A 72,089-nucleotide genomic window follows, 5' to 3' on the forward strand; every position below is an offset into this window, starting at 1 on the left:
TAGGCACACAATTAGAGGCTCTATAACTTTCAATGAAACTAGAGACTTTCCTAGCAGGAGGCAAAGAGATTAATGGCATGGCATAGGTGCAGTCACAGCTGGTTGCATTGACTTTGCAGTTGTAGGACCTACTAAAGGGATAGGAAAAGCGAGAGGAAGTATGATTCACTATATGTCAGATGGAGGTCACCATAGGAATGAATGTAAGGTGTTAACAAATTACATGGTGACTGACACATCGAATTCGCTTTTGCAAGACATAGGAATGTGGTGTGAGATTTGTCGAGTTTGGGGCCACATACCGGTGAGTTGCTTGATGATAAAGAAGTTTGAAGTTGTGACTCGCACTCTGTTTTGAAGCTTTGGAAAATTTGTAGGGAATTATATCCATCATTTCCCTGCACTGGACTTGATACGTGAGCATACTTTTAATTATTTTCGGTGTAGGGACATGGAGGGATAGAAGCCGCAAAGACCAGCTTTAACCAAGTTGGGTATAACTAGGGTATACAATATAATCACCAAATCTGAGGATGATGGATAGAAAATAGGGGACTTAGAGGACCAGGTCGAGGAAGAGGAGGATTTGGTCGAGGACAAAGCATAATAGTTTGCTAGAATTGTGGGTTCACTTAGCACGAGACTGCACTAACCCCTATTTCACTTGCATCTATTTCAAATCATTAGATCATATGACTTAGAAATCCCCCAGTTTATCTCCAAGTGGCGTGATAAGAAGGGACCTATTGTGCAGATGATAATTTTCAAACCTCACAAGATCAAATAGCAAGTTGGCACAGTGACTCAGGGAGGTGCCAAGACAAGGATATATGTTGTGAGATCACGAGAAATGCAGCCACAATGGGTAAGGAGAGAACTTGAATCCCCTGTAAAGTTCAACCCTACATGAGAAAAAGTGATGTATAAGGAAGCTCAGAGGGAGACGGTTGAAGTGGAATGGGATAAGCTGGAGGCTAGGCGCAAAGTGGCCATGATGGAGATATACATCGACACTACATGATGAGAGTTGTAGTTCTAATGCAAAGTTGTTTAGAATTGGTAAGGGGCTCCCAGCCTTTTAAAACTTTTAGGAAGGTGGTGGAGAAGTGTGCCAACAGACCTGAAGTGACCTTTGTGTGAACTTCATTGTATGTAGTAAACTAGGTGGCAAGTAGGAAGAGAACCAACAAATAATTTTTGTTCAATGCACAAATAGGGGAATATGAGATGGATAATATCATCTTGGGCCTGGGTTCATATGTAAATATATTTCCAAAAATAAATTGGGAGATGATGGGGAAGTCAAAACTAACTTGTTCTCAGATTTAGATCAGGTTAGCGAACCAACACTGGATATTTCCTATTGGATGATTATTAGGAGTAACAGTGGACATCGACATGGTGTAAACCTGTTAGGTCCCTATAATACTAGTGATGCCCCCATTGATATTGTAGTTCTATCCCTTATTAATATTTTTGTGCCCCTATTGTCCCCATATTGTTATTACTGTGCCCCATAGAATCCCTCTATTGTTATTTTTGTGCCCTTATATTATTACTTTTAGGTCAACTTGGTTATATTGTGACCCCTTAGAATCCTATATATAGAAAGGAGGTTTTGTCATTTGAATCATCCAAGAATTGTTCATTTATGTAATGTAAACAAGGTTGCCCCGTCGAAGAGGCTGAATTCTAAGGCATTGATCTATCTTTTCTATCTTTTTGTGAGCTGGTTTCATAACATTTGGTGTTAGAGCTTTGTATTCTAGGGTTTCGCTGCTCCAAAGAAGTCATTGTGGCATTTTCGCTATAACTTTTTTTCTGCAACATTTTAGAAGTGAAAAAAAACACCCATTTGATACAAAATCGCACTGAACCTTGGGTCCTAATTTCAGAGCTTTTCGCACTATATTTGCAGAGATAAGATCTAAGGAAGTTGGTCTTTTTGCAAATTCCTGAATTACATTCCAAACAGGTGACCTGGGGAAAATCTTCATAACTTTCTCTCTGAGCATCGGACTGAAATTTTGTAAGAAGGTATAGAAAGAGGACAGAATGTAGTTTCTTGTATATATTTTTCAGAGCTAAAGGTCGAAACAGTGACACGTGGCACTTCATACAAGTTCGCTCTTCTGGAAAGGTCTATAATCAAGTCATCTTGGGAGATTGTGCATAACACTTCCTTGGAGAATCCAATTTGGATCAGACTAGTAGCATTGGAAAGAGGATTCATAGGGCTACTACAGGTCACAATTTCAGAACTGGATAATCCGAAATTACAGAGATACATCAGATTCAATATCAAGCTCCTACAAAGTGAAAATATGTGTGTAGTTTTTTAAAAAAATTTGCATAAGCTTGGTTTGAAAAATTAGTTTGAAGGAATCCAAAGGGCATAGTAAAGCATTATTATCGGTAATTGATGCCCTGAGGAAAGAAAATGCAAGCACCTAGTAAGCAACCTGAAAGCTCTAGCATGACTCATGAAGAAGAGGAAGAAATGCAACATGATATATCAAAATTATAAGACCAAGTGCAACAAGTGTCACTTACACAAAAAGTAACAGAATCTAAGATGGATGGTTTAAAGAAAGATGTAGAAGCTAAGATGGATGGTTTAAAGAAAGGTGTAGAAGCTAAGATGGATTGTTTAAAGAAAAGCGTAGAAGCTAAGATGGATGGCATGGAAGCTAAGATGAATGGCATGGACGCTAAAATAGATGCCATGGATGATAAGATGGAAGAATTGAAGATAAATATGAATAAGTTGCTACAAGAAATGTTGACTAATGGTGAAAGCAGAGTAAAAGAAACTCATGATGAAAACAAAAGAAATGTTAATCATGATTCCATAGACTCTAATTTTGGATCAAATACCCATCATATTCCAAAAATCAATATGAGGAAGTTTTATGGCAAGGATCCCGCAGCATGGATATTACAGATGGAGCAATTTTTCGATCTCAATAATGTGAAAAACACACAAAAGGTACGTATTGCAACTTTATATTTGGAACCAAGTCAGTTTGTATGGTATCAATGGCTTTGCTCTCATAAACAAATTATCACTTGGGCAATTTTTGCGAAAGAATTGACAGCACATTATGAGGATACAAAAAGCAACACTTTTTTAGCTAATTGATAAGTCTCAAACAAAAGGGTTCAATAATGGAGCACATTAAGGAGTTCCAAAAATTGAACATAAGGGTAAAAAATATTCCAGAGGAGCATAGGATTGATGTGTTCATAGGCACTTTAAAGGATAATATCCAACATGATATTCGCCTTTGGGAACGTGATTCATTAGAGAAGGCATTAAGGTTAGCAAGGAAAATGGAAAGCAAAATTATGGCAACCAGGAAGCATACCACTCACAACTATAAAGATGGAAGTGTTTTTGCCCCTAACCTTCCACAACCTATAAGGTTGACACCACAACAATTGGAAGAAAAAATAGCAAAAGGGCTTTGTTACAATTGTGATAGCAAATACACTAAAGGTCATAAGTGTGCTGAGAAGAAATTATTCTACATAGATTGTGAAGAGGAAGAAGAAAAGGAGCAAGAAAGGTTAAAAGAAGAGGATATACTCCAGGAACAAAGCCTAGATAAAGAAGAAATGAATCCGACCATATCTTGTAATGCATTGGCTAAAATTACCACTCCTCAAACCATCAAGATAGAAGGACAAATCAAGAAGAAAAAGGTAATAGTGTTGATTGATTCAGGAAGTACCCACAATTTTATTCATTGTAAGATAGCAAAAGAATTGAATTTCTTCCTATATCCAGCACCAGAGTGTCAAGTGACGGTTGCAAATGGAGGAATGATAAATTGCTCTAGAAAGTGCCATAATATCAAGCTATCCATGGGAGAATATGTATTAAAAAGCCCAATGCTTTCCATTCCAATGGGAGGTATTGATGTTGTAATAGGAGTCCAATGGCTACAATCCTTGGGTATAATAGCTTTTAAATTTCAAGAAATTTTCATGAAATTTTATGTGGAAGGAAAGGAAGTTGAATTAAGGGGTATTGCAGGGAAATCGGGAAAGATAATGAGATCTAACGATATGACAAAGCTTCTAAAAAAGGAACATCGAGGTGTAAGTGCCTAATTATGTTCGCTAGATGTTTCCACATCGAATTCATCTATTGCTCCAGATCTCCAAAAAGTCTTGGAAAATCATTCCAAGGTATTTGAGACTCCAAAAGGTCTCCCACCTATTCGTGTACATGATCATGCTATTCATTTGATTCCAGGAAGTGTTCCTCCAAACATCAGGGCGTACAGATATCCCTATGCCCAAAAGAGTGAAATTGAACATATGGTTGCAGAAATGCTTGAGGTTGGTATAATTCAATCTAGCCAAATTTCTTTCTCTGCTCCAGTAGTGTTGGTGCATAAGAAGGATGGATCATGGCGCATGTGTCCAGATTATAGGGAGCTCAACAAGCTCACTATTAAAGATAAGTTTCCCATTCCTGTCATTGATGAATTATTGGATGAATTACATGGATCAATTTACTTCACCAAGTTAGATCTTCATTCAGGATATCATCAAATCAAAATGAAGACTCAAGACATTTCGAAAACAGCATTTAGAACTCATGAGGGTCACTATGAGTTTTTGGTCATGCCTTTTGGGCTTACCAATGCACCTTCTACATTTCAAGTTTTGATGAATTCCATTTTCAAACCTTTCCTTAGAAAATTTGTGTTAGTATTTTTTGATGATATACTAATCTACAACAAGTCTTGGAAGGATCATGTTGAATACGTTGACAGGGTGCTACAACTATTGGATGAGAAATAATTATATGCAAAAAGATCCAAATGTTTCTTTGGAGTACAAGAGGTGGAATATCTGGGTCATATTGTATCTCATGAAGGAGTTACGGTAGACCCTAGCAAAATTAAAGCCATTAAGGAATGGGAAATCCCCACATCCATAAAGCATTTGCGAGGATTTCTCAGGTTGACATGGTATTATCGCAAGTTTGTTAAGAATTATGGGAAAATAGCAGTACCTCTAACAACATTGTTGAAGAAAGATGCATTTTCATGGACTTCAGAAGCAAAAAAGGCCTTCGAAGATCTTAAAGAGGCAATGTGCCAAGCACCAGTCTTAGCTACACCAGACTTCACAAAAACCTTTATTGTGGAATGTGATGCTTATGGAAATGGAATTGGTGTTGTTTTAATGCAAGATGAAAGACCCATTGCTTTCGAAAGTCATCCAATCAAGGGAAAGTATTTACACAAAGCTATTTATGAGAAGGAAATATTGGCAATACTACATGCACTTAAGAAATGGCGACCCTACCTAATGGGAAGACACTTCAAGGTAAAAATGGATCATGATAGCATTAAGTACTTTTTAGAACAAATATTATCCTTTGAAGAACAACAAAAATGGGTCACAAAGATGTTGTGTTATGATTTTGAAATCATATACAAAAAAGGGAATAAAAATGTTGTGGCAGATGCACTCTCAAGAAAGGATGAGGATGTGGAAGCATTGTTGTGCGCCATTTCTATTATCCAACCAGATTGGATAAACGAAGCAAGGGAGGAATGGAAGAATGATGAAGAATTGTGGGAACTTATTCGAAAGTTACAACAAGATTCCAGTATATCTGATACATTTAGCTGGAGAAATGATTCATTATGGTACAAAGATCGCTTATACCTTTGTAAGAATTCCCAACTGAAACAAAAGATTCTTTTGGAAATGCACGCTTCTCGCTTAGGAGGGCACTCAAGATTTTTAAAAACTTACCACAGGGTTAAGAAGGAATTTTTTTGGGATGGCCTTAAATTGGATATTCAAAAGTTTGTGGCAGAATGTTTGGTATGCCAACAAAATAAAGCTAAAACAATTAAGACACCAAGTATATTACAACCTTTATCCATTCCAAGCCAAAGTTGGGAGAAGGTTGCAATGGATTTTATCACAGGTTTACCCAAGTCTGAGGGAAAGAGTGTCATCATGGTGGTAGTTGACAGACCTACCAAGTATGCACACTTTTGTGCATTATCACGTCCATTTAAAGCCAGTACAGTTTCTACAGAATTTATGGAAACAATTCAAAAGCTACATGGAAACCCAAAAATTATTGTAAGTGACAGAGATCCCATTTTTACAGGAATTTTTGGACAGAATTATTTTCTTGTCTTGGTACTCAGTTAGCTCATAGCTCATCTTATCATCCTCAATCTGATGGGAAAACAAAGATAGTAAACAAATGTTTAGAAGGATATCTTCATTGCTTTGTATCTGATAAATAGACACAATGGGTCAAACGGTTGCCTCTGGCTGAATGGTGGTATAACACTTCCTTCCATACTGCAACAAAAATGACCCCATTTATGGCACTTTATGGATATCAGCGACCATCCATCACATCATATTTAAGAGAAAATTCTAAGGTTCAAGTAGTGGAACATCACATCGAGCATCAACAACAAGTTCTCCAACTCTTAAAGGATAACCTCGTGTTGGCGCAGAATAGAATGAAACAACAGGTAGATCAACATCGCAATGAAAGAAGTTTTGATGTAGGTGATTTGGTATTCCTACAACTACAACCATATAAACAAATGTCCCTCAAGCAAGCTAAGAAGGATAACAAATTGTCACCAAAGTATTATGGTCCGTACAAGGTGTTGCAAAAGATTGGTACTATGGCATACAAATTGGAGCTTCCTGCAGCTTCTCGAGTACACCCAGTTTTCCATGTTTCATGTTTAAAGAAGTTTATAGGCGACAAGCTCCCAGTTCAAACAATATTTCCATAACTTGACGAGGAAGGAAAAATTATATTAGAACCAGAAGCAGTCATAGAAACAAGAACTCGACAACTACGAAATTGATCCATTTCAGAGTATCTCATTAAGTGGAAGAACTTATCCGCTGAAGATTCCACATGGGAGGATGATAATTTTATACAGAAGCATCCATAACTACTCAAGCATTGAGGACAACACTTTTTTGAAGGAGAGGGGCATGTTAGGTCCCTATAATACTAGTGATGCCCCCATTAATATTGTAGTTGTATCCCTTATTAATATTGTTGTGCCCCTATTGTCCCCATATTGTTATTACTATGCCCCATAGAATCCCTCTATTGTTATTTTTGTGCCTTTATATTATTATTGTTAGGTCGGCTTGGTTATATTGTGACCCCTTAGACTCCTATATATAGAAAGGAGGTTTTGTCATTTGAATCATCCAAGAATTGTTCATTTATGTATTGTAAAGGAGGTTGCCCCCTCGAAGAGGCTGAATTCTAAGGCATTGATCTATCTTTTCTATCTTTTTGTGAGCTACTTTCATAACAAAACCACTGTTGATTTTGAGGTGATCAAAATCGTGGATGGTAATGATCACCATCTTGCTTTTTTGGGGATTGATTGGGATTTTGATAACCAGTTAATTATTAATTTAAGGAAAAGGAAAATATTTTTTTAAGGCAAATGTATCTGAGTTATAGCACCATTAGATCCATTCAAGGGAAATTAGTACGTCGAGCTAATCAAACTTGAGCTTATTTGAGAGGAACTAGACAACATTTATAATGTTATTGCTCGACGAGAAGACTATGTAAATTCCATAGCTGACGAAGTGCTAAGATGGCCCAACATCAAATCATGCACTTCAAATTCGGAGGAAGCCTTGGAGAATTGGCAGAACCAGTTGCATGAAGTTAGTATGCAAAGATCTGCACACATCATGAGGATGATGTGTTGGATAAGAACTGAGGTGCATAATCCACCTTGCTTCAATGGAATATCAGAATTAGATATTTTTTTACAAGAGTGTGAGGACAAAATACTGGAAAGCCATAGGATTCTCGCTCTACACATTTCATTGTATGAAAGCCCAACAAGATGGTGGGCTATGCATAAATAACAAGTTGCGGGATGGAAGCAATGTAAAAAGTTGATGAAGGTTAGATCTAGAACTAGTTCTAGAGTCTTTAAAGAGAACTATTCAAGCATGGAGTGCCCCAAGACACACCTGAAGTAGTGTGTTGCAACATGGACCAATGGATGAGAGTCAAAATAGGAGTGGGTGCATCGATTTATACACACCTTGGACACCAGTCTAGCTAATCGGTAAATTGAGTTCTAAGTGCGTAGAGGAGCACAATATTGGAACAAAATGGCACAAACTTTTAGGACCACATTAGTTTTGAAGTGGAAGAGTCAGCGCTGGATGAAGCCTTAAAGGTGTTGCAACATAATATATTCACTGCGAAGGAACTGACTATGGTTGGGAATGTGCCATTGTGTACTACGCAGTGAAATCTATGGCCAGTGAAAGAGTTTTTGGAATGATACAATGTAGTGGAAAAGGGAGACAAAGACGATCCCCTGAACATCCAAATCCTGAAAGTAGAAGGTGAATGTGTGGTGGTGTTGTGGTAAAAACACCCCCCCCCCCCCCCCCCCCATTTTTGACTTGTTTACTTCAAATAATGGGGACCCTTTCTATAAAATTTTTGGCTAAACATGTTTTTGAATTTTTATTTAGTTGATTACCCTACGCTTTTGTTAATTTTTTATTTTCTTTGGATTCTTGTTTTGATTATTTTGTTAGAATCGATTTTTTATAAGCTTCCCATTGACGCTTGTTTTGCTTCATTTGGTCAACTGGTTTGAAAATGATACTCCTTTGAAGTCTCATCATTCATGTAGCCTGGGTTAAGAATGCATAAAATGTACAATATTGCATTTTGTAAATAAATTAGCTCAATAACGCATTTATTTCAAATATTAACCCCTAGTTAGTTATTACTAACATTTTTCATTTTTCAACCAAGTCATGAATTATCGGGATTTTAGTAATTTACTCCAATTTCCTAAATTGATTATTAATCGCGAAAACCAAAAATTTTCGAAGTGGTTGTAGTTTAATTTTTATTTTCATTAAAGTGGCTGTAATTTAAAAACTAAAATTCACAAAAATAAAACCAAAATAAAAAAATTAATGTTTCATATTAAATTTTAAATTAATTAAATTAATTAGTATTAAATATAATTAATTAAATTAAAATTTAAAAAACATAAACTATATAATACAAAATAAAAAATCGATCGCATCGGGGCTTTGGATCGGATCGGAGGTTTAATCGGCACATATCATTTTGAAACCCCGATACCTCCATACCTCCGATCCCCGATACATCCATATCCCCGATCGCCGATAAACATAAGTCAAAAGGACAATGGGGCATTAACCAAACTTTAAAATTCATTGGTTTGAATGAATCGCATCGGGAGTCTTCACTAAATACAAGTCTTATGCCCCCGACACCACACTTCCTCCGATCCGATAAGTCAATGTTTGACTTTCAAGTTAATATCTCCAATTTAATATCTCCATTCATGGTTTTAAAATGGTTTATGTATTAACGTATGGTGAGAATAGGTTTAGTTTAAAATGTTTAAATATTTAATATATTAAATTTTAAATTAGATAAATTAATTAATATATAGAATTTAATTAAATTAAAATTTAATTATTATTTTGATTAATTTTAATTAGTTTATAAAACAATTAATTATATTAGTTAGTTAGATTAATTTTAATTAATAATAGTTTGTTAAATAATTAGTTTAGTTTATAATTAATAATTAAAATAGAATTAATTATTAAATAATTAGAATTCTAATTTAGAATTTAATTTTTAATGAGAATTTTGATTTTTTAGCCCAGCAATAGAATTTCCAGATTCATGCCAGATTGGATCCATCAACTTTGGAGGCTCGTAAATTGAGTTATACTTGGCCAAATGAGGCCCAGGATGGCTCATTGGAAAGAGAAAATCAAGGAGAACAGTTTTTAGAAGGGTTCACTAACAGATTTAATCATTTATTGGGTCAAAAATCAGGTGGAAGATCAAGCTCCAAATTTTGAAAACAAAATCAATTTTCTGAGTTATTTTCTTCATTTTCATTTGTCCAAAGCCTCTTCTAATTGCAGATCCATTGGTTAATAATATCTTTGGCCAATTAAACCACCCCAAACATCAATAGAGAGCTTATATTTTATTTTCAATTATTTATTTAAATAGAATTTGATTGGATTTGATTTAATTGCCAGAAATGATATTTTGATTGCATCTTAATTTATTTTGATTTCTTTTTGCAGGAAAACAGTGGAAGAAATATGGAGAAAAGGATCTCAATCAATGAGAATGCTCCAGCAATTGAAGATCAGGATTTTTGAGCAAATAAAATTGGATTTGACAGATTTCTCTTCAACAAACTTTCCTCTCAAGAATTCCTTCACAAATATTATAAATAGCAGATTGCAGAATGTAATAAGGGGCTGCTCTCCTCTGCAATTCTAGACTTCTAAAAGCACTATTGTAATAGGAATTTAGAGTTGTAGGAGAGGAGAGAAAATCTCAGATCTGGGGATTATTGAGGATTTTCCCTTTGTATCTTGAATTATACATGAAAGGAAAAGTTTGCACTATTGTGGCTTTAGCTTTGAAAGTAGAAATTCAAGCAATGTAAAGAGCTGTTGGAGATCAAGGACAGAGAAATGGATGCAATAAATTGGTATTTCTAATACTACTGTTTCAAATATCAGTTTCATTTTTATGATAACAGTAATGTCTCATTTTATTCATGTTTGTGCACTACTGTCAATATAGGTAATTTGTCTCAATGTTGTTATTATGTATCTTTGTTTTTATGAATTAATTTCTGATTTCTGAGTAACTATTTACTCAGAAATCTGTCTTATAAACTAATTTATTGAATGGTAATGTGTTGTGAACTATTTTCACATATTATTGTTTAATTATTGGATTTACTGATTTGATAATCAATATCATTTTTGTGAACTACTTCCTGAGTTTTGTTGGTTTATTATTTCAGTTAATAAGTCTCAATAGGATGTGTTTTGATATCCATAATATCAGTTAATTGAACTATTTCATTAACTTGATATTCATTATAAACAATAAATTTTTAAATCCCAATACTTTAATTATCTTGCTCTTAGTTGGGTTAGATCTATATCTGCCTAATTAAGATAGGATTTAGATTAGTTTATTTTGCTTGCATCATAGAATAAGCTTTCATTTAGAGTAAATTCTACATTCTTTTAAGTCCTCTCCTCAAAGAGGCAAAATTTTAGTTGTGGCTTGGCTGAACCCAAATCAGCTTAAGGGTCATTCTCTTGTCTGATCAGCAAGAAGAAGTGATCTAATATCCCTGTCTATTGGTAGGTAAAGATACATCATAAACCAATAGCAATAGGGAGAAGGTAACTGGACCTAGTTAAACCAGTCGGAGCCACCACACCAAACGGAAAAGGAGCTGCTTTAAGGTCCGGACCGGGTGGTTATCCCCCATTGTTGTTGCAGCGATTTTCGAGGCATCAACATTTTTGGCGCTAGAAGGAGGGCTGAGAATTTTTGTCTATTGGAGTCTTTTCAATTTAACACTTTATTTAATCATGATGACTCCTCTTAAACTTCCAATTTGGAGTTGTATCCATGGACGTGCATCTTCCAATACTCCACCCAAAGTGGTAAGACTCTTGTCTCAGGTAAAGTTTAATGGTAAGAGAAATTCTTCTGCTTTTAATCATGTCCTTCAATTTATTCAAAACGTTTCAAATTATGATTTTCAAGGAATTGATGAAAGCATCTTATGCAAAATTTTTACTCTCACATTTGCGGCAAAAGCCAGAAACTGGTGTAGAACTCTTCCAGTTGCCTCAATTCGCAGCTGGGATCAATTTGTTACAATTTTCATTTGTAAATTTGACGGCTATGATTATGAACAGGTATGTGAAGAAATTGAATATCTACGAAGGTTTGAAAATGAGTCTGTTAATGATTTTAATATTCGATTTCATTTGAATTGTTTAAGATTTAAAGATAAAGATAAACCTATGGAATAAGAATCACTAGATTGGTTTGAATATATATGTTCTCTTCCTTCCATTCCCAATCCATATGAAATTAGTTCAAGTTTTGTTTCATGCCTTTCCAACATAAATGAGAATTTCAATATGGATGTCCAAATAAATTGTGATGAAGTGGTTTCACAAAGCTTGGAAAATATTTTTATTCAAATGCAAGAAGACAACAACAACAATTTTGGAGAAAGAGCTGCCTTGGAATCTGAAAATTACTCTGCAGTCAATTCAGAAAATCAGATCGCAAATCAGCAAGTACAAGCAGCAATCAAAGTAAATAATAGCATGCAAACTGTTGTACAAATTTCTGAATTTTTCCATGATGAGCAAATGCCGAAATCAGAGCAGCAAAGCAGCCTTCTTCAAGAAAGCATGAACACACAAAGGAATGATTTAGAATCTGAAATTTACAATGAGCATAATGCACAAGAGTTCTCAAACAGAGACAGTTTTAAATGCATTGTTTCAGGTTCACATTTTTCCCTTTATCCTGATATTTTTAATGATGGTAATTTTTCCCCTCTTGGTATTAATAATTTTTCAGAAAATAAAGAGGATGGTCTAAATGAATTACCAATAAATTTTTATCAAGATAAAGAAACAATAATTGATCATTCGTTTGCCATTAATGAGCATGAAATTTTTATTCCTCCTTGTTTTGATATATTGGATGAGATAGAAGGGAATTCTAAAGAATATTGTGAAGTCATTTATGATAATTACTCTGACATTGAGGACGTTGATTTATATTCCTCTCAAGAGAATTCTCATGAGAAAATTCAAATAACATCTGAGAATGAGGAACGCCTCAATTTAGAAATTATCCAAATCAATCCTCATTTTAGATTAGCAAATTATTTTCATGATTTCACCATTCAAGAAAACATTCCAATTTATGATTCATATCATAATCAAGCTCTTATTCCTACTCATAATCATAATTTGTTTTCTAATTCACAAGTTGGAATTCAAAATTACTCAAATTCCATAATTCTGACCAATCCTTGTGAAAATGAAATTATTTCAAAACAATTCCAATTGTGTTGTAACATTAGTTGTACAAATAGTGATTTCATTTTAGTTTTTATTTCACGCTTATTTTGTTTAAATTTATATTTATTTTTTTATTTTATTTTTCAATTTTTTGACACTTTATGCTGGCATACTGAGCACTTTACTATCAAACATTCAGTTGATGCATTGCTCTGTTTGAAAATTGAATTTTTATATTATAATCAAGAGTATCAAAAGCTATTTCAATTTCAATTTCAATCAATGCTAATGTTTTATCAAAAGCTTCTATCTTTTCAAAGGCAATATCAACAAGAGAATGTATTTTTAGAAATCTGCCAACAATCCAACTTAATTAATAATTTTCCATTTCATTTGAAAGATTTCCATCCATTTTTCATTAATTCATTTGGAAAATATTTGGAAATTTTTCCCTCAAAGAAGATTGTTAATAATTTAACATTTGTATATAACACTAACGATTTTTTCCAAGCCTTTGAATTTAAAACCTCATCTTCACAATCTGCCCTGTTATATCTTCCTTTGAACATTTTCCAATGCTTAATAGAAATCCATCCAGATTTCTATGATCCAATTGGTATTCAATTGGAAAGGAAATTTCATAAGAAAGAGATTTTAAATAAGTTACTAACAATAACTGTACATTTTGATTTCATATTTAATTTTCTTAGTTCAATAAGATTTCTATTTTTATTACTAACATTTGAACTGTACATACATGCAGGAATTAAAATGAGAAAATGGTTACACTGGAAATATGACTATACCTAGTCATGTTCATGTATATGGTTAGAATAGGGGTAGAATTAATTTTAGTTAGTTTGTTTTATATAGTTAATTTATTTTCAACAGTTTTGTAAATATAAATAAAATAAAGCAATCAGCCCTTCTCATTCATGTTCAGTGAAAACATTTTCTTCCTATCAAAAAGTTTTATTTTTGTTTTCATTTTTAAATCAAAATCTATTGCAGCAATGCCTCTATCCATGAATACATCTCTGCCTATTTCGAATAATGTATTGACAGAATATGCACCTGGCACACATTTAAATTTGTGTTGATATTTTTCCACAATTAGTGGCTTTATCCCATTCTGGTCTTTAGTTTATTATTTGATGCTGCAATACGCATCGTTTTTATTTACTAAAGGCATTATTGAACAGTCACTATAACAATACATATTTTTCTCAAGATTAATTCGGAATGAGCAGAGGTAATAAATTGTTGTAGTAATTCAAAAGGGAAGACTATTTTCATATTTATTTCTGATAAATTATATATTTCCTGAACATGAATAATTGATTTCCTTCGGCTTGATTGCCCACTCTAATTTAGAATAAATAATGAGACGATTTTGACCAAAGTTAAAATTTTAATCGAAGGAAGGATTTGAAGATTTGTTGGACACCTAATCCTAAATGGGTTAGTGTGGAAGCCGAATAGACCAAAGCAGTCCAAGAGACCTTGGGATCTGAAACCCAAGAGTCACATAATGTACTATAAATGTATATCTCATGTTAATAAAAAATGTATTGCATGTTTTATCTTTCATATCTCTCTTGTTGTCCATGTGTGTTTAACATGGTATCGGAGCGGGTACGTTCATAACTTTCTCAATATTATGTAAGCCACTTGTTTTTGTGGCCTGTGTAAACCAACGCTTCTATGTCTTAATGAAGCTTGTGGGTTTGTGATTATTTGTTAGGATAAATTCATATTGCTCATTGAGATTGAAGTCTGTAGTATGGCGTGAGTGCTGGTTCATTGGTTCAAATATGCTTTTCATATCTGTGTTGATTGATTTGCATAAAACGTTCCCTTCAATTATGCGTACAGAAATCTTGGGAAATCAATGCGCCCAAATCTGAGGCACACGTTGCACTGCCAGCCACTCCATATTCAAAACGTTGCATAAGCAGACCTCATAATAACACTATCTCCATACTGCCATTTCTGTCTACAAACGCAACGCATCCGCCATCCTCTCACTCGGCTTCATCAACGAGAAGCTGGAGAGCCACCTTGTTGTTCCTGGTTATTTTTAAACTGAAATTATAACACCTCTGGTCCATGTCTGCTCCTATTTCATTGATGCGCAGAGAAACGCTCCTTCACTCAGCGCTATTTGTGCCATACTTTACCTGTGCCCTCTGTCTTTTACAGTCCTGACTCTTGAAATTCTACCTGCGCTCTCTGTCTGCCAGAAGGCGACTGTCCATAAACGTTTGATGTTCTGATATGGCAGAACTGACACCTTCTGCGTTTTTCTGAACGTTTTATACACCACGACGGCTTCATCCTCTGCTGAAATCCTTCGTTCATCTGCAGCCTCCAATCCTTCCGTTTCATCTACAGGAAAACGAATTATTCTTGTTAGTGTGCCTTAAGGAGTCAACAATCCGCCAGACATACTCCTCCTGTATGCACATTGTATAATTTTTGAAGGCCGTGAATCCCATTTGAAAGTTGTATGCTGATTCAAATTGACCATGTGCGACGGTCATGTTCAAATGTTGCTGGCGGGGTTCAATTACTCCTGCCTTAATGATCGAATTTGGTTCTGGTGCATTGATAATTCAAAGACCTGATATGTTTTCATACATGTGTATTTTAGCCACGCTGCTCATACCACTCTCCAATCCGTTGTCCAATCCACGCCTCTGTCACGCTACCATACATCACTCCAACTATTTGATTCCGCTCCTGGTTATTAGCATTGAAAATCCGCTCGGTCGACATTATCCAAACCACCTCCTCTGTTTTATAACATATACAAAGCCTCCCTCCGTTACAAGTTTGCAGGGCGAGAATTAAACTATGGTAATTTGGGTTTCATCCAAAATGCCCCTTCATCTTTGAAGACTGTATGCTTGACATATATCTTGTCAGTTTGACGCCGCAAAAACAAATCGGACTGAGTTGGAGCATAGTGGCCCAGACTCGAAGATAAGCTGGAGGTCTCAGACAATTCATTATTAGAACTAGCTATCACAACCTTGGAATACCAGTGGCTAGAACTGAAGGGTGTGCAGAGAGGTTGTAAGCGCCTGGTAGCAGCGCCGCGCAGAATTTGAGTACCCAAACCTTTGAGCTTCAGCATTTTCTTCTTCTTCTGTTGGAGATGGTCACAGCGCGTACAGTGATATTATCATTTTGAACTTTGAATGTGTTTTAAACGTGCATGTTCCACCTACCAAGAAGCTTTCCATTGATCCATCGTCTACCGAGTAGATTATTACTGTACTTTAGGGTCATCAGTAGCAGTTAATCCAAGCTCTGAAGCACATGCAGAATCAATTGGAATGCTTGTGTGCTAGCATATCGATGGTTACTTTATTACGTCTGTCATTGTTCGAGTTATTTTGGTTCCCAACAATAATGGCTTGACCCAAAAGAGATGTGTTGTATGCAACTGGCGAAGTCCTTTTTGCGTTCGTGGTATCAAACTGCATTTGAACTGCTTTTGAAGTGATATATATACGGTGATATATATTGGTAGCATGGTTATATACAGTGATATATATTGAATGCGCTGTTTTAATATTGAATGTGCGCTGTTTTAAAGTGATATATATACGGTGGTAGCATGGTTATATACAGTGATATATATTGAATGCGCTGTTTTAATATTGAATGTGCGCTGTTTTAAAGTGATATATATACGATGCTAGCATGGTTATATACAGTGATATATATTGAATGCACTGTTTTAATATTGAATGTGCGCTGTTTTAAAGTGATATATATATGGTGATATATATTGGTAGCATGGTTATATACAGTGATATATATTGAATGCGCTGTTTTAATATTGAATGTGCGCTGTTTTAAATATTGAATGCGCGCTGTCCAGTGGTATTTGAAACTATCATATGATCCTGCCATTAGTAGTTTTTCTTCTCGACTTTTGCACATTTGCCAAGCACTTGGGTGTGTATAGACTATACATATCATTGTCAGCGTTAGTAGAGGAGGAAAAGCGATATCTACCCATGCCTTCCACAAGGATTCTGGAGAGACTACTTTACTTATAAATGGCGTTTGAAATGAATAATATGCAGTGCGGCACACAGGCAGTTTTTCGAGGACCCACAGAGTTTTTTTGGATGCGTGGATCTATAATATCCTTGGAGGAGTATGCCGATTGTATTGTTTGATGCAAGGAGTATTGTTGACTGTTTGCATTTAACAGAGATTAGATTTAGAGATTTGATATGACAGTATTGACACATTATTCTTTGTAAATGCCTATGATAAAGCATCTATTGAGTTGGTACTGCTGACATTGTTGATCTATAGACATGTATTGATGAAGTGGAGTATGATTTCACATTCTAGGGTTTCAGAGATAAGTCTTGCATTACCAAGTATTATTGACTGAATACGCTGATGGATAGACTCTGATGATGATGTTGAATTGACGGGCTAAGTGTTATGTCACAGAGCTTGACATTCCTTGATTCCACTGCTGTATAAAGAGTTTGGTGAGCTGATTGTAATCTTTTATGTTGCATGCTCCTCATTTGCTCACATTTATAAAGGATATTGCAATGACATTAAATTGTGAGTGATTGTTGCTGGTTGATAGTCGTGATCAGTTTCTTTAATGTATAAGATGATGAAGGAAATGACCAGACTTGAAGATGCATTAAAGTTACTGAATATCCTAATTCATTCCACTCTTGATGGGACAGTCAAAATCAGTAAGGATTTTCTCTCAGAAATTCAGACATGTCTACAAAATGCACAGGAAAAGATTGATTTTTTGCAGCTTGAATCACAGCTACAGCAAGAAGAGCTACATCAAAATAGACATCATTCTGAACCTGTTCAGAACATTGATACAACCACCCATCAGCAGCAAGACAATAATGTTACTGTTCATTCCAATAAAGCAGTAGTTGTACATGCAGATGCAGAAACTCAGTCTGCACTTCCCAATCCCATCATCAGACCTTGGGAACAGCTTGTCCACAACAAGCATAGAACTGGTCTTGGATATGACAAGGACTTGTCCTTTCATATTCCAGACTATGCCAAGCCCATTCAGTTTCAGAGTGCTGGATTCATTCATGACAGTTCACCTGCTCCTCATGACAGTGCGCCTACTCCTCATGACAGTTCAGCTTCAGCTGTTCCAGACTCTGCCCCTCTTCCACAGCAGCAGCAACAACAACAACAACAACAACAAGAGATCATAAAATGCCAACACTGTGACCGAGTTGGCCATCTGAAAGATCACTGTTTTGATCTTCATCCATGTAAGCACTGTCATAAAACCAGTCATTCTTCACACAAATGCTTCAGAAACAAACGTCCTGCAAGAACAAAGATTCATCTAGGATGGATCGCTTCTTGGCAATGGGCATCAACAGCCAAGAAGATATTCCAAACGCATGTTAGAACTTGTTCTAGAGTATTGAACAGTATTGTAGTTGAGTTTCCTCCATCATCTCACCTTGTATATGACAGGGGGGAAATGATGGTCATCTACAAGCTTCAAAGTCACATCAAGCGAGCCTGAGCCACAACCCACCACACGAGTTTCAGAGTTGTAGCCAGAGACAAAGATGCCTGAACATGCCTTCAGTTGGCAATCTGGGACACTTCCTCTGGCAGAAGACTTCAGCTTCTTGCCAGTCTTGGAAGAGTTCCAGGAACACAATTGAGAACACTTCCTCTAGCAGAAGACTCCAGCTTCTTGCCAGTTTTGGAAGAGTTCCAGGAATTGCATTAAGCATTCCAGAGTTGTTGGTTATCCTTAAACCATCACAAGTTGAGACTTCCCTTTTCAGGTTGAAGTTTTACCTTTTATGCGGGGTGAGACCTCCCTTTTATGGTTGAAGGTTTCCCTCTTTAAAACAATAGGATCACTTCCTCTAGCAGAAAACTTCAGTTTCTTGCCAGTTTTGGAAGAGTTCCGGAAACTGCACTAAGCGTTCCAGTGTTGGTGGTCATCCTTAAACCACTGCCCTTTATACCAACATTTCATAGAGCACATTCAGCCTAGTGCTGCCATGCATTTTTTGCACATTTTGTATTACAGCTCTCTTCTTGGACTCATACATAACCCTTCGGATTAAGGGGGGGAATGTTGGACACCTAATCCTAAATGGGTTAGTGTGGAAGCCGAATAGACCAAAGCAGTCCAAGAGACCTTGGGATCTGAAACCCAAGAGTCACATAATGTACTATAAACGTATATCTCATGTTAATAAAAAATGTATTGCATGTTTTATCTTTCATATCTCTCTTGCTGTCCATGTGTGTTTAACAAGATTTATGAGGTAAAATCTGCAGACAATTTCCTTCCAGGTACGCATTTACAAGTTCGTTCTCATCTCTTATTAGTTTCTATTTTTCTTAGTTTATTTTTTATTCGTGTTCTGTTTTATTTGCAGGTTTTTATTTCTTTTCAAAACATAAAGTAAGCAGTAAACCCATTTCAAATTTGCAACAGGTTCAGGGAAATTTTACTTTTGATTCATTAGAATTTAAGCATTTTTTAACTTTGCTTTTATTCACTTAGAAAACCCAATTGAAATTTCAAGGAATATCATAAGACCATTCGCATCATAAGATTTCATCAGAAGTAGTTCTTAGCATTTCTTTTGATAACAAATTGTTCATCAAAGACCTCCGATGTATTATCTTACTCATATGCCATATCGCATTTCGCATATCGGAGCTTTGCAGTTGAAGTATATTTCCATTATCGTGAATCGCCGATCTCTGATAATCGACTTTACCGATATTGCGATGACCACATAATTCCAGACCTGATATGAAATTCAAATCAAATTCATAAAAAATATCGCGTCCGTTCAATCGCAATAAAAGTAAGGGCATAATTTTAAAGGGCCGATGTCTTGGATCCGATATGTTATTAAATTTTCATCATAAAATTATTAGGTCCACTCTTCATCGCATATCGGTGTATCAAGAAGTGTTACATCATGTGCTTAAAATTTCCAATCGCCGATTAGCCACGTCATTCATCGCATATCGGCATCGCAAGAAACATATTGTGTTACATCAGATGCTTAAGATTGCCGATCGCCGATTAGTTATGTCATTCATCGCATCGCCAATATCGCAATCGCCTCCTCGCATTTTTATTTATGGCCATACCATTATTCCGAATCTGCAATGTGCAATGTGCAAAATACAAATCGCGAGATGCGGTGTGCGATCTGAGAATTACAGCATGACTGTCCCCGATTCGCAATATAACAGCTCTTCAATAATGTGATTGCTACATCTCATCACACATATTTTCTTCACATGATCTCATATCGGAAATTTTCTATTTCAACCGCCAATGCGATAAACTCCAACGCATGCTTCTACATGCAATGCAAATCATCCGATACGGCGATGTGTTATTTTAAAAGCGAGCTTGGGTAACCACTATGGGAAAAAAGCAATTGATGACAAATTTGTAGCATACAAAAATCATTTTAATTTCTCATACATTTTAGTTTTAAATATATAATTCCATAATTAAAAATGGAATTCAAGACCTCTCTATCTTCATATTTAAATTTTATTATCTTGGATTTGGTCTTGATTCTGGACAATTTATAAAATCATGGAGTTTATATGAAACTTATAATATTTTGAGAAACATTCGTTACTGCAAATTCTCATTCTCATTTCTGATGCATTTCTTTTAATTTCAATTCCCTTGAGCACTAAGCATTCCATTTTTACATTTTACTACTTGCTTTAGTGTAAATAAAATAAATAATGATTTTGGGTTATAGGATTTTGGTTAGTTTGACTTCTTTTTTTAAATGTTAATTAAAATAAGCTAGTTTGGAGAAATTGATACTTTTCAGATCAAAATCAATTATCCAATGGTAAGATTCATGTACCCACTTTCATTAATTTTCATTTCATCACTTTAGTTTCAGTTTTGTTTTTCTGACATATAAATCTGTTTTGCAGTTCTCCATTTAAAGGCTTCCAATCCTCTACCAAATCATATTTTCGAAGTCCATACTCTTCTTCTAGCTTAATTTCAAGAAGAAGCGATAATCTTCGTCGAAACATCTACATCAGGAAGTTTCTGAACTTTTAGTTTGTTTATTTAGGTATCTTGTTTTTGTTAGAAAATTATTAAAATGATGCTTTGAAACAAGAAGATTGATACCAGATAGAAAGTTTTCATTGTGGCTGAATTTTAACGTCACTGCTATCCAAAAAGCCTAAAATACTTACAACCCTGCAAGGTATGATTTTCATAAATCTCAACATAAGAAAAATTGATTACACGATTATTTTCTTTTTCTTCATATTGTTGAGACATTGGTATAAACATTCTTGTTTGAGTTTATCTTTTGAAACTTGGATATTCCTTTCCACTTTTAAAATTTCTTCATTTTTGTTTTGTTTGCTGATTTCTTTTCTCACTTTGGCTTAAATTCTTTTCCTTCGGTTTTCAGTTTTGATTTTGGTGACTTTGCCATGATTTATATGGAAGGTCTACTTGTTACCTAACAATGGTCAGCATACATAAAGAAAGATAGTTAATAGTCACCTATTAGCTTTTTTTTAAATCTCTTAGTAATGTTTAATTTTCTTATGATAAAAGTAGACATATTTAAGGAAGAGATTATCAATCAAGAGAAGTTGGCAAAGTATCATAAAATCTGAAAAAAAAAATCTTTTTCATCAAATTGTAATCATTTTGAGATTTCAAAATTTCATTAGGATCTTTCAAAGTTCTATTATCAGTCAAGAAAAGTTATTTTTAACCAAGTAAAGACACTTTACAGCAAAGCACTTTTAACTCTAAAATTGTCATTCTTAACTCTTAAGGAGTCAATGATTCTCCCTGTCTAGAAATATATTTAAACTTAAAAAATAAGAGGTCTCATCATGAGCCTGCTTACCATGATCATACGGGAAAAATAGGCTGACATTACCAACACTGCTAAACAAACCAAGGTAATGGCTTATGATTGCAAACAATTATAAGACAAGGGGTCTCATCACGAGCCAACTTGTTCAGTCCAATTTTAACCAGTGAATGGCATTGTCAACTATCTGGCTACCATACCAGGACAATGGCTTTTAAGATTTACTTAAAAAATAAAAATAAAAAAGAAACATATATAAATGGATTTATCTCTAGGTCAATAATTCTTGAAGAGATGGGATTCTGAATCATTGATGATTAAAAGGTAACCCTGTCGAGACTATAGATGTTTGCTGGCAGCAGTGGCTCTATCTGTGACAAATGAGTATATTTTAAAAGCTAAGCTGTAAAGTGACCCCTGCTTTATCTGTTCAACTAATTAATGACTGATATAGAGTTTTGCAATATTTTAATTTATGAGAAATTTTGAGAAATATTACAGTTAGATGATTCTTGTTTTTATTCAGACTAATGAACCTAGTCAAGCATTTCAAACATAATTTTCTCTTCTTTAATTATTTTTACTTTAATTTTAGGAAAATCTCATTCATATCAAACAGAGATAACTGGTTCTTCTCCCGTGTGTCGCCATTGTTGTGGTAAAAACACAACCCCCCATTTTTGACTTGTTTACTTCAAATAATGGGGACCCTTTCTATAAAAATTTTGGCTAAACATCTTTTTGAATTTTTATTTAGTTGATTACCCTACGCTTTTGTTAATTTTTTATTTTCTTTGGATTCTTGTTTTGATTGCTTTGTTAGAATCGATTTTTTATAAGCTTCCCATTGACACTTGTTTTGCCTCATTTGGTCAACTGGTTTGAAAATGGTACTCCTTTGAAGTCTCATCATTTATCTAGCCTGGGTTAAGAATGCATAAAATGTACAATATTGCATTTTGTAAATAAATTAGCTCAATAACGCATTTATTTCAAATATTAACCCCTAGTTAGTTATTACTAACATTTTTCATTTTTCAGCCAAATCATGAATTATCGGGATTTTAGTAATTTACTCCAATTTCCCAAATTGATTATTAATCTCGAAAACCCAAAATTTTCGAAGTGGCTGTAGTTTAATTTTTATTTTCATTAAAGTGGTTGTAGTTTAAAAACTAAAATTCACAAAAATAAAACCAAAATAAAAAAATTAATGTTTCATATTAAATTTTAAATTAATTAAATTAATTAGTATTAAATATAATTAATTAAATTAAAATTTAAAAAACATAAACTATATAATACAAAATAAAAAATAAAATAAAAAATCGATCGCATCGGGGCTTTGGATCGGATCGGAGGTTTTAATCGGCACATATCATTTTGAAACCCCGATACCTCCATACCTCCGATCCCCGATACATCCATATCCCCGATCGCCAATCAAAAGGGCAATGGGGCATTAACCAAACTTTAAAATTCATTGGTTTGAATGAATCGCATCGAGAGTCTTCACTAAATACAAGTCTTATGCCCCCGACACCACACTTCCTCCGATCCGATAAGTCAATGTTTGAATTTCAAGTTAATATCTCCATTCATGGTTTTAAAATGGTTTATGTATTAACGTATGGTGAGAATAGGTTTAGTTTAAAATGTTTAAATATTTAATATATTAAATTTTAAATTAGATAAATTAACTCATATATAGAATTTAATTATTATTTTGATTAATGTTAATTAGTTTATAAAATAATTAATTATATTAGTTAGTTAGATTAATTTTAATTAATAATAGTTTGTTAAATAATTAGTTTAGTTTATAATTAATAATTAAAATAGAATTAATTATTAAATAATTAGAATTCTAATTTAGGATTTAATTTTTAATGAGAATTTTGATTTTTTAGGCCAGCAACAGAATTTCCACATTCATGCCAAATTTGATCCATCAACTTTGAAGGCTCATAGATTGAGTTATACTTGGAATAAACAAAATCGTGGATGGTAATGATCACCATCTTGCTTTTTTGGGGATTGATTGGGATTTTGATAACCAGTTAATTATTAATTTAAGGAAAAGGAAAATATTTTTTTAAGGCAAATGTATCTGAGTTATAGCACCATTAGATCCATTCAAGGGAAATTAGTACGTCGAGCTAATCAAACTTGAGCTTATTTGAGAGGAACTAGACAACATTTATAATGTTATTGCTCGACGAGAAGACTATGTAAATTCCATAGCTGACGAAGTGCTAAGATGGCCCAACATCAAATCATGCACTTCAAATTCGGAGGAAGCCTTGGAGAATTGGCAGAACCAGTTGCATGAAGTTAGTATGCAAAGATCTGCACACATCATGAGGATGATGTGTTGGATAAGAACTGAGGTGCATAATCCACCTTGCTTCAATGGAATATCAGAATTAGATATTTTTTTACAAGAGTGTGAGGACAAAATACTGGAAAGCCATAGGATTCTCGCTCTACACATTTCATTGTATGAAAGCCCAACAAGATGGTGGGCTATGCATAAATAACAAGTTGCGGGATGGAAGCAATGTAAAAAGTTGATGAAGGTTAGATCTAGAACTAGTTCTAGAGTCTTTAAAGAGAACTATTCAAGCATGGAGTGCCCCAAGACACACCTGAAGTAGTGTGTTGCAACATGGACCAATGGATGAGAGTCAAAATAGGAGTGGGTGCATCGATTTATACACACCTTGGACACCAGTCTAGCTAATCGGTAAATTGAGTTCTAAGTGCGTAGAGGAGCACAATATTGGAACAAAATGGCACAAACTTTTAGGACCACATTAGTTTTGAAGTGGAAGAGTCAGCGCTGGATGAAGCCTTAAAGGTGTTGCAACATAATATATTCACTGCGAAGGAACTGACTATGGTTGGGAATGTGCCATTGTGTACTACGCAGTGAAATCTATGGCCAGTGAAAGAGTTTTTGGAATGATACAATGTAGTGGAAAAGGGAGACAAAGACGATCCCCTGAACATCCAAATCCTGAAAGTAGAAGGTGAATGTGTGGTGGTGTTGTGGTAAAAACACACCCCCCCCCCCCCCCCATTTTTGACTTGTTTACTTCAAATAATGGGGACCCTTTCTATAAAATTTTTGGCTAAACATGTTTTTGAATTTTTATTTAGTTGATTACCCTACGCTTTTGTTAATTTTTTATTTTCTTTGGATTCTTGTTTTGATTATTTTGTTAGAATCGATTTTTTATAAGCTTCCCATTGACGCTTGTTTTGCTTCATTTGGTCAACTGGTTTGAAAATGATACTCCTTTGAAGTCTCATCATTCATGTAGCCTGGGTTAAGAATGCATAAAATGTACAATATTGCATTTTGTAAATAAATTAGCTCAATAACGCATTTATTTCAAATATTAACCCCTAGTTAGTTATTACTAACATTTTTCATTTTTCAACCAAGTCATGAATTATCGGGATTTTAGTAATTTACTCCAATTTCCTAAATTGATTATTAATCGCGAAAACCAAAAATTTTCGAAGTGGTTGTAGTTTAATTTTTATTTTCATTAAAGTGGCTGTAATTTAAAAACTAAAATTCACAAAAATAAAACCAAAATAAAAAAATTAATGTTTCATATTAAATTTTAAATTAATTAAATTAATTAGTATTAAATATAATTAATTAAATTAAAATTTAAAAAACATAAACTATATAATACAAAATAAAAAATCGATCGCATCGGGGCTTTGGATCGGATCGGAGGTTTAATCGGCACATATCATTTTGAAACCCCGATACCTCCATACCTCCGATCCCCGATACATCCATATCCCCGATCGCCGATAAACATAAGTCAAAAGGACAATGGGGCATTAACCAAACTTTAAAATTCATTGGTTTGAATGAATCGCATCGGGAGTCTTCACTAAATACAAGTCTTATGCCCCCGACACCACACTTCCTCCGATCCGATAAGTCAATGTTTGACTTTCAAGTTAATATCTCCAATTTAATATCTCCATTCATGGTTTTAAAATGGTTTATGTATTAACGTATGGTGAGAATAGGTTTAGTTTAAAATGTTTAAATATTTAATATATTAAATTTTAAATTAGATAAATTAATTAATATATAGAATTTAATTAAATTAAAATTTAATTATTATTTTGATTAATTTTAATTAGTTTATAAAACAATTAATTATATTAGTTAGTTAGATTAATTTTAATTAATAATAGTTTGTTAAATAATTAGTTTAGTTTATAATTAATAATTAAAATAGAATTAATTATTAAATAATTAGAATTCTAATTTAGAATTTAATTTTTAATGAGAATTTTGATTTTTTAGCCCAGCAATAGAATTTCCAGATTCATGCCAGATTGGATCCATCAACTTTGGAGGCTCGTAAATTGAGTTATACTTGGCCAAATGAGGCCCAGGATGGCTCATTGGAAAGAGAAAATCAAGGAGAACAGTTTTTAGAAGGGTTCACTAACAGATTTAATCATTTATTGGGTCAAAAATCAGGTGGAAGATCAAGCTCCAAATTTTGAAAACAAAATCAATTTTCTGAGTTATTTTCTTCATTTTCATTTGTCCAAAGCCTCTTCTAATTGCAGATCCATTGGTTAATAATATCTTTGGCCAATTAAACCACCCCAAACATCAATAGAGAGCTTATATTTTATTTTCAATTATTTATTTAAATAGAATTTGATTGGATTTGATTTAATTGCCAGAAATGATATTTTGATTGCATCTTAATTTATTTTGATTTCTTTTTGCAGGAAAACAGTGGAAGAAATATGGAGAAAAGGATCTCAATCAATGAGAATGCTCCAGCAATTGAAGATCAGGATTTTTGAGCAAATAAAATTGGATTTGACAGATTTCTCTTCAACAAACTTTCCTCTCAAGAATTCCTTCACAAATATTATAAATAGCAGATTGCAGAATGTAATAAGGGGCTGCTCTCCTCTGCAATTCTAGACTTCTAAAAGCACTATTGTAATAGGAATTTAGAGTTGTAGGAGAGGAGAGAAAATCTCAGATCTGGGGATTATTGAGGATTTTCCCTTTGTATCTTGAATTATACATGAAAGGAAAAGTTTGCACTATTGTGGCTTTAGCTTTGAAAGTAGAAATTCAAGCAATGTAAAGAGCTGTTGGAGATCAAGGACAGAGAAATGGATGCAATAAATTGGTATTTCTAATACTACTGTTTCAAATATCAGTTTCATTTTTATGATAACAGTAATGTCTCATTTTATTCATGTTTGTGCACTACTGTCAATATAGGTAATTTGTCTCAATGTTGTTATTATGTATCTTTGTTTTTATGAATTAATTTCTGATTTCTGAGTAACTATTTACTCAGAAATCTGTCTTATAAACTAATTTATTGAATGGTAATGTGTTGTGAACTATTTTCACATATTATTGTTTAATTATTGGATTTACTGATTTGATAATCAATATCATTTTTGTGAACTACTTCCTGAGTTTTGTTGGTTTATTATTTCAGTTAATAAGTCTCAATAGGATGTGTTTTGATATCCATAATATCAGTTAATTGAACTATTTCATTAACTTGATATTCATTATAAACAATAAATTTTTAAATCCCAATACTTTAATTATCTTGCTCTTAGTTGGGTTAGATCTATATCTGCCTAATTAAGATAGGATTTAGATTAGTTTATTTTGCTTGCATCATAGAATAAGCTTTCATTTAGAGTAAATTCTACATTCTTTTAAGTCCTCTCCTCAAAGAGGCAAAATTTTAGTTGTGGCTTGGCTGAACCTAAATCAGCTTGAGGGTCATTCTCTTGTCTGATCAGCAAGAAGAAGTGATCTAATATCCCTGTCTATTGATAGGTAAAGATACATCATAAACCAATAGCAATAGGGAGAAGGTAACTGGACCTAGTTAAACCAGTCGGAGCCACCACACCAAACGGAAAAGGAGCTGCTTTAAGGTCCGGACCGGGTGGTTATCCCCCATTGTTGTTGCAGCGATTTTCGAGGCATCAACATTTTTGGCGCTAGAAGGAGGGCTGAGAATTTTTGTCTATTGGAGTCTTTTCAATTTAACACTTTATTTAATCATGATGACTCCTCTTAAACTTCCAATTTGGAGTTGTATCCATGGACGTGCATCTTCCAATACTCCACCCAAAGTGGTAAGACTCTTGTCTCAGGTAAAGTTTAATGGTGAGAGAAATTCTTCTGCTTTTAATCATGTCCTTCAATTTATTCAAAACGTTTCAAATTATGATTTTCAAGGAATTGATGAAAGCATCTTATGCAAAATTTTTACTCTCACATTTGCGGCAAAAGCCAGAAACTGGTGTAGAACTCTTCCAGTTGCCTCAATTCGCAGCTGGGATCAATTTGTTACAATTTTCATTTGTAAATTTGACGGCTATGATTATGAACAGGTATGTGAAGAAATTGAATATCTACGAAGGTTTGAAAATGAGTCTGTTAATGATTTTAATATTCGATTTCATTTGAATTGTTTAAGATTTAAAGATAAAGATAAACCTATGGAATAAGAATCACTAGATTGGTTTGAATATATATGTTCTCTTCCTTCCATTCCCAATCCATATGAAATTAGTTCAAGTTTTGTTTCATGCCTTTCCAACATAAATGAGAATTTCAATATGGATGTCCAAATAAATTGTGATGAAGTGGTTTCACAAAGCTTGGAAAATATTTTTATTCAAATGCAAGAAGACAACAACAACAATTTTGGAGAAAGAGCTGCCTTGGAATCTGAAAATTACTCTGCAGTCAATTCAGAAAATCAGATCGCAAATCAGCAAGTACAAGCAGCAATCAAAGTAAATAATAGCATGCAAACTGTTGTACAAATTTCTGAATTTTTCCATGATGAGCAAATGCCGAAATCAGAGCAGCAAAGCAGCCTTCTTCAAGAAAGCATGAACACACAAAGGAATGATTTAGAATCTGAAATTTACAATGAGCATAATGCACAAGAGTTCTCAAACAGAGACAGTTTTAAATGCATTGTTTCAGGTTCACATTTTTCCCTTTATCCTGATATTTTTAATGATGGTAATTTTTCCCCTCTTGGTATTAATGATTTTTCAAAAAATAAAGAGGATGATCTAAATGAATTACCAATAAATTTTTATCAAGATAAAGAAACAATAATTGATCATTCGTTTGCCATTAATGAGCATGAAATTTTTATTCCTCCTTGTTTTGATATATTGGATGAGATAGAAGGGAATTCTAGAGAATATTGTGAAGTCATTTATGATAATTACTTTGACGTTGAGGAAGTTGATTTATTTTCCTCTCAAGAGAATTCTCATGAGAAAATTCAAATAACATCTGAGAATGAGGAACGCCTCAATTTAGAAATTATCCAAATCAATCCTCATTTTAGATTAGCAAATTATTTTCATGATTTCACCATTCAAGAAAACATTCCAATTTATGATTCATATCATAATCAAGCTCTCATTCCTACTCATAATCATAATTTGTTTTCTAATTCACAAGTTGGAATTCAAAATTACTCAAATTCCATAATTCTGACCAATCCTTGTGAAAATGAAATTATTTCAAAACAATTCCAATTGTGTTGTAACATTAGTTGTACAAATAGTGATTTCATTTTAGTTTTTATTTCACGCTTATTTTGTTTAAATTTATATTTATTTTTTTATTTTATTTTTCAATTTTTTGACACTTTATGCTGGCATACTGAGCACTTTACTATCAAACATTCAGTTGATGCATTGCTCTGTTTGAAAATTGAATTTTTATATTATAATCAAGAGTATCAAAAGCTATTTCAATTTCAATTTCAATCAATGCTAATGTTTTATCAAAAGCTTCTATCTTTTCAAAGGCAATATCAACAAGAGAATGTATTTTTAGAAATCTGCCAACAATCCAATTTAATTAATAATTTTCCATTTCATTTGAAAGATTTCCATCCATTTTTCATTAATTCATTTGGAAAATATTTGGAAATTTTTCCCTCAAAGAAGATTGTTAATAATTTAACATTTGTATATAACACTAACGATTTTTTCCAAGCCTTTGAATTTAAAACCTCATCTTCACAATCTGCCCTGTTATATCTTCCTTTGAACATTTTCCAATGCTTAATAGAAATCCATCCAGATTTCTATGATCCAATTGGTATTCAATTGGAAAGGAAATTTCATAAGAAAGAGATTTTAAATAAGTTACTAACAATAACTGTACATTTTGATTTCATATTTAATTTTCTTAGTTCAATAAGATTTCTATTTTTATTACTAACATTTGAACTGTACATACATGCAGGAATTAAAATGAGAAAATGGTTACACTGGAAATATGACTATACCTAGTCATGTTCATGTATATGGTTAGAATAGGAGTAGAATTAATTTTAGTTAGTTTGTTTTATATAGTTAATTTATTTTCAACAGTTTTGTAAATATAAATAAAATAAAGCAATCAGCCCTTCTCATTCATGTTCAGTGAAAACATTTTCTTCCTATCAGAAAGTTTTATTTTTGTTTTCCTTTTTAAATCAAAATCTATTGCAGCAATGCCTCTACCCATGAATACATCTCTGCTTATTTCGAATAATGTATTGACAGAATATGCACCTGGCACACATTTAAATTTGTGTTGATATTTTTCCACAATTAGTGGCTTTATCCCATTCTGATCTTTAGTTTATTATTTGATGCTGCAATACGCATCGTATTTATTTACTAAAGGCATTATTGAACAGTCACTATAACAATACATATTTTTCTCAAGATTAATTCGGAATGAGCAGAGGTAATAAATTGTTGTAGTAATTCAAAAGGGAAGACTATTTTCATATTTATTTCTGATAAATTATATATTTCCTGAACATGAATAATTGATTTCCTTCAGCTTGATTGCCCACTCTAATTTAGAATAAATAATGAGACGATTTTGACCAAAGTTAAAATTTTAATCGAAGGAAGGATTTGAAGATTTGTTGGACACCTAATCCTAAATGGGTTAGTGTGGAAGCCGAATAGACCAAAGCAGTCCAAGAGACCTTGGGATCTGAAACCCAAGAGTCACATAATGTACTATAAATGTATATCTCATGTTAATAAAAAATGTATTGCATGTTTTATCTTTCATATCTCTCTTGTTGTCCATGTGTGTTTAACATGGTATCGGAGCGGGTACGTTCATAACTTTCTCAATATTATGTAAACCACTTGTTTTTGTGGCATGTGTAAACCAACGCTTCTATGTCTTAATGAAGCTTGTGGGTTTGTGATTATTTGTTAGGATAAATTCATATTGCTCATTGAGATTGAAGTCTGTAGTATGGCGTGAGGGCTGGTTCATTGGTTCAAATATGCTTTTCATATCTGTGTTGATTGATTTGCATAAAACGTTCCCTTCAATTATGCGTACAGAAATCTTGGGAAATCAATGCGCCCAAATCTGAGGCACACGTTGCACTACCAGCCACTCCATATTCAAAACGTTGCATAAGCAGACCTCATAATAACACTATTTCCATACTGCCATTTCTGTCTACAAACGCAACGCATCCGCCATCCTCTCACTCGGCTTCATCAACGAGAAGCTGGAGAGCCACCTTGTTGTTCCTGGTTATTTTTAAACTGAAATTATAACACCTCTGGTCCATGTCTGCTCCTATTTCATTGATGCGCAGAGAAACGCTCCTTCACTCAGCGCTATTTGTGCCATACTTTACCTGTGCCCTCTGTCTTTTACAGTCCTGACTCTTGAAATTTTACCTGCGCTCTCTGTCTGCCAGAAGGCGACTGTCCATAAACGTTTGATGTTCTGATATGGCAGAACTGACACCTTCTGCGTTTTTCTGAACGTTGTATACACCACGACGGCTTCATCCTCTGCTGAAATCCTTCGTTCATCTGCAGCCTCCAGTCCTTCCGTTTCATCTACAGGAAAACGAATTATTCTTGTTAGTGTGCCTTAAGGAGTCAACAATCCGCCAGACATACTCCTCCTGTATGCACATTGTATAATTTTTGAAGGCCGTGAATCCCATTTGAAAGTTGTATGCTGATTCAAATTGACCATGTGCGACGGTCATGTTCAAATGTTGCTGGCGGGGTTCAATTACTCCTGCCTTAATGATCGAATTTGGTTCTGGTGCATTGATAATTCAAAGACCTGATATGTTTTCATACATGCGTTTTTTAGCCACGCTGCTCATACCACTCTCCAATCCGTTGTCCAATCCACGCCTCTGTCACGCTACCATACATCACTCCCACTATTTGATTCCGCTCCTGGTTATTAGCATTGAAAATCCGCTCGGTCGACATTATCCAAACCACCTCCTCTGTTTTATAACGTATACAAAGCCTCCCTCCGTTACAAGTTTGCAGGGCGAGAATTAAACTATGGTAATTTGGGTCTCATCCAAAATGCCCCTTCATCTTTGAAGACTGTATGCTTGACATATATCTTGTCAGTTTGACGCCGCAAAAACAAATCGGACTGAGTTGGAGCATAGTGGCCCAGACTCGAAGATAAGCTGGAGGTCTCAGACAATTCATTATTAGAACTAGCTATCACAACCTTGGAATACCAGTGGCTGGAACTGAAGGGCGTGCAGAGAGGTTGTAAGCGCCTGGTAGCAGCGCCGCGCAGAATTTGAGTACCCAAACCTTTGAGCTTCAGCATTTTCTTCTTCTTCTGTTGGAGATGGTCACAGCGCGTACAGTGATATTATCATTTTGAACTTTGAATGTGTTTTAAACGTGCATGTTCCACCTACCAAGAAGCTTTCCATTGATCCATCGTCTACCGAGTAGATTATTACTGTACTTTAGGGTCATCAGTAGCAGTTAATCCAAGCTCTGAAGCACATGCAGAATCAATTGGAATGCTTGTGTGCTAGCATATCGATGGTTACTTTATTACGTCTGTCATTGTTCGAGTTATTTTGGTTCCCAACAATAATGGCTTGACCCAAAAGAGATGTGTTGTATGCAACTGGCGAAGTCCTTTTTTGCGTTCGTGGTATCAAACTGCATTTGCACTGTTTTAAAGTGATATATATACGGTGATATATATTGGTAGCATGGTTATATACAGTGATATATATTGAATGCGCTGTTTTAATATTGAATGTGTGCTGTTTTAAAGTGATATATATACCGTGGTAGCATGGTTATATACAGTGATATATATTGAATGCGCTGTTTTAATATTGAATGTGCGCTGTTTTAAAGTGATATATATACGATGCTAGCATGGTTATATACAGTGATATATATTGAATGCGCTGTTTTAATATTGAATGTGCGCTGTTTTAAAGTGATATATATACGGTGATATATATTGGTAGCATGGTTATATACAGTGATATATATTGAATGCGTTGTTTTAATATTGAATGTGCGGTGTTTTAAATATTGAATGCGCGCTGTCCAGTGGTATTTGAAACTATCATATGATCCTGCCATTAGTAGTTTTTCTTCTCGACTTTTGCACATTTGCCAAGCACTTGGGTGTGTATAGACTATACATATCATTGTCAGCGTTAGTAGAGGAGGAAAAGCGATATCTACCCATGCCTTCCACAAGGATTCTGGAGAGACTACTTTACTTATAAATGGCGTTTGAAATGAATAATATGCAGTGCGGCACACAGGCAGTTTTTCGAGGACCCACAGAGTTTTTTGGATGCGTGGATCTATAATATCCTTGGAGGAGTATGCCGATTGTATTGTTTGATGCAAGGAGTGTTGTTGACTGTTTGCATTAAACAGAGATTAGATTTAGAGATTTGATATGACAGTATTGACACATTATTCTTTGTAAATGCCTATGATAAAGCATCTATTGAGTTGGTACTGCTGACATTGTTGATCTATAGACATGTATTGATGAAGTGGAGTATGATTTCACATTCTAGGGTTTCAGAGATAAGTCTTGCATTACCAAGTATTATTGACTGAATACGCTGATGGATAGACTCTGATGATGATGTTGAATTGACGGGCTAAGTGTTATGTCACAGAGCTTGACATTCCTTGATTCCACTGCTGTATAAAGAGTTTGGTGAGCTGATTGTAATCTTTTATGTTGCATGCTCCTCATTTGCTCACATTTATAAAGGATATTGCAATGACATTAAATTGTGAGTGATTGTTGCTGGTTGATAGTCGTGATCAGTTTCTTTAATGTATAAGATGATGAAGGAAATGACCAGACTTGAAGATGCATTAAAGTTACTGAATATCCTAATTCATTCCACTCTTGATGGGACAGTCAAAATCAGTAAGGATTTTCTCTCAGAAATTCAGACATGTCTACAAAATGCACAGGAAAAGATTGATTTTTTGCAGCTTGAATCACAGCTACAGCAAGAAGAGCTACATCAAAATAGACATCATTCTGAACCTGTTCAGAACATTGATACAACCACCCATCAGCAGCAAGACAATAATGTTACTGTTCATTCCAATAAAGCAGTAGTTGTACATGCAGATGCAGAAACTCAGTCTGCACTTCCCAATCCCATCATCAGACCTTGGGAACAGCTTGTCCACAACAAGCATAGAACTGGTCTTGGATATGACAAGGACTTGTCCTTTCATATTCCAGACTATGCCAAGCCCATTCAGTTTCAGAGTGCTAGATTCATTCATGACAGTTCACCTGCTCCTCATGACAGTGCGCCTACTCCTCATGACAGTTCAGCTTCAGCTGTTCCAGACTCTGCCCCTCTTCCACAGCAGCAGCAACAACAACAACAACAACAACAAGAGATCATAAAATGCCAACACTGTGACCGAGTTGGCCATCTGAAAGATCACTGTTTTGATCTTCATCCATGTAAGCACTGTCATAAAACCAGTCATTCTTCACACAAATGCTTCAGAAACAAACGTCCTGCAAGAACAAAGATTCATCTAGGATGGATCGCTTCTTGGCAATGGGCATCAACAGCCAAGAAGATATTCCAAACGCATGTTAGAACTTGTTCTAGAGTATTGAACAGTATTGTAGTTGAGTTTCCTCCATCATCTCACCTTGTATATGACAGGGGGGAAATGATGGTCATCTACAAGCTTCAAAGTCACATCAAGCGAGCCTGAGCCACAACCCACCACACGAGTTTCAGAGTTGTAGCCAGAGACAAAGATGCCTGAACATGCCTTCAGTTGGCAATCTGGGACACTTCCTCTGGCAGAAGACTTCAGCTTCTTGCCAGTCTTGGAAGAGTTCCAGGAACACAATTGAGAACACTTCCTCTAGCAGAAGACTCCAGCTTCTTGCCAGTTTTGGAAGAGTTCCAGGAATTGCATTAAGCATTCCAGAGTTGTTGGTTATCCTTAAACCATCACAAGTTGAGACTTCCCTTTTCAGGTTGAAGTTTTACCTTTTATGCGGGGTGAGACCTCCCTTTTATGGTTGAAGGTTTCCCTCTTTAAAACAATAGGATCACTTCCTCTAGCAGAAAACTTCAGTTTCTTGCCAGTTTTGGAAGAGTTCCGGAAACTGCACTAAGCGTTCCAGTGTTGGTGGTCATCCTTAAACCACTGCCCTTTATACCAACATTTCATAGAGCACATTCAGCCTAGTGCTGCCATGCATTTTTTGCACATTTTGTATTACAGCTCTCTTCTTGGACTCATACATAACCCTTCGGATTAAGGGGGGGAATGTTGGACACCTAATCCTAAATGGGTTAGTGTGGAAGCCGAATAGACCAAAGCAGTCCAAGAGACCTTGGGATCTGAAACCCAAGAGTCACATAATGTACTATAAACGTATATCTCATGTTAATAAAAAATGTATTGCATGTTTTATCTTTCATATCTCTCTTGCTGTCCATGTGTGTTTAACAAGATTTATGAGGTAAAATCTGCAGACAATTTCCTTCCAGGTACGCATTTACAAGTTCGTTCTCATCTCTTATTAGTTTCTATTTTTCTTAGTTTATTTTTTATTCGTGTTCTGTTTTATTTGCAGGTTTTTATTTCTTTTCAAAACATAAAGTAAGCAGTAAACCCATTTCAAATTTGCAACAGGTTCAGGGAAATTTTACTTTTGATTCATTAGAATTTAAGCATTTTTTAACTTTGCTTTTATTCACTTAGAAAACCCAATTGAAATTTCAAGGAATATCATAAGACCATTCGCATCATAAGATTTCATCGGAAGTAGTTCTTAGCATTTCTTTTGATAACAAATTGTTTATCAAAGACCTCCGATGTATTATCTTACTCATATGCCATATCGCATTTCGCATATCGGAGCTTTGCAGTTGAAGTATATTTCCATTATCGTGAATCGTCGATCTCTGATAATCGACTTTACCGATATTGCGATGACCACATAATTCCAGACCTGATATGAAATTCAAATCAAATTCATAAAAAATATCGCGTCCGTTCAATCGCAATAAAAGTAAGGGCATAATTTTAAAGGGCCGATGTCTTGGATCCGATATGTTATTAAATTTTCATCATAAAATTATTGGGTCCACTCTTCATCGCATATCGGCGTATCGAGAAGTGTTACATCGTGTGCTTAAAATTTCCAATCGCCGATTAGCCACGTCATTCATCGCATATCGGCATCGCAAGAAACATATTGTGTTACATCAGATGCTTAAGATTGCCGATCGCCGATTAGTTATGTCATTCATCGCATCGCCAATATCGCAATCGCCTCCTCGCATTTTTATTTATGGCCATACCATTATTCCGAATCTGCAATGCGCAATGTGCAAAATACAAATCGCGAGATGCGGTGTGCGATCTGAGAATTACAGCATGACTGTCCCCGATTCGCAATATAACAGCTCTTCAATAATGTGATTGCTACATCTCATCACACATATTTTCTTCACATGATCTCATATCGGAAATTTTCTATTTCAACCGCCAATGCGATAAACTCCAACGCATGCCTCTACATGCAATGCAAATCATTTGATAAGGCATTGTGTTATTTTAAAAGCGAGCTTGGGTAACCACTATGGGAAAAAAGCAATTGATGACAAATTTGTAGCATACAAAAATCATTTTAATTTCTCATACATTTTAATTTTAAATATATAATTCCATAATTAAAAATGGAATTCAAGACCTCTCTATCTTCATATTTAAATTTTATTATCTTGGATTTGGTCTTGATTCTGGACAATTTATAAAATCATGGAGTTTATATGAAACTTATAATATTTTGAGAAACATTCGTTACTGCAAATTCTCATTCTCATTTCTGATGCATTTCTTTTAATTTCAATTCCCTTGAGCACTAAGCATTCCATTTTTACATTTTACTACTTGCTTTAGTGTAAATAAAATAAATAATGATTTTGGGTTATAGGATTTTGGTTAGTTTGACTTCTTTTTTTAAATGTTAATTAAAATAAGCTAGTTTGGAGAAATTGATACTTTTCAGATCAAAATCAATTATCCAATGGTAAGATTCATGTACCCACTTTCATTAATTTTCATTTCATCACTTTAGTTTCAGTTTTGTTTTTCTGACATATAAATCTGTTTTGCAGTTCTCCATTTAAAGGCTTCCAATCCTCTACCAAATCATATTTTCGAAGTCCATACTCTTCTTCTAGCTTAATTTCAAGAAGAAGCGATAATCTTCGTCGAAACATCTACATCAGGAAGTTTCTGAACTTTTAGTTTGTTTATTTAGGTATCTTGTTTTTGTTAGAAAATTATTAAAATGATGCTTTGAAACAAGAAGATTGATACCAGATAGAAAGTTTTCATTGTGGCTGAATTTTAACGTCACTGCTATCCAAAAAGCCTAAAATACTTACAACCCTGCAAGGTATGATTTTCATAAATCTCAACATAAGAAAAATTGATTACACGATTATTTTCTTTTTCTTCATATTGTTGAGACATTGGTATAAACATTCTTGTTTGAGTTTATCTTTTGAAACTTGGATATTCCTTTCCACTTTTAAAATTTCTTCATTTTTGTTTTGTTTGCTGATTTCTTTTCTCACTTTGGCTTAAATTCTTTTCCTTCGGTTTTCAGTTTTGATTTTGGTGACTTTGCCATGATTTATATGGAAGGTCTACTTGTTACCTAACAATGGTCAGCATACATAAAGAAAGATAGTTAATAGTCACCTATTAGCTTTTTTTTAAATCTCTTAGTAATGTTTAATTTTCTTATTATAAAAGTAGACATATTTAAGGAAGAGATTACCAATCAAGAGAAGTTGGCAAAGTATCATAAAATCTGAAAAAAAAAATCTTTTTCATCAAATTGTAATCATTTTGAGATTTCAAAATTTCATTAGGATCTTTCAAAGTTCTATTATCAGTCAAGAAAAGTTATTTTTAACCAAGTAAAGACACTTTACAGCAAAGCACTTTTAACTCTAAAATTGTCATTCTTAACTCTTAAGGAGTCAATGATTCTCCCTGTCTAGAAATATATTTAAACTTAAAAGATAAGAGGTCTCATCATGAGCCTGCTTACCATGATCATAGGGGAAAAATAGGCTGACATTACCAACACTGCTAAACAAACCAAGGTAATGGCTTATGATTGCAAACAATTATAAGACAAGGGGTCTCATCACGAGCCAACTTGTTCAGTCCAATTTTAACCAGTGAATGGCATTGTCAACTATCTGGCTACCATACCAGGACAATGGCTTTTAAGATTTACTTAAAAAATAAAAATAAAAAAGAAACATATATAAATGGATTTATCTCTAGGTCAATAATTCTTGAAGAGATGGGATTCTGAATCATTGATGATTAAAAGGTAACCCTGTCGAGACTATAGATGTTTGCTGGCAGCAGTGGCTCTATCTGTGACAAATGAGTATATTTTAAAAGCTAAGCTGTAAAGTGACCCCTGCTTTATCTGTTCAACTAATTAATGACTGATATAGAGTTTTGCAATATTTTAATTTATGAGAAATTTTGAGAAATATTACAGTTAGATGATTCTTGTTTTTATTCAGACTAATGAACCTAGTCAAGCATTTCAAACATAATTTTCTCTTCTTTAATTATTTTTACTTTAATTTTAGGAAAATCTCATTCATATCAAACAGAGATAACTGGTTCTTCTCCCGTGTGTCGCCATTGTTGTGGTAAAAACACAACCCCCCATTTTTGACTTGTTTACTTCAAATAATGGGGACCCTTTCTATAAAAATTTTGGCTAAACATCTTTTTGAATTTTTATTTAGTTGATTACCCTACGCTTTTGTTAATTTTTTATTTTCTTTGAATTCTTGTTTTGATTGCTTTGTTAGAATCGATTTTTTATAAGCTTCCCATTGACACTTGTTTTGCCTCATTTGGTCAACTGGTTTGAAAATGGTACTCCTTTGAAGTCTCATCATTTATCTAGCCTAGGTTAAGAATGCATAAAATGTACAATATTGCATTTTGTAAATAAATTAGCTCAATAACGCATTTATTTCAAATATTAACCCCTAGTTAGTTATTACTAATATTTTTCATTTTTCAGCCAAATCATGAATTATCGAGATTTTAGTAATTTACTCCAATTTCCCAAATTGATTATTAATCTCGAAAACCCAAAATTTTCGAAGTGGCTGTAGTTTAATTTTTATTTTCATTAAAGTGGCTGTAGTTTAAAAACTAAAATTCACAAAAATAAAACCAAAATAAAAAAATTAATGTTTCATATTAAATTTTAAATTAATTAAATTAATTAGTATTAAATATAATTAATTAAATTAAAATTTAAAAAAACATAAACTATATAATACAAAATAAAAAATAAAATAAAAAATCGATCGCATCGGGGCTTTGGATCGGATCGGAGGTTTTAATCGGCACATATCATTTTGAAACCCCGATACCTCCATACCTCCGATCCCCGATACATCCATATCCCCAATTGCCAATAAGCATAAGTCAAAAGGGCAATGGGGCATTAACCAAACTTTAAAATTCATTGGTTTGAATGAATCGCATCGAGAGTCTTCACTAAATACAAGTCTTATGCCCCCGACACCACACTTCCTCCGATCCGATAAGTCAATGTTTGACTTTCAAGTTAATATCTCCATTCATGGTTTTAAAATGGTTTATGTATTAACGTATGGTGAGAATAGGTTTAGTTTAAAATGTTTAAATATTTAATATATTAAATTTTAAATTAGATAAATTAACTCATATATAGAATTTAATTATTATTTTGATTAATGTTAATTAGTTTATAAAATAATTAATTATATTAGTTAGTTAGATTAATTTTAATTAATAATAGTTTGTTAAATAATTAGTTTAGTTTATAATTAATAATTAAAATAGAATTAATTATTAAATAATTAGAATTCTAATTTAGGATTTTATTTTTTATGAGAATTTTGATTTTTTAGGCCAGCAACAGAATTTCCACATTCATGCCAAATTTGATCCATCAACTTTGAAGGCTCATAGATTGAGTTATACTTGGCCAAATGAGGCCCAAGACAGCTCATTGGAAAGAGAAAACCAAGGAGAACATTTTTGAAGAGGGTTCACTAACAGATTTAATTATTTATTGGGTCAAAAATCAGGCAGAAGATCAAGCTCCGAATTTTGAAAACAAAGTCAATTTTCTGAGTTATTTTCTTCATTTTCATTTGTCCAAAGCCTCTTCTAATTGCATATCCTTGGTTAATAATATCTTTGGCCAATTAAACCACCCCAAATATCAATAGAGAGCTTATATTTTATTTTCAATTATTTATTTAAATAGAATTTGATTGGATTTGATTTAATTGCCAGAAATGATATTTTGATTACATCTTAATTTATTTTGATTTCTTTTTGCAGGAAAACAGTGGAAGAAATATGGAGAAAAGGATCTCAATCAATGAGAATGCTTCAGCAATTGAAGATCGGGATTTTTGAACAAATAAAATTGGATTTGACAGATTTCTCTTCAACAAACTTTCCTCTCAAGAATTCCTTCACAAATATTATAAATAGCAGATTGCAGAATGTAATAAGGGGATGCTCTCCTTTTCAATTCTAGACTTCTAAAAGCACTACTGTAATAAGAATTTACAGTTGTAGGAGAGAGGAGAGAAAATCTCAGATCTAGGGATTATTGAGGATTTTCCCTTTGTATCTTGAATTATACATGAAGGGCAAAGTTTGCACTATTGTGGCTTTAGCTTTGAAAGTAGAAGTTCAAGCAATGTAAAGAGCTGTTGGAGATCAAGGACAGAGAAATGGATGCAATAAATTGGTATTTCTAATACTACTGTTTCAAATATCAGTTTCATTTTTATGATAACAGGAATGTCTCATTTTATTCATGTTTGTGCACTACTGTCAATATGGGTAATTTGTCTCAATGTTGTTATTATGTATATCTGCTTTTATGAATTAATTTCTGATTTCTGAGTAACTATTTACTCAAAAATTTGCCTTATAAACTGATTTATTGAATGGTAATGTGTTGTGAACTAATTTCACATATTATTGTTTAATTATTGGATTTACTGATTTGATAATCAATATCATTTTTGTGAACTACTTCCTCAGTGTTGTTGGTTTATTATTTCAGTTAATAAGTCTCAATAGGATGTGTTTTGATATCCATAATATCAGTTAATTGAACTACTTCATTAACTTGATATTCATTATAAACAAGACATATTTAAATCCCAATACTTTAATTATCTTGCTCTTAGTTGGGTTAGATCTATATCTGCCTAATTAAGATATGATTTAGATTAGTTTATTTTGCTTACATCATAGAATAAGCTTGCATTTAGAGTAAATTCTACATTCTTTTAAGTCCTCTCCTCAAAGAGGCAAAATTTTAGTTGTGGCTTGGTTGAACCCAAATCAGCTTGAGGGTCATTCTCTTGCCTGATCAGCAAGAAGAAGTGATCTGATATCCCTGTCTATTGATAGGTAAAGATACATCATAAACCAATAGCAATAGGGAGAAGGTAATTGGACCTAGTTAAACCAGTCGGAGCTACCACACCAAACGGAAAAGGAGCTGCTTTAAGGTCCGGAGCGGGTGGTTATCCCCCATTGTTGTTGCAGCGATTTTCGAGGTATCAACAGGTGGGTAGACCACCATTGCAATTTGTAGAGTACGTATAACCTATTAAAACTCGAAAGGTGAACATTGGGACAGAGGAAAGTCCCAAGATAAAGGTCATTGGGGACTATTCGGATGAAAACATTGTTAAGAAGGTTGCGGACTTACTATGCGAGTACCAATATTTTCTCCCTAACAACTTCAAAGAGATGAAGGGTATTGTTAGGGAGTTGCATGAAATGAAATTCCTTTTAAACTTGATGTGAAGTTAGTAAAGTAGGGACCTTATTGGTTGAATCCCATTTACAAGGAGAAAGTTAAACGAGAGCTAGAGAAAATCTTGTAAGCAGGAATGATATACCCAGTGGAAGAATCAAACTAGATAAGCCTGATGTTGGTCTAAAACAAGAAACCAGGGGAGATCCAGATTTGTGTGGACCTATGAAAGTTGAATGATGCTTGTCCACACGACCTCTTTTTCACCCCAATCATAGATTAAATTCTGGAAAACATTAGTGGACAGGAGGTTTATTCTTTCACAAATGGGTTTTCAAGGTACCACTAGGTAAGGATTAATAAAGAATACTTCCATAAGACTATATTTGCAACATAATGTAATTGTTTTCAATATATAGTTATGTCGTTCGGACTAAAGAATGCACTAACTTTTTTTTAGGATAGTGGGAGCGTCGTTCAAAGAATTTATCCATATATTTCTTGAAATCTATTTGTATGACTGGACAGTCTTAAGTCTATTGAAGAAGCACATTGAGGTATTGTGTTGATGTTGGACAAGTGTAGACAGCTACAAATTTCTTTGAATCTTAATAAGTGCATATTTTTCACCCCTTTTGGCATTCTGCTGGGGCACATTTTTTGCAAACAGGGATTATTGGTGGACCCAACTAAGATTTTTGTCATAGTAGATTTTTTGTTGCCTAGTTTGATGTGATAGTTGAGATCAACCTTAGGGAATATGTGGTACTACCCAAATTTTATTCAAGGACGTGCTAAGATTAAAACACCTATGGAAATATTATTGAAGAAAGGAGTAGAATTCCAATGGATAGAGGAGTGTCAATAGGCCCTAGACACTTTAAAGGAAAAGATGGTGTTTTCGCATATTCTTGTATTTTCCAGACTGGAGTAAATAATTCCATGTGCATGTAGATGTGTTATTGATCACAGGGGGAGCGATCTTAGCTTAGCGTGGAGAAGGAGAGATTGATCATCCTATTTCCTTTTCTAGCCGAAACATATCAACCGTAGAACAAAATTATACCATTATAGAAAGATAAGGGTTGGTGATGGTTCATCCCTCTAGAAGTTAAAACACTATCTATGGGGTAATAATTTTAAGTTGTATACTAATCATTATACCTTAAAGTACCTATTCAAAAATCCTGTGTTGGGGGGGGGGGGGAGAATCTACAAGTGGCTGCAATATTTTCAGGAATACAATTTTCAGGTGGTAGTCAAACCAAGAAAGCTAAACACAAGACCAGATCATCTATTATGCTTGAATTCAAGTGAAGAAGCACATTATTTGAATGACAACATATTGGATGCATAGTTGTTTGTAGTAACTATTGTGGATGACTACTTTGAAAAAATTGCATAGTTCTTGAGCACTGGGATGCCGTCAGAAAATTATTCCATAACACAGAAGAAATAGTTAGTGGTTAAAGAAGCAGATTACAAATTGATTATTGGAGTGTTGCATAATTTAGGGGAAAATAGAATTCTATGAAGATGTGTTATGGATCATGAGCGACCAATGGTCCTAGCCGAAGCACATGCAAGAGTCCTAGGAGGACACTATGCAAGATGACCTACAACACAAAAGATTCTATGTGTTGGACTATGGTGGCCCAAAATGCATGTTGATGCTAATGAGTTTGGCAGGACTTATGACATGTGTCAAAGAGTGGGAAGGCCATCCAGATAAGAGGAGATGCCTCTGAATCCTCAACTCACATTATAGCCATTTGATAAATGGGCCATCACTTTTTTTGGACCGATTGACCTATTGGCAAGAAGGACTAGTGCGTGATACATCATTACTACCATGTACTATCTATCCAGATGAGCCAAGGTTACATCAGTGAGGGACTGCAGTGCCAAAAAAGTTGTGTGGTTCTTGTTTGAAAACATGGTGACTAGGCTCAAATGTCGACGGATTTTGATGATTAATGAAGGGATGCATTTATTAAACAAGATGATTGCGGCGCTGAGAGAGGAGTTCGAGATTTATCATCAAAAAAGTACTCCATATCACCCCCAAGCCAATGGAATCATGGAAGCCTTTAATAATATTTTGGATATCTCACTTACCAAGATATGTAACATGCAATGCGATGATTGGGACCTGAGGATACCCGCAATTTTGTGGGTTTATAGAACTTCGTGCAAGAAGTTGATTGGGAAAACACCTTTCCAATTGGTATACTAGATGGAGGTTGTCATGCAAATGGAATTTTTGGTTCCTAGTCTATGCACCACGCTAGAAACACAGATAAAAAAGGTTGATGCGGTGGAACTATGACTGCAAGATTTACTATAGTTATAAGAGGATTAGGTGCTAGATAGTTTTCACCAATAAGTGCAAAAGGCCTGAGATAAAGCATGGCATGAATAGATGATTAAGAAAAAGATGTTCCAAGTGAGGAACTTAGTACTATTATATGAAAGCAAATTTCTGAGGCATCCAGGTAAATTCTAGATGCATTGGATGGGACCTTATGTCATCTAGCATGTGATTGATGTAGGAATGGTACAGTTAAAGAAATTGGATGGTACACCATGCGAAGAGTTTGTTAATGGGAGTAGGCTGAAACTTTATAGAGACAGTCGAGCTCCTATGCACTCTATGTAGATGAGGCAAAGAGTAATTCTACCATTTATATATAAATAAGGTGGACTTATGTTAGGTAGTAGGAAAATTAGGATAGTGAGATCTAAGGTCGGGAGTTTCCTATTCATCTTGATCTATATAAAGATTTAAAACTTCCCACTAAAGGAGTTGTTGCGTCAGACTAGGTAGTGCATAGTGTTAGGGGTCATTTTACCTGGGGTTGATGACTAGCGGTGACAACACGGTTAGGTGAATGGCACAGTAACTAAGGTAGAAGGGGATTTGGGCCACATCAATACAATTGTATCTAGTGGAAAATAGTTCCCAAGAATTTAACAATGAAAGAATCTGGTAGGTAGTTAATAAGCGTACCTTGGACGAATAAATCACAATTATGTGAAAAATAGGTACTTCGCATGAAAATTGCCTATAAAATATCACAATCGTAGCCTAGAAATGTATTTGTTCTTTCCACCTATGGGGAAGGGATACCATTTGTGGTGGAAAATTGTGTTAGATTATGGCACCATAGTGGAATGATGGCTTGGGAACGTGAGGTAAGTTGGATGAATGAATGAATACAGGGAAATGGTACCAACTGGATGATAAAGGGAAATAAATAAGGCATGGTGGGAAAAAGATAAGTTGTAAAGTGAGGGAATTAGAACCAGAGCATGGACGAGTCAAGAAGTAAGATTTTTGAAAGGAAAGCGACAGAATAGAGCTATGGGGAGAGAAATTTAGGTAATTGAGGAGAAAAATGCAAGCACCAAATGCCATTTATTCTTGCCAAAGGATAAGGGGGAGAAAGTAACAAAAGGCAAGGCATCCCCAAGAAGAGGACTCTGAAACAATGTAGGAAGATACTAGCCTAGAGTCGAGTGCAGAGAATATTGAGCTAATGGAAATCATTGGTTGGAGAGAAGAACCAACATATGTGCCACCATTCTTATTACCCACAGCATCAATGTCATTGCCTAAGGGATTCAAATATATTATACAAATGCCACTTATTCCACTAGGGGTAATTCAATAGGGAAAAATGAGGAGCTTCTTAGAATGCATCAAATACTTAGATCATGATATCTGTGACCCTTCCCTAGACCCCCACCCTTAGGATTACTTGCAATAAGTGTTGAATCCAAATAAAGTGTTAATCTTAAAGCCACAATACTAGGCCCATGGCTTGGAGACCGTTAGTATTTTGAATTTGTTCCACATCCCACACTTTGAATGGGCAGATGAAGTAACATTCATCATGAAATTTCTGTTAGTGTGTGTGTGTGGTGGAATTTTGTGGCTCGAAAGACCTTTGTCGCTAACTCAAGAGTTGATTCAAAGGATTATAAGCCTCCTAGTTGAAGGGGAATACCTGTGCCCCTTCTTAAGGGACAAGGCTCTTGGTGATAGAGTAACCGAAAGGTTTAAAATAAAGAGAGGAAATCAAGGGTTCTTGATTTCAATGGGGAATGATAAAGCTACTAGATTTGTGTCATATGAAGTATCCTGCAAGCTACTTCATAAGTGTCGAGTGAATGAGATCCGAACAAGAGTTATTTTCATAGCTAATCGGTGCACTTTAGGAGAAAATTTTGCATGGGCCTCATTTCTTCTGAAGGAATTCCAGTATGATTGTCTAGGAACTGAAGAGGAATGAAAAATTCCATTATGCATGGTTGTTGATTTGCATGTCATTGATCAGTTGGGAAAGCCCAAAGAATTTCCAATCGATGATTGACTTATACAAACTAATTGCAGCAATAGAGTTCCATAATTTATGGGCCTCAAAAGAAAGAGAGCTCAAGAAGCTCAGCATAATGATGTTTTTCCTCTATGGGGACATGCTACCAAAATTCATCGAGGAGACGCCACGCTTACGTGTAGGAAGTGTGTAGAAATTTAAGGGTGTGACGCAATTCAAGGCCGACCCACACTACATCTGGATTTTTCTACGAAGAGACCCAAACAAGTGTTGGAGGAAAGAAAGTTACAGGTTGATAGCAGAAGAGATTCAAGATATAATTGATTCATGGGAAATTTCCTAGAGAATACCAGTGGAGGACTCCCACTTGGTCGAAAACATCTTGAGTAGGGAAGAGACTATTGAAACCACCTCAGGTCAGGTGCAGCAGGAAGCACACTACCTAGTCACTTTGAAACAAGAGCCACAAGGACCTATGGCTTCAAGAGAGCTGTTGACATCATGGAATAAGAGAATACTAAGAAGTAGTGTGAGAAGTGCATCAATGATGAGGGCCAGGAAAAAGTAGAAATCCACCCACGCATCCCTAGTTCAAATGGTGTTAATTAAGGATGGCTTTGAGTGAATTGGTGATCGAATGAATGATGGGATGAGTGCCAAAATAAACAAGTTACAACAAATTTTAAATGTGGTAAATGATAAATTGACTCTTCAATAAATTATTAAAGATTTATGAGGCTTTCGCCTTGCAACATATGGATTCCAGCCCTAGGGTTGCTCGCAAAACATTAGCACCTCATCATCCCAACATCCTAGACAAGTATGTTGCATACCTAGCACTTTTGTGGAGATATGGGAAGGAAATGCATAGCAAACCCTTGTCTCCTCAGCTCAAGTCAATTTAATATTTTTAGAATTGGTTGTCAAGGAACTAACACAGCTGCAGCGCAATGCAACCTGTGAATTACAGGACCGACTAATAATGACCCATGCAGACTTGGAGCAAAAGAAAAAAACAGAAGAATATTTGTGTCAAGAACAACATAGGCTAGTGGATGACAACATCGAATGGTGCACATCCCTTACCCAAGTATATTAAGAATGCATAGATGGATCAATTGATGATGCAACTCATGCTAAAGAAGTAGCCCTAAAGTTCAAAGATGTATTTCAGGGTTTGGAAGAGCAGGTGACAAAGGTTGAGACCAAGCAGTAGCCACATACACCATAAGAGGAACAAAAATGTAGAGAGTTGGCCCAACAGGAAAAATAACAGTTGGTTGAGTATGAAAAGAGATGTCAAGATATTATGGAGCAAGGTGACTAGGTGTTGAATGCCTTTTCTGAAGTTCCAGATGTGAAACAAGTTCCTAAGAAATTACAGAAAGCATATGACCAAGTTCGTCAAACTGACTTGGGAATGGAATTATGAGCCCTATCGACAGGAGGAAAGTGATGCACGAAAAATAACAACTAAGACAGTCGGTGGACAAACTTTGTGAATAGAAGAAACCCTGGATGGATCTCCAAGACCAAGTATTTATGGTAATTGATGAGTGCAGTGAGTTACTGAAGAATGTGCAAACTGTAAATAGTGAGGACATCAATGTTGTCACTTAGGAAATGACCATCGGAATAGAGCACCTCAAGGCTAAATTTGAAGCACAGGAGGAAGCATAGAAAATGTTACAAAAGTTTGTAGATGAAAATATCCCTTCATATAAGGAGAAATGAGTGGTTCGGGATGAGCCACCTATTTGTGTTGGGGGGCTATTGGATCCCAAAAAGAACTTTGTTTTAATTTTTATTAGGTCTAGGACCATGCAAGAGGATTGAGGAGCGTGGAAGGTATGTATGACACGCAACACAGGGTTGGAACAAGAGGTAAGGAGAAACATAGGTGGACATAGGTGGAAGGTAATAGTGCCCAAGTGTAGGAGGCACATATGAGGAAATATCAACAGTTAGGATTGCATATAAGTAGGATGAAGACAACAAAGGATGTCATGGTAGAAAGGAGTTTATGGATATTTTGCAGCAGGAGGAGGAATGGAAAAGTGGAACAGTTTGACAGGAAGATATTTTGAAGGGTCATTATTACACATGGATCAGGAAATATCCCAATGGTTTGCAGGACAGGTGGAATGATCATGTAGAAGTCTAAGAAGATTCGAAACACTTGTAGGAAAGGATAACAAGGGATGTTGAAGACAGAACACGGGTTAGACAAGAAGACAAAGGATAAAGTGTAACTATGGATTTTGTTCTCGGTTATGTGATGGTTATGTCTGTATGTTAGTAATTGTAGGCATATGTTAGAATTTGTAGTTGTTGGGCACCCTTATTGTAATGTTCCTACTTATATCGGTATCTACGTTCTACACTAAGTTTTTTTCACTGTATGTTCATATTTGTACATGGTATATATTTGGAAGTTTGGTGAGCTTGTTTGTCTCATGATTGTAACTCATCACACAATGCCTTTTTCACTTATTATAATATAAACTGATGGATGTTCAATTTTCCCCCTTTTTTTTGTTGATATCTAAGTGTATAATGATGGATACATCATATGGGATCTCTATGTCTTAAATAATGTATTAAAATGTTGAATGCTTGAAAATATGTGTAATGGTTTAGTTGTTTATAAGGCAGTAAATATTTCTAGAGATCATTTATGTTTGTTAAGGAACCAATATTTGAGATTATCAATATAACCATTCATGGTTGAGAGTGTATCTTTCAGTGACCTCTCGCACGTTGTTGCTTCTAACTTGTGTGTTGTATGGTAAGTCAAGGGGCTTTGTATAGTGCATAGTGTGTAGTACTTAGCGGGTTGTGAAGTGCTTGTCATGTGGGAGTCCAGCATCATAGGTCATAGGTAGTCCTTTCATATTGCAGAAACCTAGTTTTGACAGTCACTCATTAGCATCTCGGGTGCTTCACCCACTTCTTGGGTGTTTCCAAAAGGGTCTATGCTAAGTGGGTTTTTTTTGGCCACTGCATAATGAATCCCGAGTCTATCATAATCACGTGCACCAATAGTTACCTATGCTTCCATGATATGTAGTTTCTTTTAGATTACATGTAGAAAATTTTGACTTATTTCCATCAAATGATAAAAAAGTTTGTATTTTTTTATTAATTAAACAACAGATTTAATAAAAATAGGAACATTTTTTACAAATAACTATTTTCCTTTTTAATAAATTATTACCTACATTTTGTAGATTCTTGAAATTATATTGGATTAATAAAATCAAGATGATGGTGAAGGTGGGTGATTTTAGATAACGGTTACACACTTGGAGACCATTGATTAACTAAGCATCTCAGAAACAGTTCAACAATAATCTATAAATAATTATTGATAAAACCTTTGTAGAGTCTATATTTCTACTGTAAGAAATCAAAAGTTCATTTTATAGACCAATCGTATTAAAAACATAAATGTATCATATTAAAAAACAAACATATCTCATTTTAAAATGAAATCTTAGATATAGTAAAGGTAAAATTTAAATTATTAATGAATAAAAGGAGAAATATATCAGTAAATAAAATACCCAATATTGTACTCTAACACTCAATTCATAGGCTTAAGGACTGTTAGATTGGAGAAATGGTGGATATTTTCCAGATATACGGGGTTTCAGAAAATACAAGAAGAAGAGGAACCTCAACCAAACAAACTCAGTGATTTCATCAACGATGACATGCTTGATGACAGGTTCAAACTTCACAACTTCCCTCTATGTCTAGAATTTTCTAAACTTTGCAATTATTCTTTACCTTGCACAATTTCATAGTTCACTTTTAAACATGTGAATTCAGTGACAATTTCAGGCCAGATCACTGTCACATTTCATTTTCCAACAAGTCCATCTCTTTGCACCATTTGGTTTCCTCTTCTCTGCTAATGGTTCAAGCCTTCAAATTTCCCCACCTATTACAATAATGAGTATGACTATGACTTCCCACATGTAGAAATCCTTGATCAAAATTAAGTAAATAAATTTCTCTCTTCAACAAAGTTCTTCAGATTCAATCTTCTAACAAGTAAATTATTCATTTGCATCCTTGTAAAATGCATCTATCCAAGATTAAAAATAATGATAAGTATAAATGGTTGAGTTAAACATATAATAAATTACTTTACAATTGTTAGTTCATGTACTTGGGACAATTTTTCAAGTCTCATATTGTGTCCTTAAGGTTAGGGAACACATTTTCGCCAATACCTACAAAAGGTTTCACAATAAATGGCCTTGGTTAAATTTAATTAAGAAGATAATTAATTTTCCTAAGTCTAACTTAGGAAAATAGCTTAATTAATCAGTATTAATTGGTGTAAATCATTTTTCCTCCAGAGACTTCTAGAAAAGTCGCTTGAAGGAATCAAGATGATCTTAGCCATCGATTGAGATCATATCATGGTCATTGATTTGTAAATGAGAAATAATAATAGGAAATCAGAGGGAATTTGGAGAATATAATATGGAGATAGAGTTGCAGTGATAGCAAGGGCATATAGGAAGCGCAGGGACACTAGCAGCAAGGGTTTCAATAGGAAGAATTGAGGAGTGATTATCAGAGGAATTCTTCACGTGATTATAGCATTTCGAGAGAAGGGAATATAGGTTGAATTATTCTTTAGAGAGGTCGCACTAGCCAGTACAAGTTACCAACGTTCAATAATGGTCAGTTGTGCGACTTACAGTTGTCGAAGCAAGTTCCCGGAGGAAGTGTGAATAACTCAGTTGAGTTGCAGGAAGAAGAAGAAGGTGTAGGAACAATTTTCCTAAGGCATTTTTATTTCCAGGAAGGGCGTACACATTTCCATATTTAACCAGTGTGAGTTGCAGGAAAGAGGTCGATTTGATTTGCAAAAGGAAACTGTGTGTTTCCAGATTGAGTTTTCCAGTGGAGAAAATTTCCAAAGCTTCGTCAGTGTCAAAAAATCAATTGGTGTATTCTTTAATTTACTGAAGAATTTAATAGTTAAAACCCTCATCTATAGAACCAGTTTTCCCTTCGAATTTTTTCTAGGGACATTTTCCCTAAAATACAAGTGTTCATTATTTGTGTGTGCATACATAATTTTCTTAGTTTCTCAAGTTATTTATTTTTCAGTGAAGTTGTAGTTTTGTTTTATTTAGCATTTTCCGCAAGCATTTCGCAGAAGAAAAATAATCTAAAAATATAGGTGAATAATAACCAGTAATTATAACATAATTTAAAATTTCGCATGGTATCAAAGCATATCTAAGGATAGAAGGAAGATCTACGCAGGGCACAGGAAGATGATTTTTTTAACCTAGTTCAATTTCTTTAGTAGTTTCTCTAGTTTATTTAAGTTTGATACATTTCCAGATTTTCCAAAAATAGTCAGAATAGGTTTGAGAGATCAGGATAGGTTGGATGGAGCCTCCAACTTTTCCATTTGGAAATCCAAGATGCCATTCCTTTTGGATGAGTATGATCTAAAGCATTATGCAGAGAATGCCATTTATGTTTCGTCAGATCAACAAAGTTGGATACTTATAAAAATGAGAATTCCAAAATGAAGAGGATGATCATTGATGGAGTTAAGGACCATATTGTTTTTCATATTGCAAAGAAATGCATAGCGAGAAAGAATTGGGATGTCATGGTAAAGCTATACCAGGATCCTTCAAAAAATAGGAAGATGATTCTCAAGGAGAAGTTGAGGACCATAAAGCAGCAGAAAGGAGAAGATGTGACTTTTTATCTCACCGGAGTTTGATTTTCCAAAGATGAGTTAGTTGTAGTTGGAGATAAGCCTAGTGACGATGAGATAGTGTGTATAACACTCAATGGATTCTCAAAGAAGTGGAGTATATTCTTCCAAGTTATTTGTGGGTGAAATCATTTCCATATTCGTATCATCTATGGAGTGATTTCACTCTGAAAGAGTTGAGGTTCAACTTAGTCAATGGCACTAGTCGGAGCGATAAGGAACGAAAGTTTGAGAGGGAGCAGGAGAATGTTTCCTTAGCGAGGAAAGGAAATGTGAAGAAGAGATCAAACAAGGGACCAAGATCAAAAGGGGAGAAGAAGAAGAAGGACCTATCAAAGGTCAAATGTTATGGCTATCATGAATTTGGCCACTATGTCAGAAATTTTACACTAATGAAAAGAAAGGGAAAGAAGAAAGAAGTAGCTTCAGCAGATGTAGACGAGCTCCCCAGCAGAATGGAATAGGAGTTCGCTTTAATATCTTCAATGTCTAGCTCAAATTCATAGGGTGTCTGGTACATAGAAATTGGAGTGGCATTCCACATGACATGATTTATAGATTTATTCTCCAGCTACAAGGAGGAAGACATCAAGTTATAGATTTAGATGGGGAACAATTCTAAGTGCAACCCAATTGTTAGAGGGGTTGTTCTATTTCATAGGGAGAACGATAAGCAGATACCTATCCATGATGTGTTGCATCTGTCGGGATTGGGGATGAAATTGATGTTTATATAATTCCTTGAGGACAAAGGTTACAAAGTCATATTTAGAGGGATGAAGGTGTTGTTTAAGCACAAATATTGGAGTTCACCTATATTAGTCGGGGTGATGAGTGGCAGGTTGTACAAACTACAGATGAACACTTTGAAGGCACTAGTTAGAAATAACAGTTCAAGGGACCAAGGAGAGATATTTCATAGGAGGATGGGACATATTCATCATGGAGCACTTAGATTTATTCATCAGATAGTGACAGGTGTTCTGGAGGTGAGCACAAAGCACGATGGCATGTGCAGAGGATGTGTTTTGGGGAAGTTTGTGAAAGAAAATTTTCCAAGGAGTGACAGTAGATCGCATGGAACACTTGACCTTAGGCATTCATATATATGTGGGTCGATGTTGACAAAATCTCTTAGAGGGTATAAGTACTTTCTACTTTTATCGAACACTTCTCTAAGAAGAACTAGATCTATTTCTTGAAGACCAAGGATGAGGTCTTCAGTCGTTTTCAGCAGTTTACAACTTGGTGGAGAATGCGACAGGAAGAAAGATCTAAATTCTTCGGTTATACAATGGAGGTGAGAACACCAGGAAATAAATCTAGGAGTTTTGTACCAATGTAGCAATCAGGAGAGAGTGGACAATTCCATACAACCCGCATTAGAATGGGGTTGCTAAGAGAAAGAATTAGTCTATATTGGAGGAAACGAAAGTGATGTTGTAACTAAGATCTCCCATGCTATTTATGGGAAGATTCATGTAGTACATATGGTTATATTTAGAATAGGGTCCCACATAGTGCACTTGGCAAGATGATCCCTGAGGAGGCATTCATTGGGAAGAATCCAAATGTTAGTCATTTCAGGATATTTTTTTACCTAGCATATTGTTACATTCCAGGGGATACACATTCAAAATTTAATCAAACTATAGAGTGAGGTTACTTCAATGGCTACAAAAAAACCTCGAATGTATAAAATATCTTCAAACCAGGCTCCAATAGGATTGTAGTCAGACGATGATGACCCTGAATATTGCAACAAGAATGTTGCAACTCCCAAGGCTACCAACTTTAATTATCAACCTAGGGTTCGTACAAATTTAAGAAGTATCGACACTCTATGTGCATAATATAATGTATCATTTCTTCATTTTTATGATGTAATGGAGTGCATGTAAAGAAATCAAATCCTAAACTAATTGCAAAAAATGAAATGCTCGAAATGGAAACCTTAACCTATTGCAAGTAATAAAGTACAAGGAAAGAAACCTATTCTAATTACATAAAGTAAATATCATGAACTAAATGTCAACCATTACATTTCAAATATTTTATATCCATTAACAAATTTCAATTGATGTGGAAATCAAGAAAATTATCACTGTATTATCCAATTCATAAATCTGTCCATTAGCCCAAACTGTTGAAATGTTTTGCATGGGTAAAGAGGCAAGTCCTAAGTGGTATTTAGTCTTCCCTAATAATTGATTTAGAGCTTAGGGGTCTTGATTCAACCCTAAGTGACAATAACCAAGATTCTTGAGAGAATATGGGCAAGTATATACATGTTGGAAGGCTGCTACAGGGTTTCTTGTAGTACTACTACAGGAAACAACAGATTTTATATAGGGAGTTATAATTCACCAAATGACAAACCAAAGCAAATCCAAATTGGATGGAAAAAAAAAAATTTATTTACTAGGATGTCTTAGGTCTCCATTCCAAGTGGAATCACTCAAAAATATCTTTGTTAACCCATGCTAAAAAATGGTAGAAAATTACTAGTCTAAAATCTAGAAATTCGAGAACTAGTGAGCTAGTAAATCTATCAAATGCCTAACCTAATCAAGTGCAAATGAAATGGGGTAATTTTTCTTAGTAACTAGAAAAAAAAATTTGATCTAATGCAAGTGAAATTAACTTGATTGAATCTATTTATCATGCTCTAAAAAATAGAATAAGTTTATTGTTATTTGCCACAAAAGACTTCCAAAAATCTAGATTTGGGAATAAGAAAACTAATCCAAGTAGCTCAATGATTACTATGACCTTACATAATTGTTCCAAGAATGAAATGATGCTTTTGATCCTTCAAAATAACTTAAACCATTTAAACCAATCCTACAACAATAAATCATTAACACTAAATGCAGAAATAGGAAAAAAAAACAAGAGATGCATGTGAATAATAAGTGAAAAGAAGAAAAGTAAATGATACAAAAGGGCTTTGAGGCTCCTGAGCTGTCCAAGCCTAAGAAAACTTATAGTCATATGAAGGATAGTAAGGTTTAGAAGCTGAACATGACACCAATCTTCATTATTTCCATCAATACTATTACATCCTTGTAAGAAATGACAATGGAGCTGCAAAAATACGAGTTCTCTCCACAAGAACACTAAGAAGAATCCACCCCTAGAGGAAAATTCTACTTGGTACTTATACAAAATGATTAGGAATCATTCTCCATGAAATAAGGAATCTTTCCCCACCAAAATCCCTTGATTAGTGGATCTGGTTCTCAATACTAAGAATCTGCATTAAATGGCAGGGAACACATTCCTAGATTTTATCAATCATTGGAGCTCCACAATTTGTGTCATAATTCTAGAATATCTTGTTTATTTATTATTTAATATTGAACCTCCTGTAGTAGGGAGCAATTTCCTAAATTATTTCCTCCTCCAAATCTTCATAATCTGCCCAATATTCTCATAATATTCTACAAAATAAATAATATTAGGCACAAATATGAAATTATCCATAAACTTTCATAATGAACATATTAAAGTTATAAATACATTATCTAATGCAAAAACATAGGTTTAATGTGCTGAAGGATGGTCAGATGGGCCATAATTTATGTATAATTTAGAGGCTCATCATACCCCCCTGCTGAAAGTGATATTCATCCTCTAAGAAACTTAGTGATCTCATTGTTCCTCATTCATGGCCCTGGTGGCCTCTCTCTTGTTCATTCCTTGGTCCTTTCTCTTAAGAATCTTGGTTGTAAGTTCTGCAAGGATAAGCCCAAAAATGTAGTTGTTCTACTCATGATTGTTTAATAGTATTTCAAGCAAAAAAACATAACTTTCTTCTTTGCAAGTGAACTATGTTGGCTTGTAGATCCATTTCATTCATATCCTCTCCCTTGAAACCTTCATTCCATTTTCACTCGTTTTTCCAAAATTGTTTGTGCATAGAAAAAATCATAGTGTTTCTTGAGACCATTAGCCTACCTTCTTCCCCTTATTCAAAATGGGTTCTTAAATATTTTTCAATTTGGCAAGGTCTTCCACATCCTTTTCCAACCTTATGCTACCTTGTTCCACCATTTGGACACCTTTAAAACCTTCAAAACGCCTTTATATGAGAACTAGGACATCCTTTAGTAATTCTTGTAAAAGATACAGGAAACCATGTAACAGTTCCTGTAGTACTACATGAAAGCTTGTAGAAGTTCCTGTAGTACTATAGGAACCGTGTTTAAATGTGTTTTGAGCAAAAATGATACTCTGAGCCTAGGTTAGGCCCTCAACTTGACTTCCATGTCTTTCTCCCATTTCTATAACATCTTTTAGGCCTTGGACAGAAGCTAGAAAGAGATTAGAGACCTCTTAGAAAGCCTCTTTTCATCACTGCAGTTTGAGTTCTATTTTGATGGTGAATGCCTTATTTCCTATTGTTGCCTTCTTCTTCTCTTTTGTGGCCTAGATGATTGCATAATGGCCTTGGAGTTCTCTGTCTTGATTAGGTCTCTCTTAGGCACTGCCATTTTGGGTTTTAGCACAATTTTTTCATTTCTTCCTTCTTGTAGTAGCATTCTACCTTCTTGTAGCAGTCATTGCTTCTTCCTTCAAGGTCTTATAACTGTATGGGAGTGATGAGAAATGATGTAGAGGGGTTGGAGGATGATTCTAGGGCTCAGAGGGAGTAGTGTAGTTTTGTGAAAATGGATATCAGGATATTCCGACACATAGGAAATAGTTAAGTATAACTTGGTCTAGTGTAGAGTTAAGTAAAGTGTGTTTCTTTACTATGTACTTTTGTAACTTACAATCCGACAGTTACGATATGTTCTAGACATGAAGTGATCCGACAGTTCTTTCTCTCCTCGGTATTACCGACACTTGATCAGTGTTTTAGCACCCGAGTGGTCCATGATATCTATTTAAAGAGCATGGAGGGTCATTTGTAGGGTGACTGTTCATGAGAGAAGCTTATGTAATTTTTCTTTCTTTTATTAATAATTTGCCTGAAGTGGCCATGTTGGCTCAGGCCGTGGACTATTTCCCTCTTTGAGGGTTTTAACCATGTCAAGAATACTGGTGTATTAATCTGTGATCTATTTGTGAGCGGTGTCCTTTGGTGTTCTATCTGAGGAACTTACCCCGTAAATTCCTACATGGTATCAGAGCTATTTAAGGGTCGCATCCGTTGGTGATCCAAATCCGAAGTCGGTACAAGTGCATGAGACTGTAGTTTTCTAGATATATTGTTTCTCGCTGCTTTCGAGCCAAGAGGACTGCTCTATTGTGTTAGGAGAATTTGTTCCAATGATGAACCCCTTTCGTTTCACGTGAAAAGGTTTCTGGTAGCCCTAGATACGTCATTTTTAAGATCTGGAGGTATATAGTCTTTATTTTCAGTTTTAGTTATTCATATATCTGTTTTTTTCCGTTTATTTAGCTCTCTTTTTTTTTATTACTGGATCTATACCTTTTATTTCTGCGTATGTTCTTTTCCCTACGACTCTGTGCGATCTGGGAAAATTAGAAACAGAAAGGAAAGATTTTTCTCATGCGTATGCTCTTTTCCGACGCGCCTTAGTGTGATCTCGGAAAATCAGAAACATAGAGGAAAATATTTAGTTTCTGGCGAAAGCTAACTTCAAGCCACAAGGTTTGGTTTTTTTTGTATGTCAGTGTTAGGTTGTGTAGTTTTTTTTTGTAGGCAAAAATAGCTTTTTCAAGTAAGCATGCACCCCAAAGCTTTAGTGACTAAAAAAAAAAAACCCCTTCCTCTTTTCCAAAAATTACTAACAATTTAAACTAGCTCACTTGGTCCAAAGTTACTTTATGAGAATAGAGGTCTTGAGTTCAATTCTTTCTTTTTGTTGAGTTACTTTTTCAAAAACACATCTAACTTATGTTTTATAGTTACTTTATGTAAAAGTGTTCTTACCCATTATAAAAAGTGAGTCACTTATAATTCTAAAGTCTCTTTATCTTTTATTTAAGTTACAATTCAGTGGGTAGCTCATAAAGTACCATTGTAAAAATGACTTTCACTTATTTATAAAAGTGGGTCACATAGAATCTATCTTTTAAAGTGAGCTAATTAGATTAAGTTTGGAAAGGGAAGAATTTTTTTTTTAACATAACATTATCATTCACTTCCGCACATTCAAGAATTTCGTCAACATCTTCAATAACTTTTCTTCAAAAAGCCATAACTTCTTCATTTGGAAGCCATTTTAAGAGCCTTTTTTTTAATCAGCATCTACAGCTTCAGTTTATGTTAAAATGGAAAGTCCATGCCATGTTATTCTTGACAGCACCAACTACTTCCAACAGTAGTCTTACATTGTGGATTTACTTAGAAGTAAAAGTCTTTACAGAATAGCCTCAGGCCAAGAAACTAAACCTAATGATGAAGATAAGGCAGCCAAATGGGAAAATAGGCAAGATCAAGCATGTGGGTTGATAAGGATGTATATTTCTCCAGACCTTAGATTCCATATCATAGAACTTGATACCCCTAATGAAGCAATGAAACAGCTCACTAAAGTTTTGGGAATTAAAAATGAAATTAGAGCCCATCAACTTGAAAATGAGTTGTTTATGTTGGACCCCGATAATTTTTCTTCCATTGAATATTTTTTGTCCAAGCTCAAGACCCTTAAACTTCTCTTGGAAGGTTTTAAGGTTAAGAAAGAAGATGATAGCCTTATCTATTCCAATCTTACTAAGTTGGGACTAGCCTACTCTGTGTTGGTTTCCACCTTCCATTCTACTAGAGAAGCCTTTATTTCTCGAGGACAAGACTACAAGTCCCCCTCTTTTGATGTCTTTTTTGATTCTTTAATAAGAGAACAAGAAAAACTATTAATCTTGGTCTTCTTAGTCTTGGAAACTCTTCTAAGAAATCCTTAGCGGCCCAGCAACAACCAAATTCAAATAATCATAAGAAGTAGTATCCTAAAAGGAATGGTCCTAAATCAAACAAGGGTCCTAGGAAATTTCAGTCTCAAAATGAAAAATCAATTCAACCAAATGATAAGGCAAATAAAAACAAAGGGAAGAAAACTAATAGACATTGTAACTTTTGTAATCGAGAGGGCCACTTAGAATCTAAATACTTTAAGAAGCTGACAGCCTTGGAAGCAGTAATGAAGAAGCATAACATCCATTTGGAGCACTCTTCAACTTCAACTTCATCTTTAGGAATAGCACTTTATACATGTGGTTGTCAAGCATCTCAGTCTGGTTATGCACTAAATGTATCTTCTTCTTCTCATTCTCATGAGTGGCTCATTGATTCTAGAGCTTCTTATCACATGGCAAAAAACAAAGCCATGTTTTCTTATTTAAATTATTGTAACACCAAAAATATATATGTTGGTGATGATAGATATCTTAGTGTTGTAGGGACTAGAACTATTCATCTAGACAATGGTCAATTTAATGATGTATTATATGTTCCAACCTTATCCTGCAACCTTCTATCTGTATATCAGATAACTCATTTAGGTGAAGATAAAACCGTTGAATTTTCACCTCACAATGTTGTAATTAAGGACCTAAGAGATCCTAGACAGATTTTAGCTACTGGCATTGTTGATGATTCTGAAAGGTTGTATAAGTTTAACAACTTTGGGTCATCAACTCTTCCCTCGGTATTTGTTGCTCATAATGATGAAGTGAGCAAGCTTTGGCATGAGCAATTTGGTCACTTAAACTATCATTCCCTTCAAAATCTATGTAAAGAAAATATGGTGACAAGTCTTCCTATGGTATCTTGCAGATATAGTGTTTGTTTCGGATGTGTACTCAAAAAACATCATTGAGATAGTTTTGAAAAACGTGCCTCTTAGCACGCCTCAGCCCCTTTATATCTTGTGCATAGTGATTCATGTGGTCTACTTCTAGTTGTTTCATTCTCTAGCTACAAGTATTTCTTAACTTTCATTGATGATTTCTCCATACGCAATTAGGTATACTTCTTAAAACTCAAGAGTGAAGTATTTAACATGTTCTTGGCCTTTAAGGCCTTTGTTGAGAAACAATATGGACATCAAATTCTTCAGCTAAGATTTGATAATGGTGGAGAATATGTTAACAAAAAATTCATCAACTTTTGCATTGAGCATGGAATTCAAATGCAACATACTGTTCCATATACTCCACAACAAAACGGTGTAGCTGAAAGGAAGAATCGCACCTTAAAGGAAATGGCTAATTGTATGCTTCAATCTAAAAAACTCAGTCTTAGTTTTTGGGTAGAAGCAATTAACTGTGAAAATTACATAGTAAATCGCACTCCTACTAAGGTTTTAAATAATATCACTTCAGAAGAAGCATGGAGCTCAATTAAACCAAATGTAAGTCACTTTCGTGTTTTTGGAAGTGAAGCATGGGCCCATATTCCAGATGAGAAACATAAATCTTTAGAACGTAAGAGTGAAAAATGTATTTTTGTTGGATATAAAGGATATATACTTATTCCACTTAAGTCCAAAAATGTTATCATTAGAAGAGATGTAAAGTTTGCTAAAAATATATTGGCCTACAAGCCTAGTTCGGCAGATGTGCCACCTCTCTCTATCCCTTCTACTTCTGAAAATATTTCTTCTTCAGATAGTGACAGCGAGGATGACAATTGTCCCCCACCTTCTCAAGATCCTCCTTCAGCACCTCAGCTTCCAAAATGGGTCTCTTCTACTCAGGATGCAGCAGCTGCTCTTGCAGGTGATCCTACATATCAACGATGTACACGTTCTCAGTTTGATAGAGCCTCTTCTTTACTAACTCAAGCTCCAGCGAATTATGATCCTGACACCTTTGCAGAAGCTTTGGGCCATCCAGATTGGGACGCGGCTATGAATGAATAATATCGTTCATTATTGGCAAATGATACATGGGATCTTGTTCCTCTTCCAAAGGGATGAAAACTTGTTAGATGCAAATGGGTTTACATAACCAAGTATGGACTAGATGGAAAAGTTGATAAACATAAGGCTCGTCTTATTGCTAAGGGATTTTCACAAGTTTAAGGCATTGACTATACTGAAACCTTCTCCCCTGTTTCCAAATTGAACTCTATCCACCTTGTTCTTTCCCTTGCTGCCTCTTTCAAATGGGAAGTCCATCAAATGGATGTTAAATCTGCCTTCTTGCATGGGGACTTGCATGAAGAAATCTATATGGAACAACCTCCTGGCTTTATAAAAACAGACTCCAGCCTTGTATTTTAGCTTAATAAATACCCTTTATGGTCTCAAGCAAGCCCCTCGGGCTTGGTATGCCAAAATGGATAACTTTATTTTAGATACTAGCTTTTCTAGGTGTCATTCTAACAATAGTGTCTACACCAAGAAAGTGGGTAAGTCTCTTATCATTCTTGTTCTTTATGTTGATGAGCTTATCCTTACTAGTAGTGATCCCAACCTTATAAACCATGTCAAGTCCAGCCTTAAAAAGAAGTTTGAAATGACAGACTTAGGACACTTGCATTATTTTATTAGTCTTCAAGTCTTGCAATCCAAGGAAGGTATTTCACTTTCCCAGTCCAAGTATGCTTGTGATCTTCTACGCCACTTTCACATGGAAGACTATAAGCCAGCCCCTTCTCCCTTTCAGTCTAGAGCCAAGTTTTCAGTCACTTATACTTCCCCTGAAGTTGATGCTACCTTATACCATCAGCTTGTAGGAAAACTTTTGTATCTGGCCCATACCCGTCCTGACCTTTCCTTTTATGTTGGCCTTATTGCTCGGTTTATGCAAAACCCACATGAAAGTCATCGAAAAATAGCTAAAATAATAATTTGTTATGTTCAAGGTATAGTTCGGTTTGGGATTCATTACAGTGTAGAAGCATCTCCTCTATTAGTTGGTTTCATTGATTCTGATTGGGTTGGTGACCCTGATGATCAGAAGTCTACTGCAGGTTATGTCTTCACTCTTGGTTCTAGACCTATTAAATGGGCTTGTAATAAACAAAGTGTCATTTCTCTTTCTTCAGAAAAGCAGAGTATCATGGCGTCGTAGAAGCTAGTAAGGAAGCCCTGTGGCTTCATCATATCCTATCAAAGTTTGGTTTTCAACAACAGCATCTGACTGCACTTTGGCGTGATAACCAAAGTGTCATTCAACTATGCAAAGATCCAGTTCAACATTAACTCAGCAAACACATTGAACTACACATGCACTTCATCAGAAAACTCATTCATGACCATGTTCTTGAAGTGAAATATTGTTCAACCGATGATCAAGTTGCAGACATCTTTACAAAGGCTTTCACAGAGGTGAAGTGTACTAAACTTCAATTTATGGTTGGAGTTCAGGAAGTTGTTACTAAGGGGGGATAGGTTGTAATGCCTCCTTCCTTCTCCTATTGTGTCATATTTGTACATCCTTAAATCCTATCCCAAGTTGTTCTTAAGGTGGGATGTTAGGATATTCTGACACATAGGAAATAGTTAAGTATAACTTGGTATAGTGTAGAGTTAGGTAAAGTGTGTTTTTTTACTATGTATTTTTTTAACTTACAATCCGACAATCACGATATGTTCTAGACATGAAGTGATCCGACGGTTCATTCTCTCTTCGGTATTACCAACACTTAATACGTGGCTTAACCCCCGATTAGTCCATGATCTCTATTTAAAGAGCATGGAGGGTCATTTGTAGAGTGACCGTTCATGAGAGAAGCTTATGTAAATTTTCTTTCTTTTATTAATAAATTTCCTAAAGTGGTCGCATTGGCTCAGGCCGTGGATTGTTTCCCTCTTTGAGGGTTTTAACCACATCAAGAATACTGGTGTATTGATCTGTGATCTTTTTATGAGTGGTGTCCTTTGGTGTTCTATCTGAGGAACTTACCCTATAAATTCCTACAATGGAGAGGATCCTTTGTTTGTTTTTTTCAACAAATTTCCAGGGTGAGATAGTGTAGGGCTTGTTCTTGAAAAATATTATTTTTTTCTCTTATGAAATGGGATGGATGAATGATGGATATATAGTGGATATGAAGTGGATAGAGGGCTTGGAATGCTTTGGTGACTTGGCCTTTTCACAAATTTCCTCTTTTAACTATTATCCCCATTTCTCGAAATCATCACCCTTCACAATTTGGCTTTTCCATATTGCATGAGTGAAGGAATGAGCTACAATTAACTAGTTGAAGGCAGCTGAAACTATTAACCCATCCTTAGCTTATAAAACCTCATCTCTCATGCATTAACAACAAATTTCTAACTATAATATGCTCAAGAGAAGAGGTCAAGAAGATTGCATACATGTACCTACCTGATGGTTTTTGGAGAGGCAGACATGTTGTTGTTGAGTTGATGATCAATCCATGGTCCTTTGGAGGTGATACTTTCCTTGTTTTATTATGCACAAGTCTTCATAGCTTGGTGATTCTAAAGCTCTGTCTTCCAGTTACCATGAGCAAGATATCCTAGCCAATCCGGCCTTCTTAGAGTGATGGGCTTGTCCATGGGTGATGTTCACCGTCCCTATATCGTATTCGACCATTAGACACCTTTCCACACTTCATTCTACCTTTCCTACCATATATTAAGCATTCAATCTGTTTCCTGTAGTAAAACAGAGCATCCTGTAGTAGAACTGGGACATCTTGTAGTAGTACTACAGAAAACAGCAGACTTGCCTTGTTTTTTCCATATCTCCCAAACGGTAGAATGTATTGACCTGAAATTTTCTGAGCATGTTGTCATCATCCTTATGCACCCCCGCCCCCCATTAAAAATTAAAAGAAAATGTCAATCAATGGACAAATATTGAGAAAAAATAAAAATAGTTGAAGATGGAGATCGAATTCTTTGAAAACATGCACTGGAATTTGTTGAAATTGCTTGTGCATGTTACCATTATCCATATGCATCTCCCCATGAAACAATTTTTTAAATGGATGCACAAATACCAAGAAAATTAAAAAATGGTTGTAGGACATGGAGGCCAATTTCTTGAAAACTGTGCACTGGAATTTTTTGAAATCACTTGAGCATGTTACCATCATCCATATGCATCTCCACCTAAAACAGCTTGGAAAATGGATGCATTGTTTTCAAGATATGCAAAACTAAATTTATTCTCTATGTATTTATGTTTCCTATAGTAAAACAGAGCATTCCTGTAGTATTCCAGGACAGCAAGAAAAATGAGTGGTAAAAAGCTTGGGAATGATCAGTGGATGGTGGAAATAGATGAGGGGGATGGATTTGCATGGCCTTGGTCCTTCTACAGCATATTAGAAAAGGAGGAGAAAGTCCAAGTTTGACTTCCTTTAAATAGAATTTTGACCAATTTTTTCTTTTCTTTGCTGCCAATTTGTTTTTTTTGCTTGCAAATGTTGGAGAGCACCTACATTCATCAAATAGATACATGGAGAAAAGAATTTTTCTTTTTTTCTTTTTTTTTTCCTTCTAGGCCTACTAGTCACCTCAATGAGGTTTTCAACTAGTAGGTCTGCATAGGCGCCTCAAAGGAGGTTTTCACCTAGGATCTTTTCTTTTTCTCATTTTTATTTTTTTTCAACCCATTGACCACCTCGTGGAGGTTTTCAATCAATGAGCCAATATCAGGCGCCTCAACGGAGGTTTTCACTTGAGATTTCTATTTTTTTCTCTTATTTTTCATTTTTTTAATTTTTTTCTACCCTACCCTACGTGAAAAACAAAATCACTTTCAAGTAAAAGAATACTTCCAATGGAGCCATGTGCACATCTAGATAACAAAAAAACTGATGTGCAGACTTGAAATGTATGCTTTGACATGTACCTCAATTTGAGAGATAAAATAATTTGACTTTGATGATATCAAGCACAGTTGAAGAAGAGAGTGTTGCTACAACTTAATGACTGCCTCAAACCATATTTCAATATAGTTGTGATTCCCCTAGTCCACTTGCTCATTTGGATCATCTTGGATGTCTTTTTCTTCCATGACCTTCAAGTCTTCTTCTTTTTGTTGATTTTTCTCTTGTACACATGGATGATTTGATAGTAACCATGAGGGAGCTTTTTCAATCTCTGATTTTGATGTCTACTCTTCATCAAATGCAGCCTGTGATCCTTTGGTATTCTCATTTGAATCTTCTTCTTCTGGATGTGGTCCTTCAATGATATTAAGAGAATCTATTTTTTTCAATACTCTTCCTGAGCTAAGATGAATATCATTTAGATCAAGAGGAGATGTTTGGAAGTGTTCTACCTCAACATTGTAAGTGGGCTAAGCTACTTCATTTTTTGGGTTTGGAAATGGTGATACAAGGATTTGAGTGGGAGTGGATATTTGAGATGGATGTAGCTGGGTTTGTGGTTGTGGTGGAGGTGGATGGTATGGATAACATGGATTTTGGTATGGAGGATATTGAGGAGAATATAGAGGATATTGTGGATGGCCCCCATAAGTTCCTTGCCAAACTTGTTGCCAAGATTAGTTTTGGGGTTGAGATGGCCAAGGTTGCCAAGGAAAAGGTGTGTTCCAATTAGTTTGAGGCGGATGTGGATAAGCTTGAAATTCTAACTTAGGTTCTTGCATCATATCAGGTTGAATAGGATGCCATGGTCCTCTTGAAGCTACATAACATAGCTGCTTTGGAAATTAAATTGCTCCATTTTCCTCTTGGTAAACTTCCTTCAACCTTGGAAATGAGAGGAAATATTTAACATCGTGTTATTCTGCATGGCCAACACAAATATCAACATCTTATTTTTCTTCATCTTGCATTCTTAACCTTTATACTTGTTTGGTTAGACTGTTAAGAATTTTTTTTTTTAAGTCATCAAACAAATTTCCAAGTTTAGCTTGTCTTACCGGTCTTGATGTTGATTTACTTACTCTTGCCCTTCCCCTTGATATGTGTTTGCATGTTTCACAAATTTCCTCAAATGATAATTGGTAGATATCACCTCTACTCATAATATCAAGAATATCAATCCACTCATCCCTAATTGTTCTAAGTAAGAGGGTTTTTAGTGTGTCGGGTCCTAAATGATGCAGTTTTTCCCTCTGAACATTATACATGAACCTCTCTATTAGATCTTCTAGACTCTCATCTTCTTTTTGATTCATTCTAAACGTTTCTTCTTTAAGATCACGATCTTTATATTTTTCTAGAAATATCTTTTGCATATCATTCCATGATCTTATTGAATTAGTCCCTAAACTCATGAACCATTTAAGAGCTCTATCCTTCAATGTCACTGAAAACAATCTCAATTTTTTAGTGTTTAATAAGTAACCATAATATCTACAAAGGATTTCAAATTCAAAGAGAAAGGTTTCCGGATCCTCTGACCTTAGCCCATGAAATTTTGGAAAAAATGATGGAGGGATGTTCTTCATGTGCACACTACCATCAGTATCTTGAATGGGAAATACGAGAGGATCTTAATCATTGTCATCATCTCCATCCATTTTTATACATTTTTTTCTATATCTTATTCTTATAGCTGCAAAAGTGGATGGTGATGTGGCTCTTACTACACCACATGATCAAATTGGGGGGTGGGTTGGTGTTGGAGATTTTTTTTTTTGTTTTTATGACTGAATGAAAACACTAATGCAATGCACTTTTCTGATTTTGAAAGGAAATATGCCTAATAAAAATCTCTTTTGTTTTTGAAAAAAATAAAAAATAAAAAACTAAATCAACTAAGGAAGTAAACAATGCATACTTTGACACCTCCTCGGCAACGGCACCAAAAGTTATGAGCCTCAGTATTGCAACAAGAATGTTGCAACTCCCAAGGCTACCAAATTTAAATATCAACCCAGGGTTCGTACAAAATTAAGAGGTATCGACACTATATGTGCAACATACAATGTGTCCTTCCTTTGTTGTTATAATGTAATGGATTGCATGTAATGAAATCAAATCCTAAACTAATTGCAGGAAATGAAATGCTCGAAATGAAAACATTAACCTATTGCAAGAAATAAAGTACAAGGAAAGAAACATATTCTAAATACATAAAGTAAATATCATTACATTTCAAATATTTTATATCTATTAACAAATTTCAATGGATGTGGCAATCAAGAAAATCATTATTGTATTTTCCAATTCATAAATATGTCCATTAGCCCAAATTATTGAAACGTTTTTCATGGGTAAAGAGGCAAGTCCTAAGTGGCATTTAGTCTTTCCTAATAATTGATTTAGAGCTTAGGGGTCTTGATTCAACCCTAAGGGACAATAACCAAGCTTCTTGAGCAAACTTGTGCAAGTATATACACGTTGGAAGGCTGCTACAGGGTTTCGTGTAGTACTACTACACAAAACAGTAGATTTGCTATATGGAGTTATAATTCACAAAATGACCAACCAAATCAAATCCAAATTGGATGGGACAATTTTTTTTATTGACTAAGATGTCTTAGGTCTCCATTCTAAGTGGAATCACTCAAAAATACCTCTATTTTCCCATGCAAAAAAAGCGCAGAAAATTATTAGTCTAAAATCTAGAAATTCGAGAACTATTGAGCTAGTAAATCTAACAAATGTCTAACCTAATCAAGTGAAAATGAAATGGGGTAATCTTTGTTATTAACTAGAATTTTTTTTTGACCTAATGCAAGTGGAATCAACTCTATTGAAGCTCGTTAGCATGCTCTAAAAACTAGCATAAATTTATTGTTATTTTCCACAAAAGACTTCTAGAAATCTAGAAATGCGAATAAGCAAACTAATCCAAGTAGCTTAATGATTACTATGAACTTCCAAAGTTGTTCCAAGGATGAAATGATGTTTTTGATCCTAGAAAATAACTTCCTTCAACCATTTAACCCAATCCTACAACAAGAAATCATTAACACTAAATGCAGAAATAGAAAAAAAAAAAAAAAAGCAAGGACAAGAGATGCATGTGAATAACAAGTGAAAAGCAGAAAAGTAAATGATACAAAAGAGATTTGAGGCTCCTGAGATGGCCAAGCCCAAGGAAAATTAGAGTCCTATGAAGGAGACCAAGTTTTAGAAGCTGAACATGACACCAATATTCATTATTTCCATCAATACAATTACATCGCTACAAGAAATGACAATGGAGCTGTAAAAATACGATCTCTCCACAAGAAGACTAATAAAAATCCACGCCTAGAGAAAAATTTGACTTGGTACTTATAAAAAATTATTAGGAATCATTCCCCATGAAAGGAGTAAGTTTTCCCCACCAAAATCCCTTGATTAGTGGATCTAGTTCCCAATACTAGGAATCTGCATTAAATGGCAGGGAACACATTCCTAGATTTTCTCAATCAATGGAGCTCCACAATTGTGCCATAATTCCATAATATCTTGTTGATTTATTATTTAATATTGATCCTCCTATAGTAGGCATAAAGTCCCTAAATCATATCCTCCTCCAAATCTTCATAATCTTCCCAATGTTCTCACAATATTCCGCAAAAATAAATAATATTAGGCACAAATATGCAATTATCCATAAACCATCCTAATGGACATATTAAAGTTAAAAACAGATTATCTAATGCAAAAATAGAGGTTTAATGTGCTGAAGGATGGTCATATGGCCTTAATTATGTCTAATTTAGAGGCCCATCAGGCGATATGTCAATTTCATAAAGGGCAAGGCATACTAAAGTTCTAGAGAGTTTCCAACAACTAAAGATTAGAGAGAGAAGCTAGCAAAACCTCTTAGAGTTGAGCAGCAGAATCAGGGGCAACAACAGAGTACAAGTACAGTGACTAGTACGAGCACAAGCTCATGTGCAAGCACTCTTGAGACTTCAAAAATCATGGAGCAGCAAATGAAACACATTTGAGATATGCATTGGGAGTATATGGAGGTGGACATTCCCAACTTCATTGTTGGTAGCAAGAACCGAGAGGTTCAACAGACACTCATGGATGCTCAAGATTTTTTTGGGACTCCTAAGATGAGCAAGAGAGAGTAGAGACAACTAGAGTAGTACACAAGATACATAGAGTTGGTCAGTGAGTTAGTGGATAACAAGCCTTCCAGCTATCAGGAGGCTACACAATAGAAGGTGTGGAAATATGAAATGGTTGAGGAGTACTCCTCGATGATGCAAAATGATGTTTGGGAGGTTGTACCAAGACCAAAAAATAGGGCAGTGGTTGGATCACATTGTATCTATAAGATCAAGCATGTTGTATATGGAAGCACCGAGAAATACATGGCTAGGATCATGGCCCGGGGATTCTCTTAGAAGGAGGGAATATATTACAAGGATGCATATGCTTCTATGGCTAGGTACACTTCTATACAAGTTGTGATATGATTATAAGCACTTATGGGATGCCATATCCACTAGATGGATGTCAAGATGACATTCCTGAATGGTGAAATAGAGGAGGAGGTGTACATAGAACAACCAAAGGGATTTGTGGAAAAAAATAGACAGACCCATGTATGTAAGTTGAAGAGAGATTTGTAGGGCTCAAGTAGGCTCCCAGGGTGTGGTATGAGTGTATTAATAGATACTTGCAAGGCATGGTATTTTGAAGAGTGAGGCAGATGTAAACCTCTACTACTTTATGGTTGGTGGTGATGTACTCATTCTTACTCTTTACTTGGACGACTCGTTCTTAATAGGTTCACTGGGGCTCATCGAAGGGTGCAAGGATTTTGGGGTCATGCACTATTTTCTAAGCATGGAGGTATGGAAGACAAATGGCGATATTTTCCTTGGTCAAAGGAAATACTACATTGAAATCTTGAGGAGATTCGGGTTGGAGGATTACAAAGCGATGTCTACTCCCATGATCACCAATTGGAGGAACATAGATATATCCAGGGAGAAGGATGTGGAAACCACATTATGCCAGTAGTTAATAGGCTTTTTCATGTACATGGTCAACACTAGGGCAAACATTTCCTATGCAGTAAACTCTCTAGGTCAGTTTATGGTGGAGCCTAAGAGAGTGCATTAGACATCAACAAAACATGTGTTGATGTATTCGCGTGGCACAGTTGAGTATGAGATTAGGTATACTTGAGGTGATGGTGTCAGGTTGGTTGGCTATACTGATGTATAATGCACAGGTAATATAGTGTATCAAAAAATCACTTCAGGGTTCTCATTTAGCATAGGATAAGGGGTTGTTTATTGGTACAGCGGAGAGTAGAAGTTTATGGCATTGGGTTCTGTAGAAGTAGAGTACACAGCAGTAAGCATGGCTACATGTGAGGCCATATGGCTTTGAAATATTATAGTAGATTTGTTTGGTCAGAGGATAAAGACGATAATGATACACTGCGAAAATCAAAGTTGCATCAGGTTATCTGAGAATCCAGTGTTTCACTTCAATTTGAAGCATATAGACATCAAATACGAGTTCATCAAGGATTGCGTGCAGTGTAATATTTTCCAACTATAGTATATACCTAAGGATGAGAAGGTAGCATATATTCTAGTGAAGGCTTTGCGGAACATGAAATTCATCTTCTTTAAAGACAAGTTGGGTGTTGTACAAAGCACTTTCCTTGCTAAGGAGTCTTATTTTTTGTAGCTCGGATAGGTTTTCTAGTCTCACATTATGTCCATCAGGCTAGGGAACAAATTTTCTCCAATACCAAAATCCGTTTTCGCAAGAAGCGGCCTTGATTAGATTTAATTAAGCAGTTAATTAATTTTCTAAGTCTAACTTGGGGAAATGACTTAATTAATCAATATTAATTGGAGTAAATTGATTTTCCTCTAGAGACTTCTGGAAAAGTCACTTGAAGAAGTCAAGATGATCTTAGCCATTGTTGAAATTTGGTACCGGAAGACAGGTGGTTCCCTTAGGCTTTGATCTTTGGCCTAGGGAAAAGTGTCCAAAAGAATTTAATTTTTCTCCTAAAGTAACTTTATAATTTTTTATAAAGTTAAATCTAATTTAAAAGTGACTTTAAATGATAAAGTTACTAAGTCTAATTTTAAAGTGACTTTTATAAAGTCAATGAAAAATTAGAAAGGAAAAGTGACTTTGGAAATAAATGACTAAGTGGGTCTTTATTAAAGTGGGGTGAATTAAAAAATAGAAAGTGAGATTTAAATGAGCATTTAATCTCAGCCATTGATCTAAATCTATTTCAGCCATTGGATTTAGGGATCACCCAAAAGTCACTTAGGGTTGGGTTAAGGGAGGAAAAGGAGGAAAAGATCATTCATTCTTTCATGGGCAGATTGAGAGAGAGAGAGAGCAAGAGAGCAAGGGAAATTTCTAGACAAGGAGGAGAAGGAGGCAGCAGCTTGGCACACATACCAAGACAGCATTTAAGCAAATCCTTACAGCTGAATGTGCAAGCAGTAAAAGGCATATTTTTGCTGAGCAAACAGTAAAAGGCAGATTTGTTTTTGCACAGAAATCGAGGCAGCTGATTTTCTGCACAAAAATCGAGGTCCGTACAGTCTGTCCGTACCGTCCGTACAGCCTGTCCGTACAGTCCGTACAGCTGTCCGTACCGTCCGTACAGTCGTCTGTACCGTCCGTACAGTGGCCGTACAGCATTGTGTTGCTGTTTGGAAATTTCTGGTGGGCTGTGAGGCTCAGAAATCGAGATAAGTTGTAAATTTGCTTGCTGATTTTTGCTGAAAATTTCTCACTGTAAAAAGGCATTTTCAGAAATAAAGAAGAGCTCTCGAACTGGTTTTCCCCAAGAGTTGTAGGGGGTTTTTCCAGGGTCAAGTTGACCAAAAATCTCAGTGTTTAAATGTGTTTTAATGGCTGTTTATTACTGCTGATTTTTATTTCTGCAATTTCCAGCATTCTATAAAATTTCCAGAATTTATGTTTTCAGCAATATTTATTTTTTCCAGCTTGTTGAATGTATGGTTATGGGAAAGGGCATTTAACTACATGGGAGAAATAAGGTGAAACTGAAAACTGGGGTGGGAAAACAGAAATTTCTACATGGTATCAGAGCTTGAGTGCT

Source organism: Pinus tabuliformis, chromosome 3_2, assembly GCF_031772625.1.
Source record: "Pinus tabuliformis cultivar Carrire ecotype Pingquan chromosome 3_2, CPIR1, whole genome shotgun sequence".
Classification (NCBI taxonomy): Eukaryota; Viridiplantae; Streptophyta; class Pinopsida; order Pinales; family Pinaceae; genus Pinus; species Pinus tabuliformis.